Source organism: Bidens hawaiensis, unplaced genomic scaffold (assembly GCF_021521415.1).
Source record: "Bidens hawaiensis isolate Kalapana, Puna unplaced genomic scaffold, B.hawaiensis_p1.1 tig00046642_1, whole genome shotgun sequence".
Lineage (NCBI taxonomy): Eukaryota > Viridiplantae > Streptophyta > Magnoliopsida > Asterales > Asteraceae > Bidens > Bidens hawaiensis.
In genome coordinates, this window is record NW_027498311.1 from 9,182 (window position 1) to 81,270 (window position 72,089).

At 36.3% G+C, this 72,089-nt stretch overlaps 1 protein-coding gene across 3 annotated transcripts; it reads right to left on the bottom strand.

Moving 5' to 3' along the window:
- Positions 1–40,285: 40,285 nt before the first annotated feature.
- On the bottom strand, positions 40,286–44,744 carry LOC143596498 (putative WRKY transcription factor 2). Of its 3 annotated transcripts, none has more exons than XM_077075259.1 (6): positions 44,553–44,744; positions 43,780–44,235; positions 43,534–43,689; positions 41,772–42,442; positions 41,042–41,200; positions 40,286–40,914 (listed from the first exon to the last, which is right to left on the bottom strand). In XM_077075259.1, the coding sequence occupies exons 2-6, from the start codon at positions 44,170–44,172 to the stop codon at positions 40,461–40,463; spliced, it is 1,833 nt and encodes a 610-aa protein (XP_076931374.1). In that variant the 5' UTR covers positions 44,173–44,235; positions 44,553–44,744; the 3' UTR covers positions 40,286–40,460. The 3 variants fall into 3 exon arrangements, with proteins under 3 accessions (XP_076931374.1, XP_076931372.1, XP_076931373.1); XM_077075257.1 differs by having other exon boundaries at positions 40,291–40,917; XM_077075258.1 differs by having other exon boundaries at positions 40,291–40,917; positions 43,780–44,218; positions 44,553–44,710.
- Between the last annotated feature and the right edge of the window lie 27,345 nt (positions 44,745–72,089).

Sequence of the window (72,089 nt, forward strand, 5' to 3'; positions counted from 1 at the left end):
ATTAAGTGTTATACAAGAATTGGATTAGATGGGCGAACGTGAACGGCAACGAACATGCTATGCAGTTCCAGAGGGCTGTACGTGTATGTTGTGTGTTTGGGATACATAGTTGTGCTGATTGGAAGACTAGCAGGTTCGGAAAATGAAGATACAAAGAGCTCGATACGAGCGGGAGTTTGTTAATACGTCGTTTTGTGTCTCGGTCTTTATTTAACGTATTTTGTCATTAGAATAATGTATAGGGGTCTTTTGGTAATTATATTAAAGTTACATTTGCTAATGTAAAGCTCATTTGTTAGAGTAGCTAATAATGAATGAGCCCCACGTGTTTATTCGTCCTCATTCGATAGAGGATGTTAACGAATGTGGATACTGTATGTGCTCATTCATTTAGTTAACAAATGGAAGTTAACATATGATAGCAAATGACGCTCATTCATTAGGGAATTTCTAACGAATGAGCTAATCGTCTATATATACCCCTATCAGTTATTTCTAATGAGTAGTTCTCATTTATTCCGGTTACACCTTGTTACTCTATCCAAATGTACTCTCAACACACACACTTACACATAGTTAACGTAATTGGTTCAAACCTAAACGTATTCGTATCATTGACTAGATCCGTTAATGTAATGAACTCGTAATCGATCCAATGTAATGAAATCGTAATCGATCATATCACAGTTTCTCAAGATGATCCAACTAACATCACTTATTATGATCATGTTGAGATGGAATATGTAACGGACGAGGAATATCCCGATATGTATACCAGGTTCAACACTGATGAGGGGATCCATTCTTTACCACTGAATACTTTGATATGGCTGAGGAAAGAATTGTGAAGGAGAAGTTAGGGAAAGATAAAGAATCGGATGGGCCCGAGCCTAAACCAATAAGTTATTTGATTATTTTTTTAACTACCATGCGAAGAAGTTTAACAAGTTGTTGGAGCCTGTGAGACATGCTCAACAACAATACTATCTCCAATCTAAGGCCAAGCTTTCAGAAAATCAGATTAATAAGTTTATCAGTGTGAAGACTGTTAAGGGCGGCATTATTTTCTGAATATATGAAACCGAGTTGAAAGTCTGTATCATTAAGTGGGAGAATGGAGTGCAATACTTTGAAAGATTCACTGACATTCTCTCCATGCCTCGGTGGGATGTTCGTACATTGGCAAATATACCGTTTATCAACCGCGGGAATGTAGAGCTGCTAAGGTGGTTTTAAAGCCACTTACTATATGAAGTCAATCACGGGTTCAAGTTTTTCAACCCTCAAGTTCCTAAGAGACAAAAAATTGATAAGATTGATCCGAGAACTGGGTGGAGAAAACTTGTGATGAAGGTGAAGCCGCCTCGTACTTTAAACAAGATTCCTTAGATAGTTATGCCACAGAACTTTTATAAGGATTTTAACAAGTGGTGCTATGATGATAAGACGGGTGAAGCTGAGATTGTGCTTTGTATAGGAGGTAATGTGAGATTTATTTGAGTCTTTGATTCTCAGTGGCCCGTGAACCTATCTTAGGCTAATATTCACATGTTATTCAAGAATAGATCAGGTGGGCTTACAACAAAGATAATGAGCTAGCAATACAGTTTCAACGGGTTGTGAGAATATGTTTTTCCTTTGGGATTAACTGCGGAGCAGAATGGAAGACCAAATGGTTCTTAAAGTGATAAAGATAAAGCAATATACGAGGGGGAGTTTGTTGATACATGTTTTATCTTCTCGGTCTTTGTTTGGTATATTTTGGTGTTCTGGTAATAATCAAAGGCTGATTTTGAAATTATTGATAGCCCATTCGCTAAGGTTGTTTAGCGAATGGCGTTTTGTTTTTGTAACCTATACGTTAAGGATTTTTTAGTGTATAATATCTTTTTGTAGAGGCTATTTGCTAGTGATGTTAGCGAATGGCGTAGTGTATGGAGGTCCTTTCTCTAAGCATGTATACTGAATGGACCAAGAACTATAAATAGGTTGTAAATTACTTGTTAGTTAATGAATTCAGTCATTCATGGAGATATTGTGTCCAGACTCTTTCCAAATTCTCTCTAAAACACACAGTAACTATATTTGATCTAAAACGACTATAATCATAATACTAGACTCGAGATATGAATGTATGATGCTGAATCGTGCCTCCTTAGGGCTGTTATAGATGGTATTAAAGTCAGGGTCAGAACAGTTGTGTCATTTCCCCGTGAGAAAGTTGGAACCTTAAGTAGGTGAATTGTGATATCTCACATCGGTTAGGGAGGATAACCAAGCCTTCTCTGTAAGGAGGTGGATATATTTCACATCATAATGCATTTTGGCATTTAATGGTATTGGATGAGAGAAGAATTCCACAATTATGCATGCTCAATTAGAAGTAGTATCAAGATTGGTGACCTCTTTGGAAGTCTCCACCAGGGCAACCAAAAGAAAATCCGTGAGGCGCTAGTGGTATGTCCCGGCCAAAGTGGACAATATTATAGTGCGATGGTAGCAGTGCTGTTATAATATGGGAACCAAACACTCAAATACGGAATACAAGGCTTGTAGAGCGAATTTTATCGCACCCCGACCAAAGGCGGCTGAACATGTCGGGGCGTATTGTATTGATTGGACAGTAGCTCAAAAGACACTTATTAAAGCAACAAAATTAGAAGTACACAAGTTAAAAAAACAAAACATATACATTGTATTTTAATAAATATCCTAAGGTAAAACTAATATCTTCGATCTTGAATCATATCAATTACTTTGATTATAAAATTATAACTTCATCAGAAACTATCACAACATTAGGAAGATTCGTGACATTTTCATTAGATGTCGGTCCCGAATAATCACTCAATACTCATAAACAGTGTCATAACCCACACATTGAATGTGTCGACAAGAGGGTTGATGACCGATTGCTAAGTATGAAAAGATTCTTGTTGCTTAACGGTGGAATCAGAAACAAACAAGATTTGTTGCTAAGAGGTTAATTAAGGTAACAGACGCGAATAATAACTCAAAAGATTTCCATTTATATAAACCGATTCATACAAATGATAATCGATTAGGGTTTCTTGTCGGAATGTATATTCATTGATAACCTAGGACGGCCGTCACACTCAATCAGGAATATTCGTTTTTTTCTGAAAAGTGTAAAGGAAAATCCATATTCCGTCTCAGGAGGCGTGCCCTATAAAATTCTATTTATAGGCCTGCCACCTCCTGACAGCTGTCATTCCGTCTAGAAACCCTAATGATTAATACATATTCAAATTACATATTGAAAACTATACTAAGTGTAAAATCAGGTCTTCCGGGCAGACTTTGTAGCATGTGTCTTCTCCGAGTAGGCTTTGTGCTCTCTTGTCCTTAACTGAGTAGGCCTGGTAACCTTGAAGTGTGCTCGGGAACAGTTCTTCAGGTAGACTTTACTTTGAGTGAAGAAAACACTCACCAGGCACACTTCAATCTTCTTGATCATATCAAACTTTGCACGATATGATCCAACGAGCAGACTTGTTCTTCTAAGGTCCTTTCAACTTCTTGCTAGTGAATAGCTTATTAGCAAAGCAATGTGTGCTTGGTTACACTGTAGCTTGCCTGAGTTGAACCTTGCCCGATGTTTCCTTAGGATAATTCTGAACTTCCATCAAGCATGCTCGAACCACTGTTTATTAAAGAATACCTTGCTAGATCTTCCAAGTACTTGGCTTCAAAAGCTTGGTGTGACCAACGGTTTGCTAAAAAGCAAACTGTGCTCGGCCATGAAGAACAACCCTGCTTGACATAGTGAACCCTGCTCGGATATTCACTAAAGAAGATTTCTAGAAGATAACTCTTCCCGGTAGGCAAAATATCGTGCCCGGCAAAGTAACCCTGCTCGGATATCCAAGTGTGCCCGGTTTCATACTTAGCGATTTCTAAGGAGGTTGAGAAGATTCCAATCTTCCTTATACTTTGGATTGGTCAAATTCTTTGCCTCAACATTAGAAAGCATAGAATCAGTAGCAACAGGATCAGTATTAACAAGATCATGTGTTGGTTGAATCAGCGACATAATCACATCAGTATGATCCTAACCATCATCATTAAACGAAGGTGTAGCCAAAGTATCATCAACATGGTCATCAACATCAAGAATTGGATCTTCATTAAAAATTGGAAATTCTAGTGTATCTTCATGAAGAACTTCACCAGAATATTGTTAAAATAACGGTGTGGTCATTTCATCAGTGATTTCTCTTTCAGGAAATGGGAAACAACTCCACAAGCTGTCATAGTCAAACATCCATGAACCACCTTTTCTTTGAATAGGAGTAGCATACCTTTAACAGTCTACATGTTGTACTTGCACAATACGGTTAATTCTAGGTAAAAATACTCTTCTTAAAGGACTAGCATATCCCACGAAGAAACCATCCACATACTTTGCATTGCATGTTAATGAGAAGACATAAGTTTTTAGTTTATAAATATATAGATAGGTAAATCACAATTCAAATGCAAATGGTGAGCATTACAAACCTTATGAAAATGTAAACAACTAAATAGATGTGGACCCGTTTCTACTGATACAAAATAAATGTACTTGGGTAAATGTATGATCATACTAGATGAGAATAGATGAGGATGAGATACCAACCACCAAACAAACAATTAACATTTAAGCACATAGAGCATAATCATAAAGAATACAATAATCACACATAAACATATATTGAATTGTGTTTTGAAGAGATGTGGTAATAAAGCATGAGTAAAAGTGAATAAGGTATACATGCAACCCCAAAATATAAAAGATGGAAAAAAAAGGGGTATTTAAACTAACCTTTGAATGTGGAGAGTTCTCGAGTGATCAATGGTATAAATATGATATCCTAAAGAATAAAATAGAATCGGTTTAGGATCGCTTATTTATTTAGAGATGTTAGATAGTTAGGAAAGACCAAGAACTGATAGTTAGAGTTTATGATTACTTGATTCGCTACAAGTCAGATTTGGAAAGATTGCTGTGTTGATGTTTATACACTTTTTAAGGGTATAAAGCGACCTCTAAATGCTACAAAACTTTTCCATCAAGTAGTTCAATCTATCTTTTGTTTAGAAAACTTTTTCAACAGAGCTTAGGAAGTGGAAAAAAATGTGAAACAAAACACAATGTACATATGTGCGCGTCTATCTAGCAAAGGCTGTTTGGAGGTCAATCCGGATGAGTTTGAAGACATTCAGGATACCTTTAAAAAGCTAATTCGACAACTTAATCATGACATCTGATTTTGCTTAGTTTTGGTAAGTTATGAAACAATTATTGTTGTAACAAGTGACGGGATACACTATGTCCAAAACAAGGGTTGCACCTATGTGCACCTTTTGAATATGTTAAAATAAATTTTATCACGTTAAAAATATGAAGAGTCTTGGTACCTTATTATACATTATATCAAAGTCCATTTATGCAAGAAAGAGCCTTCAAAGACATCAAGCATAGTCATCGTCCATAGAAAATATCATGCGGATTCACATAATGCGATCGACTTAGCCGCCATGTGCTAACGGTATCCAGGGTTTGAGGTAGCTTGTTTTGTTAGCGTTATAGGTTGATAATGAATGTTTGTTAAGTCTGGATATTTGTAATTAAATTTATGAATAAATATTTATTGAAAAGAGAAACTAAATAGGAATGGAAAGCGGTGCTTACTTCGGTTTGCTTTTTTTTGCTCTAGCTTTTAGTGATTTCTCCTTGCTTATGGGGGCTGGATATTCATGACATTTAGAGGTTATTAGGGCTGGTTTTTTCTTGTTAAAAGTTGTAGCAAAGGGTGTTGGGAATTAAGGAACAAGAGGGTTTTATATAAAGGGACCAAGGGAGTTGTCCAAATAGGGAAACAACTTGTTGCTCAAGTTTTAGGGTTTCTTTCCCCTTCCCCACACAAATGCCGTCAACAGTAGCCCCCCCCCCCCCCCCCCTCCCACCACAATTACAAAATATTGATGGTTAGTGCATTAAGAAATGCCATATGGGTTGCTGGTGTTGCATAGTTTGATCATAGATGCATTTAACTTTTGGTTTTCTGGTAAACGATCTTTTAAACGGTCGAAGTTATATAAGGAAAATATATTTGATGAGAAATTGCTTTCTGCTTTTATGGTAAAAACCAAGGTTATCACAGTTCGATTTTATTTAATCCTCATCTCGTTCAGTCCTTTGTCGAAGCGGAACCAATACCACTGCATTGCGCTCGAACAGTTGGTGGGACTTGCTCTACTTCTCCATTTCATAACACTAGCCAGAGTTATATTATTATTATTGTTGTTGTTGTTGTTGTTGATTTAAAATTAGTATAATTCATGTTCATGATGTCGATATTGGATAATAGTCGGTGAGACGTTGCACAAAAATGTGAAAGCGTTCACTATTACTCTATGGCACATGATTCATTGTATTATTAATAAATAATTAAATAAAAGAATAAATATACTAAAAAAAACGAGATCTTATTTAATAACGAACGTTCGAATAATAAATGCGAAAAAAGAAAATTTAACTGGTCGGATTTCGGGTTTGAAAAATAACGAATATTACAATATTCACAACTTTGTTGGAAATTTCGTCCCGAAATTAAAGAAAAACCATAACATAGAGAAAGAAGTAAGAGTCAAATTATTTTCTTTATTTTTATTTATTTATTTTTGAAAAAAATAACACGGACCTTCGAATGACCCGAATAACACTACAAATGAAAAAATATGATAAGGAAACTTATATATAGGATGTACCAGCGGCATATCCACCATGCCTTTATCACATTTATATTTGTATCATTACCCAAACTCACCCTAGATTACGAGTTATGCCACACAACCGTACTCACCATCATTCCGATGTGAGGATTTCAATAATTACGCGTGCGCTCGTAGTTATTTAGATCGTCACATGATACACATGGTCCGTCCCGTTGTGTGGGTTCGAAAACAAGGTTAAAGAAAACTTTTTAAATCAATAATTAAATGGAAAATATTTGATCAAGAGTAATTAAATTAAGTAAATGCGTGAAATTTGATGATAATAAATGTCAGGTCCCCGATTTCAACTGGATCTTACTCAAATCATGTCATAACTCACAAAAATAGATGTGTCGACAAGGGAGTTAATGACGGGTTGCTATAATTAGAAAGATTACCGTTTGTTAAAGACGGAATCAATAACAAACAGGGTAGTTGCAATTAATAATCAAAGGTAACTAACACACTCAGGATTCACTCAAAAGATTTCCATTCATATAACATTCATCGTACAAAGGGTAATCGATTTAGGGTTTCTTGAGGGAAAGTTTATCCGTACTATTCTAAGACAGCCATCACACTTAGTAATATTCTCTCTGAATTAATGAGTCTGACTGCCTTAGGAGGTGTGCCCTAATTTATTCCTGTTATAGGCCTGACACCTCCTTTACAGCTGTCATTCCTTCTAGAAACCCCAAACATAAATACATATTCAAATTACATAATCAGAAATATTCTAAGTGTAAACAAGTCTTCCGGGTAGGCTTTGCAATAATATTCATTTTCTGAGTAGGCTGTGTACTCTACCATCCTTCAGGACTTGGTAACATAGAAGTGTGCTCGGAATCAGTTTCCGGGTAGACTTTACTTGAAGAGTATTTTACTAAGTAAAATACTCACCGGGTAGACTTCAATCTTCTTGACTTTGCCAGACTTTGTCTGACAAACCCTTACGAGCAACCTTGTTCTTCAATGGTCCATTTCAACTCATTGCTAGAAAATAACTTATTAGCAAAGTGTACTCGGCAGTACTGTTCCTTTCTTGAGTTGAACCTTGCCCGATATTACTTAAAGATATTCCATTAAATCATCAAGCTTGCTTGGACCACTATTATTAATGAATACCTTGCCCGGTCTTCCAATCACTTGGCTTCATGGACTTGGTTAGCCAAAAGCTTACTCGGGAGTGAACTTTACTTGGCTATGAAGAACAGACTTGCTTGATAAAGTGAACCTTGCCCGGATTTACATAAACTAGTGAACCTTGCTCGGCAATGCACTAATTTGCAAACCCTGCTCGGATATCCACTAAAGAAGACTTCTTGAAGATAACCTTGCCCGATACACAAAATATCATACCCGGCTAAGTAAAAGCTTGCTCGGAGGTCTAAGGTATGCCCGGATCCATACTTAGTGAATTTTGAGGAGGTTGAGAAGATTCCAATCTTCCATATATCTCACTTTGGTCAAATCTTTGACTCAACAATCTCCCCCTAGATTGGAACACCTCAGCTGACCCAAACATATCTATGGTTACTTACACTTAGTCAAAATACACATCAAATCAAAGTCAAATTACATATTCAACAAAACATAAACAAATTATATAATCAAAATTCTGTCCGAAGACATTACATAACAAAGCCTATTATATGAATCTTGGCCCTTCCTTGCATTGTGTACGGCTTGTCTTCTATTGATTATCACAGATGCAGCTCTTTGCCTGAAGATATCAAGAATTTGGTAATGAATGTGACTTTCTGGAATAACAAAATCCCTTATATCCATCAAATCTTCACTATGCAGGTAGGTTAAGTCTTCATCTCCCTTGATTATCCCCAGTATTTTCCATCAGAGTTTCTTAGTACATAATGACCAGCACTTTCTTTATACTCAATCTCAGCTATGATGCCATTATTTTGTACTGTGTAGTTGGGGTGAATCATTCTTCTTTCTAGGCTTATGCATGTGTTCATATTTGAAAATGGATTTCTATCTCTGACATTCATCTCATAGTCCCTTTCAGCAATGTCTATTCTTCTCAATTTTTCTCTTCTCTTTGATCTGTGGAGTTGAATCATTCTCCAACTTCTCTTTTTACTTAGGAATGTGAACCCCTTTGCAGCTTCATCTCTTAAAAATTTTGACAGATCATTCATTTGTCTTCCAGCCATTCTACTTCTGTTTCGGTAGTCATATAAATTGAGTCTGGCCATTCTTTCTAGTTGATCTTGAGTGTATTCATAAAAATCACTCCTCACAACTATGTCTCTCAGTAATCTGCTTTCCAATTACCTTCAGAGATTCAGTGACAGAATCATAGTAGAGTCCTCTTGGAAGATCCACATCAGATTGTGGTCTTATTGTTCTTTGTTGTGCAGATCTACTTGATTCACCTCTTCCACCTTATGAATGTCTTCTTGAGATTGGAGGCCTGAATGGAATGGACTTCTTTGGTTTGCTAGGCTCCAAGTTAAAGGTTTTGATGTATATTGAAGTTACCATTTCAGGTGGGAGGTTGGCCAATTCAACAACATCCTGTCCTGCTAGTTCTTTGAGAAGAATCATCATTCTTTCTAACCCAGGATTGTTTGATAATCCTGCAGGCACAAACTTTCCATCAACAAAACTTCTAGGGTTTTCACCTTCCCTTAGAGCCTTTTCCCACTCTGCCTTTTGAATATAGAATAATTCTTTCAAGTCTTCCTTTTCTAAGGCATTAAAAGAAGCTTCATCCATACCTCTTTGATTTAACATTATAACCCTCAATATATTGATCATTTATGCATTTTCCCAAGGAATTATTCGTTCATCTTCTGGTTCAGAGTTTGATTCCTCTGGGATAGGTGTTTCATCAGCATGTACTTCTTTTGATTTCTCTTTTTCAACTTGCTTCTTTTGTTTCTCCCTCAAAGATTGAATTCTTCTTTTCTTTGCATGATGTTCATCAAATGGTTCAGACTGCTTAGTTGAGGGTTCAGGTTGTGATCTTTTGAGTTTTTCTTTTCTTTTCAGTTTGTTGTATTGATCCAACACTGATTCTTTAGATAAGTTTTCAACTACTGCAGGCTTCACCCCCTTCTCTAACAGGTATCCACACATACCTCCAAACTTTTTCTTCAGTGCTTCAATTTTCTCAGCTTCTTCATTTTCCTTGACAAATTTCTCAATCACCTTTTCCTTTTCACTTTTGTAGAGATCTTGAAACTTGTCAAATGTGTAACGTGTTAGATCCTTTTCTGAGTATCCATGCTTTCTCAGATATTCTCTATACTTTTGATCATCTCTATTCTTTTGTTGCATGACTCTTTTGATCTTGTTATTTTATTCTTCAAGCCTTTTCTCCAACTCATCATCACTCAACTGTGCAATGCTTTCAAATTTCACACCAATTGCTTTCAATTTTACAATCAAAGGATTTTTTAGTTTAGCTTTAAGTAGACTCTGTTCAATAAAAGCCCTCTGTTCATCAGTCATGTCAACCTGTGGGGACTCAACATTAACAGCTTCACCTCCTTTCCCTTGATCATCATTGTTCTCATCAGAATCATCAGTTTCATCATCCTCTTCAGTTGATACATTAACTGCATCTATCTTTGGCTCATCTGAGGATGGATGTTCTGAATTTGGATTACTGGTAAAAGGAACATCAGGAACACCAGGCAGCTTTTCTCCTGGTTGCAGAGTTTGCAACGGTACCGCCCTGATAGGATTTGTATCATCATCAGGATGAGATTCAGCTTTTCTTTTCCTTACATATACCTGTTCAAATTTTTTATCTCTTTCCATCCTGATTCTGGTGATGTTTGCCATCATCTCTTCAATAGATTCACCAGATGGCCTCTCAGGTTCCCTTTCAGGTTCCTGTTGGGGCATTTGTTCAGGTTCATGAGCCTGTTTAGACTCAGATGAAGTTCCTGTATCAAATTTGCTCAATACTATGGCCAGAGAGTTGTCTGCTTCCTCAACTCTCTTTAGCTTAATCAAAGCATCAATTACTTCTTGATCAGTCACATCATCAATGATTTCTTTTGCAAATTTGGCTTGTTTTATCAAGGCTTCCTTTTCTGCCATTTCTTCAAGAGTCAAGGTTTGGGCCAGAATCTCCCTATCCCTTGTTTCTCTCAGAATATTCTGTTGTTCTCTTAAGGCAGCAGCAGCAGCAATATCATCATCTTTAAATGACACATCTTTTTCTGGATATGCCTTAATAGGCTCTTCTTCTGTAACTTTTTCTTTGCCTTTATCCATTCTTTTAGGCACTTCTTCCTCATCATCATCAGATTGTCTATAATCATCAATCTCCTTCTCAAGTGCTTCTAATTCAGGGTCATATACCCTCTTGGAGCTTTCTAGTTGTTCAGCTTGAGTGATAGGCTCCTCAGTAGCAGTACTTCTCTGAATGATTTCATCTGTTTGAGTTTCAGTCAACACATTAGTGACCATATCAGTGGTAGTCACTATCTCTTCATCATTAGTCTTTTCAATCTCATTCCCTGTCCTCTCAGCATTCTCTTCACTCCATTCAACATTCATCATTATAATCATAATCTTGCTCTCCATTATCTGATTTGTCACCTTCATACTCATCATCTTCAACTCTCCTCTCCTTACTCTCCTCCTCACCATCATCATAAGCATTCAAGATCAATTTCAAACTGTCTACATTCTCAACACCTGTTCCCATCTTAGTCTCAGCATTTACCACAGAGTCATGTGACATATTTTCATTCTCCCCCTGTTTTGGGGCAACTGAGGTCTTCTCAACCTCCTGCTCCAGGGATTTAATTCTCATTTCAGCTCTAAACAACCTTTCCAACAACATGACATTCTCCATAGTTACCTCCTCATTCCTCTTTTTCAATTCTGCATTTCCTTTCAATAAGTCCAAGTTTCATAGGAATAGGTCTGTGTCATAGTGTGAGATTGTAGGTGGTGATGTAGAAAATGTTTCATGTTCAGGTTGTTCTGGGTTTGTGACTTTAGGTTGTACAGTGGATTGTGGTGGTGATTGTGGTGTTGGGGATATATGTGTTGATGTTTCACATTGGCTCATGGTTAAGGTTTGGGGTGGGGATTGAGTGGTTTGGTGTGGTGGAGTTTGTGGTGTTGATGGTATAATGGGTTGGTCAATGGGTAATGGCGATTGTGGTGGTGTTGGAATAATGGGTTGTTCTAGTTGCTCAGGTTGCTCCCGCTGATCATATGCACCAACAATCATGGCTCCTCCAGCCCCTCTTTCATCTTCATCATCAGCTTTGTTCTCTCCATCAGAGTCATCACTATCACTTCAAGAAACATCTTCTCCTCCTTCTTCCTCTGAGCTTAACTCAGGCACTGGCATCACCTCCAAGTTATGGTCCAACAGCCATGGCAAAATTTCAAATGGAATTCATAATTGAATCTATTGGCAACACCCGGATTCTTAATTCTCTTATATGTGTCAGGATTCTGCAGTAGGTGTGTAATGTCAATAGTGGGTAGATCTTGTAATTCACTATTGAAGATTATCTGTAGGAACCTTGGGTACTGCAGAAATCTATCTACCTCAGCTTTCTTCAAATTTGATACTAATCTCTCAAAGATCATCTTTGAGAAATTAAATGGAAAGTCATATATAATCCCAACAGTGGCATTTGCTAGATCACGACTCATCAAAGTTCATGATCCTTTTCTTGGAGCAAACCCCTGTATCACAAGATGAATAAGGAATCTATACAGCATAGAGAACATCCCCTTTTGAAACTGTCCATCATGTAGGGTTCCCTGATAACCCATCGTCTCTTCAAATATTCTCATCAGATGTGTTGTATTGAAGTTTATTGGGTTATGATCATCATCATTCAACCGCAAGCATCTTCTAATCATTCTTTCAGTCACTTGAATTTCATGGCTTTCGACTGATGCTTCAATCCTTTTCCCATTAATGTCATCAATAAATCTTGCAGATCTCCAGAAATCTAGTGAATGATTTCTGTAGATTATTGGCCATTCTGTAAAAGCAAATATGACATTTGATCGAGCCATCCATGTAATCATTCTCTCCATTGGCTCGTTGTCAGGTGTGACTTGCAATAGTGCACACATATTATGCTTCTTCTCAAAGAAGTATTTGGGTTGTTCTTCTTCTTCTGTCATATCTGAACAACATAATCAAACATATTAAAAATGAAATTAGTCATAAAGTTCAGTACTTTAAGTAATTTCAAGGTATAAAAATGAAGAAGAAAGAGAGAAATATCATTAAGAACCTGTTCTTTGACAAATTTATAACCTAAACACATAAACAGAATATTAGTAATCAAATACATAATCATAGCCCATTATAGTCTAATCGTGATCGGAAAACGCATTATTATTGCTTACCGAGTCGGAATTAGAGGGCTAATTCAAGTTAGGGTTTGGATTAAAGATGAATGCGATAAGTCGGTTTAGGTTTCTTTGTGAGTAAGCAGTTGCAGTGGAAGGAGAGAGAGGGAAAAGTAATGTTGAAAAATTTTGCCTAACTCCCTCTTATATACCTTTTGAAAGTGGGTTTTAAATGCTTTTTGTCATTTAGTGAGTTATTAGCTGTCAAACAGTAACATTATCCACTTGATATATATTAAAATCATTTATAAAACATATAACTCTTTATCATTTTAGGTTTCGCAAACCTTACTCGGAAAAGTAAATCTTTGCAAAGTCTACTCGGTATACTTCCACTTACACAAAGCTTACCCGATTGAAATAAAACATCAAACCTTTCTTGATAAAATTTCATTATTTGATTTACAAAGTCTGCCCGAACCATTCTTCTCACAAACCTTGCTTGGTCAAGCTAAGTAATTTAAAGTCAAGAAACTATTGAAGAAAGCTTACCCGAAATACCAGATTTCTTAGAGATTAATCGCAAGGCAAATAATCAAGTATAAAATATCAAATAAACATCCTTACTAGGAATCAATTAAGATCCCCGTATAAATTTCTTGAATTTAAATTAAATGACTTAATCTAGCATAAACCCTATCAAAATAAGAATCATATTCAAACAAGCATACTAAGAAACGTATTCAATCAAGCATACTTGGAAGCATAGGGTGCCCGAGAAATCTTTCTAATGAATACTGTGCCCGAACAACATTCTTATGCCAAGTATACCCGAATAACCTTCCTATAGTACGAAGTGTGCCCGAAAAGGACTTCTAGCAGACAGTGTAATCGGAAAGTCAAGTTTTGAAAATCAAGTATATTAAGGGAACAAAAGTGTAACCGAAATATAAAGTGTGCCCGGAAAACAAAATTTTCTCGGAAACACTTATAATTTCAAAGAAATCATAAACACAAACAACACAGAGCATGCTAGGAATGAAATTAAAACATAAACATTTAAGTGTGCTATAGTCTAAAATTTCAAAGAACTTGCCCGAAGATCCTAAGTTAGCACTAAGCTTACTAGGATACATATATTCAATCATCAGGTATGCCTGAGAACTAAACTGAACAGATTAGTCTACTCGAGAGATTTCATCATATCAAACCATACCCGAAAATGACAAACTTAAATAATAGTATCTTAGTGTGCCTGGAAGGGTTATCAACCTTTCCTAACAACATATTCACACAAACCAGAAAGCTTACTTGGTGTACTGAACGAAGTTCACAAAGTTTGCTTGGAATAAAAATCAGCATATTAAATGCAAAGCTTGCCCGAAACAATAATTTCTTGTTAAAAGCTAGCTATAACACATATTCAACTCAAGACTTCAAGCTTGCTCGGGAAATTGGTACAACAGTGTACTCTACCCGGAAAGTGTAAACACTTCAAAGCATGCCCGAAAATCATAAACTTAGCTAAAAATGACTAAGCTTGCCCGGAAAGGTCATAAAGCATTAAACCTTACCCGAATATACATATTCAAACATATTCAACTGTTTTGTGCCCGGAAAGGTTATAAAACATCAAACCTTACCCGAACTAACATATTCAGCCTATTAAAGGCAAAATGCAACACTTTTTGACTTAAACCACTTTTCAAAATATATTTTTCATTAAAGATCATAGTTTAAGAGCAAATGGTGCATTTAGAGATCAAATTTCAGTTGTATTTCTCTTCAAAACAGTTTCTTCTATTTTCTGAAAAGATCTCAATAATGGGATCATATTGACTAAGTAGCTTTCTCAATACTTCATTCTCAGCATTATTATGACAACATAGATAGGTTAACAGCAGGTATTAACTTAGCATGAATTTCATCTCTTTGGTGATATGATTAAGGTTCAATTTAAGAGCTTAATGCATTAATGGTCAACACTGTGCTATGATGCCTCATATCTCTTCTCAAAGCTTATTTGGCTTTCCCCAGATCACCCCAATTTGACTCCAACTTCCTGTATTTGGTCAAAAATTGTTTTTGTATGACAGAACTTATTGGATCTTTTTGTATTTTTTTTTTATTTTCAAACATATATAGAGGTTAAACGTTGGACTTACAGTTTAACTAACAGGCCTTTCATTCAAGATGAGACATATTTTGTCAACATCTTTGTAGTTCTTGTTGTAACCCTCTTGTTTGATATAATATTTAAAACACTTATCAACTTTTGGTTGATTTATTCATTCTTCCCCTTGTTTTTGATATTTTCTCAAATTTTCTAACACATGTTCTTTGTCATATTTAAAGATGTTTCATTTTGGGTTGACCAAATAACAAAAGACTTGTGTATGACTGGGTAATCACTTTTCTGCCTATCATTTGGAGAGATTTATCTTGAGACATACAAAGACAACTATGTATCTCCACATAAAGATTAGCATGTTCATTATGTTTATATCACCTTAGATTTTACATCATCATGGGAAAGCAGCCATACATGTAAATGACTATACTAAGGTCTTTTTAGCCTATTAAATCCATATGATTGGCTAAGCAGTCAATGTACTATCATTTCCCAAATAAAAACAGTTTAATATTCATTCACCCCAATATCTCTTCATTGGCAGGTAAATGGCTATCCTGTTTGACTAAAAGTGGTCAACAGGACCAAACATACATGTGAATATATGTCCTTTCAAAGTCAGAGCTATTGACATAGTTTTAAGTGAAGGAACAAGAAACAAGTCATAATTGCCCCAAGTGCATTCAGTTTTTCAGGTCAATGGCTATCCTTTGAATCTGTAGAGATTTAAGGACCAAACATACACAAGTGCATGTCCTTCCAACTGAGCAAATGACTCAATTTTCAGCAAAAAGAACTACTTGAGTCTTTTCATTAAAAATCCTTCTTTTAAGCTTCATTAAAGCTTGAACTGAATAATCTTATCATATCTCTTCACCATTAATCAACTTGTTCATGTTTTGACCAAAATAAAGTCTTTATGGAAAATTCATTAGAACAAATCTTTTTATCACTTAATTTTGACAAAACACAAACAGTTGTCACATATAATCAAATCTTAATCAAACATAATTTCATCAAGATAAATAGACGGTACTAACATTCATGGTCTATTCTATCCTAATAACATCAAATGATCAGATAAAGCACATATTCAAGAAATTAAGTAGTGATGTCAGATAGGCTTACATTTTACAAGTGATTCATAAGAGTAACACTCATCCTAACATCACAAATGCATATCAACTGATAAACTTTGCACATATAATCAAGTCAATCATGTCAAACTTTCCACATATAATCAGCTAAAACACATAATAGTTAACATATCAAGCAACATAATCAGTATCATACTCAAGCATATTCACATAACATTCAGTTTATGAGACCTCTAATAAAATAATCAGTTAGCACATAGAGGTACACAACTAGGCACACATCCTTAATCAGATTTCATCAGAGTTGATCATTCTCAGGGCTTTCAGAAGAAAGTTGAACCTGGTTCTATCAAGTGGTTTTGTGAATAGGTCAGCCAAATTGTCACTTGTATCAACTCTTTGCATTTCAATTAAACCCCCTTTTTCACTGCAATCTTTGATGAAGTGATGTCTGATTTCAATGTTCTTAGTTTTAGAATGTTGAACTGGATTCTTAACAGTAAAATATGCAGCAGTATTGTCAATAAGAATAGGGGTGTTCAAAAAAATCAAACCATAGTCCAGCATCTGATTTTGAATCCATATAACTTGTGTACAGCAGGCAGATGCAGCAACATATTCAACTTCTGCAGTGGAGATTGAGACAGTAGTCTGCTTCTTGCATTGCCATGACACTAGCCTTTCAACCAAAAATTGACATCCTCCTGAGGTTGACTTTCTGCTCATGTTACAACCATCATAATCACCATCTGTGTAGGCAATCATATCAAAAGATTGGTTCTTTGGGTACCAAATTCCTAAGTCTGGTCATCCCTTCAAATATCTGAACATTTTTTAAACAGCATTCATGTGGGAGACATTTGGACTTGACTGGAATCTTGCACACACACACACAGCAAACATGATATCTGGTCTTGTTGCAGTCAGATACATCAGAGATCCAATTTTGGCTCTATATTCATGTTCATCCACAGGCTCCCCCTTTTCATCTGCAATCATCTTTTCTTTGGTGTCCATTGGAGTTGAAGAAGTTTTGTACTCATGACAGTTGAATTTGTTCAAGATGTTGTGTACATATTTTGTTTGGTGAATGAAGATCCCTTCAGCTTTCAATTGAACTTGCAATCCAAGAAAGAAGTTCATTTCTCCCATAGAGCTCATGTTGTACTTGGACTTCATTACCCCTTCAAACTCCATGCACATTTGTTCATTTGTAGATCCAAAGATGATGTCATCCACATACACTTGTAACAGAAGTAAGTCTGATCCCTTTCTTTTGTAGACGAGTGTCTTGTCAATGGCTCCTCTTTAAAACCATTTTCAAGAAGATGATTTGACAGCTCATCATACCAAGCTCTAGGAGCTTAATGCAATCCATATAGGGCTTTGTTTAACTTATACACCATGTTTGGATACAAAGGATCCTCAAAACCTGGAGGTTGAGCTATATACACTTCTTCATCAATCTTTCCATTCAGAAATGCAGACTTAACATCAAGCTGGAACACTTTAATGTTCTTTGAGGCAGCATATGCAAGAAAGATCCTGATAGCTTCAAGTCTTTCCACAGGTGCAAATACCTCCTCAAAGTCTATTCCTTCTTCTTGAAGACATCCCAGTGCCACAAGTCTAGCTTTGTTCTTAATCACCAAACCCCTCTCATCCCTTTTGTTTCTAAAAACCCATTTGGTACCTATTGCATATCTGTCTATTGGCTTATCAACAAGATCCCACACATGTAGATCTCTGAAGTGTGCCAGTTCCTCCTGCATTTCTTCCACCCAACTATTGTCCTTTAGTGCTTGAGCAATGTTCTTTGGCTCTATTTGGGATAGAAAACAGGAGTAAAGACAGATGTTTGCAATTTCAGAATGACTTCTTGTTACTCTTTCATACAAATATCCAATGATGTTTTCAGAAGGATGATTCTTTTCCACATAAGGAGTTTGTACAATCATAGCTGTAGACAGATTTGTGTCAAGATTTGTTTCATTGAGATCTGGTTCTTCAATGATCAAATCAGTTTCTGCATCATGAAATTCTGGTGCTTCATCATTATGTTGTCTTGAAGTAGATGCACCATTGTTATCTAAATTCAGTCTCTTAAATAGATCTTGAAATCTTGTAGTAGTTGCAGGTTCTCCTTCATTCAATATGTTACTTGTGTCTCACTCATTCTGAACTTGATCATTCTGTTCATCTTGATTGTCTTGATTGTTCTCAGTAAGATCATGTTCAGGATTGTGATTGTTTTCTTGATTAACTTCTTGATTTTGATCAACATTATCACTTGAGGAATTCTTTACAAAAGTATATTCTTTTTCTTTTCTAGAAACCTTCTTCCATAATTCTTCCAAGTCCAATGTTTTCTTCTTTTTCTCTTCAATTACACTGGTCTTGTAGAAAGATTCATCAAAGTCTTCAGGATAAATCTTGAAGGACCTTATTAGTTCTCATGATCAAACAGCCATGATGCACCATCAACTGTATTGAATTGATTCTCATTAAAGATGATGTCAGATGATTCTATAACACTCAAATGGTCTTTCACATATACTCTGTAAGCTTTTGAGTGTGTAGAATATCCAACAAAGAAACAATCTAGAGATTTTGTTTGAAACTTATTCAAATAATATCTAGTGTTCAGAAGAAAACATTTACATCCAAAGGGCTTGAAAAACATGATATAAGGCTTTCTGTTGTGGAATATTTCATGAGGAGTCTTGTTATGCCTTTTGTTGACAAGTACCCTGTTCTGAACATAGCAGGCTGTATTTATGGCTTCAGCCCAAAAGGTAACAGGTAAATTAGCATCTACTAACATGGTTCTTGCAGAACAATCAAAGTTCTATTCCTTCTTTCTGCAACACCATTTTGTTTAGGAGTTCTAGGAGCTGAGAATTGTTGAATGATTCCTTTTGCTATACAAAATTCTTGCATAACTCCATTCTTGAACTCAGTACCATTGTCACTTCTCATCATTTTAACCTTCTTATTCAATTTGTTCTCAATCATTGTTACACAACCCTTAATCAACTCTGCAGTCTCATCCTTGGTACTTAGGAAATAAACCCAAGTATATCTTTAATAGTCATCAATGATCACAAGAAAATATCTTTTCTTTCCTATACTTGGCACACTCATAGGACCAAAGAGATCCATGTGAAGTAATTCAAGTACTTGATCAATTGAGTTGATGAGCTTTGGCTTATGAGTAGATTTGTGTTGTTTTCCCTTTTGGCATGAACTACAATGATCTTCCAGTTTGAACTCTCCTGTTGGTAAGCCTATTACATGCTCACCTTTGACAAGTCTATTCATGTTCTTTAGGTTCACATGACAAAGTTTCTTATGCCACAATTTTGACTCATTTCCAGTGGCTTTGGACACAAAACATGCACCCCTTCTTGAAACAGCTTCTTTCATATTCAATTCATATAAGTTGACATTTCTTGGTGCCATCATCATAATCATTTCAGGAGGAATTACAAATTCAGGTTTTAGAATGAAATAGTGGGAATCATCAAAACTGACTTTGTAACCCTTATCACACATTTGTGAAATACTTAGTAGGTTATACTGAAGACCCTCAACATGAAGCACATTATCAAATGAGACTCTTCCATTTGTTAAGATTCTTTTTCCAACAATTTTTCTACCATTTTCATCACTACCAAAAGCTACAGGACCTTTAAACTTTTCTTCATAATTGACAAGAGATCTCTTGTCACAAGTCATGTGCCTATAACATCCACTATCCATATACCATATGTCATTCAGAGGAGTGGACTGTTCCTGCACAAAAGAAAGAGTTTGATTAGTTGAGTGATGAAGTGCAAGCTAGATCAACATGCAAATCATCGTATTCAGTTTCAGAGGCAGCTTGGGAAGTGAGTGTTGTTAGTTCAGGATCTTCATGAGTGACTTCTATATTGTCTGAATTGTCTGTTTCATAACCACACTCTCTTGGATTTTTAACAAATGATGTTGAGCCTAGACAGTCTTCTGATGCAGTGACACACTCCTTTACTACATAGTCTTTCTTTTCAGAGTAATCTCTCACATCAGGAACTGTCTCAACCTTAGTTTCAGCCTTAGGTTTCCAAAGAAATCCTTCAGGTTCAAATCCATGTTTCATCATAAACTTTTCATCACCAGTAAGTTCTGTTGGTTTCTTCCTAGAAAATGAATCTCTTCTTCTTGTCTTCTCACTGCTTGATGATCCTAGAGAACTATCAGATTTGACAGATTGAGTATCCTTTTTAGGGATTATTCTCAAGGGTTGAGAGTTCTGTTTAACCTTTCTCTCATACTTTACAGGAGATTTACTCCTTTGAGCAACAAGTTTCTTTGCTTTCATTGGAGGCTTTTGGGTTTCTTTCTTCAGAACTTCCTTTTCACAAACTTTTTCCTTTCCCAGGTATTCATCATATTTTTTCTTGTACACAACAAAGTCTTGTCCATACTTTGTTTCATCTGGGACATGAAAAGGCTTAAATTTGAATCTTTCATTACAGGAGTCTGTATGATGACCATACTCATCACACTTTTTGCACCAAACCTTTCCTTTGTATTTTTCATGTTCCTTTTCCTTCTTGAATCTTCACTTGGTCTGGGTTCTTTGACTCCAATGGTCTTCTGATTCTTTAGACTATCAAAGTTGATTGAGAAAGGGACAAACTCCTCAATCTTGATGTCTTGTCTTTCAGTTTTGCTCTTCACAAACACAATTTTTTGCATATTCAGTGGTTCTTCATCTTGATTCTCTCTATGTCTTGATTGTCTCTTCTCATATTCTTCCATTGTTTCCACTTCTCCAATATCAAGGACTTCATGATTAGTGAAAATAGGATAAATAGGGATAAAGTTTCCAACATCCACAATTTCTTTTGCTCTTTTCTTGTTGTTCTGCTCTATCCTTTCCAATACTGCTTGGCTTGGAGGCCTCACAACATTGTAATTTACCTTCTTCTTTTCACATATATCAAAGGATACATGTTCTCTCTTTGTTCTTTCATTCTGTTTCTTCATTCTTGATGTGACAGGTGGATACATTGGAAGTTTGTCAATAAATTCTGGTTTCATGAATTTTCTTCCTCTATCAGCAGCTTTGATTTCCTCATCAGTGATTTGATCACTCAAATCACTCAAGTCATCTTGGTTCAAATCATCAGAGCCAAAGTCATCTTCAGAGACTTGAACTCCAATTGACTTTTCTTCTTTCAAATCTTTCTTCACAACAAACTCTCCTTCTTCACTCACCTCAACATTCTTATACAAATCCACAAGTTCTTCTTTGTCTTGAAAAACATCTTTGAATTGTTGTAGATAAGCATTTCTTTTCTCTTTATCAACTTTTGGCATAAAGTTGTTGTTGAAGGGTGGTGGTACTGCTTTGTACTTATCAGCTTGCAGTTTTGTGTTCTGCACCTTCTCTTCTATAATCATTTTCTTCAACCCATCTATTTCAGTTGTAAATCTTTTCTGAGCTCTATAACTGTTTACACAGTCTTCTTCCAAACTTTTCATTCTTTCTTCACTCACTAGTTCACTTGCCTCATATGTATTAATAATACTTTGTTTCTTAAAACCCTCACTTTCCGGCTTGCCTACTTTCATTTTCAAATCATTGATAACTTCATTTAAATCAATAGTAGGAGCAGAGTGTACCTGAGATGATGATCCAGCTTCTTTCTCAATTATGGCCATGAATGCCACATTAGCTTTCTTGATATCATCTGCAATGTCTTCTTCATGATTGCTCCAATCAAAGTTACCTTCATGCTGTGTTGTTACAGCAACATTTCCTTGATTTCTTATCTGGTTTTGGTTGAGTGGAACAGTGTTGTTTGGAACATTTTAAAGGTTTTGGTTTTTGTTTCTCTGAAAACCTTGATTCTGAGGCACTCCGTGATCATGATTGTTCATTTGAGGTTGGAAGTTGTTGAAGTTGGGATTATAGTTGTTGTTGGGATTGTTGTTAAAGTTGTTGTTGAAGTTGTTGGTGTTGGGTCTCTGCTGGTATTGAGGCTGCTGTTGATATTGAGGTTGCTGATTTCTTGGTGAAGTTTCTTGGCATGTTACATTCTCTTGCAAAATGACCAGACTGTTGACAATTATAGCAAATGGCTTTTGACTTATCAAAACCAATTCTTTCATTAGGCCCTGATAGGAGTGACCTACCAGTCATGTTGTAAAGCCTCTTGCTTCTAAGAGCCAACATGGCTGCCTGCCACTTCAAATTCATGTCCTCCAAGTCATCAGCATCTATCTGTTCAAGATCATCTTGCACTACACTAGTGTGAATTAAGTTCTTTGCAACAAATGCATTATATGACTCTGTAAACATTGAAAGCAAGGCCTGTGTATCACTGCCTTGACCATTTCCACCACTAGTATGAGGTACATTCCCATTTGCCATTGAGGCAGAAATAGTGTCATCAATCAGTTGCACATTGAAACTTTGTTGGTTACCAAGATTACTTGTGCTACCACCAACAAAAGATTTTGGAGTGTCAGTGCTATGCTCAACTGGTTCTTCAATAATAGGAATTTGCTGTTGATTCATGGTGATCAAATTACCCATAGGTGGTATCAATGCATTTGAAACATTGAAGCAGGGTCTTTCCTCCTTGATCATCTCATTCTCTATCATCTCTATCTCTGCTGCTTGAAGTAAGCACACTACATCATCCAATTTCAAATCTTTGTAGTTGTGTTCTGTAAGGATGAACTTGCAAGCAGTGTACCATTCCTTTGGCATTGAGTTAAGCAACTTTGTATTCAAGTCAAGGTCAGTCATGACATAGTCAGTGGTTCTGAGATCATTCACTATTCCTAAAAACCTTTCAAGGATAGACTTCAACCTTTCTCCATCTTTATACTTAAATCTTTCTAGCTGCTGCTTCAGTCTCTACTTCTTGATGTTTTTGAGCTCAACATTTCCCTCAAACATTTCAAGTATTGCATCATACATTGACTTTGCAGTGGGATGATATGCAACCTTGGTAAGTATCTCCCAAGACAGACCTAATTTCAACATTGCTAAAGCTTTTTCATCTATCTTTCTCATTCTTTCTCTAACAGCCGCAGTTGCAGCTGGATTTGCACCTTCCTCAACAGTGCCTTGTGGACCATTCTTGATAGAGTTCCACATATCAACATCATTATAGCAAACGGCTGCTTCAAACAAGACTTTCCATTTAGTGAAATTTTCCTGTCCATACAATCTTGGAATCTTGTTAGTAGACACTTCTTGTTCTTCATAACCAGACATTTTGAGAAATCAAAAACAGTTTCTTTGTAAAAACATATTTCAAAAATATTTAGATCTGAAAACCGATTGTTCAGATCTGAGGTGTCTGATGCGATTAGAACAAGATTTATATATAAAAATTAAAACTTTAATCAAAATAAGGAAGAGAAAACACCAAATGATTGTAGATCTGGAAGAAAAATGAAGAACAGAGCTTCTGACGTCACTTTTCAATGGAACAGTGGTCTGCTTACGTCATCTTTCTTCAAATCCTCAATCAGCAACAATCTTTCCAAAATAGCAGCATCAAGCTCTGATACCACTTGTCAGGTCCCCGATTTCAGCTGGATCTTACTCAAATCATGTCATAACTCACACAAATAGATGTGTCGACAAGGGAGTTAATGACGGGTTGCTATAACTAGAAAGATTACCGTTTGTTAAAGCCGGAATCAATAACAAACAGGGTAGTTGCAATTAATAATCAAAGGTAACTAACACACTCAGGATTCACTCAAAAGATTTCCATTTATATAACATTCATCATACAAAGGGTAATCGATTTAGGGTTTCTTGAGGGAAAGTTTATCCGTACTATTCTAAGACAGCCGACACACTCAATAAATACATATTCAAATTATTCCTAATTTATTCCTTTTATAGGCCTGACACCTCCTTTACAGCTGTCATTCATTCTAGAAACCCCAAACGTAAATAAATATTCAAATTACATAATCAGAAATATTCTAAGTGTAAAACAAGTCTTCCGGGTAGGCTTTGTAACAATATTCATTTTCCGAGTTGGCTGTGTACTCTGCCATCCTTCAGGACTCGGTAACATAGAAGTGTACTCGGAATCAGTTTCCGGGTAGACTTTACTTGAAGAGTATTTTACCAAGTAAAATACTCACCGGGTAGACTTCAATCTTCTTGACTTTGCCAGACTTTGCCCGACAAACCCTTACGAGCAACCTTGTTCTTCAATGGTCCATTTCAACTCCTTGCTAGAAAATAACTTATTAGCAAAGTGTACTCGGCAGTACTGTTCCTTGCTAGAGTTGAACCTTGCCCGATATTACTTAAAGATATTCCATTAAATCATCAAGCTTGCTTGGACCACTATTATTAATGAATACCTTGCAGGGTCTTTTAATCACTTGACTTCATAGACTTGGTTAGCCAAAAGCTTACTCGGGAGTGAACTTTACTTGGCTATGAAGAACATACTTGCTTGATAAAGTGAACCTTGCCCGTATTTACATAAACTAGTGAACCTTGCCTGGCAATGCACTAATTTGCAAACCCTGCTCGGATATCCACTAAAGAAGACTTCTTGAAGATAACCTTGCCCGATAGAAAAAATATCGTACCCGGCTAAGTAAAAGCTTGCTCGGAGGTCTAAGGTGTGCCCGGATCCATACTTAGCGAATTCTGAGGAGGTTGAGAAGATTCCAATCTTCCATATATCTCACTTTGGTCAAATCTTTGACTCAACAATAAATAACTAATTAATGAACTTGGAAAAAAAATATAACGAAGTTGCTGAAGTTAACCATTGAAAGTAATAACAATTAAACGAAATAATAGATAGAGGAAATTTTGAAATTAAATAAGTAACTTACACATTTGATGTATAGAAATACTTGAGATGATGACAAAATTCATGAAAAAATAATTAGGTTCACCCAACAAACAAATCACATGACTAAAAATATAATTGTAGGTGAGACTTGAAATCAAGATTGTAAATCGGATAAGATGAGAAAGTGAGTTTTGGAAAATTTGGGTAGCCATGTATTAAAATATCGAAATAAAATTTACACATATGACTCCTATTACATAACTATGTACAACACATGTTCATAGTCCCAATTTCTAAAAACAAAATGTTTAAGTAGTTCATTTTACAAATATGGTAACATGCACCTCACCATGCATAGTCCGGTAAATAACCTATTATAGGTCACTTGAATTGCGATAATAAATTGCGTAATAATAAATAATGCAATCAAAGAAATAGTTGAGAAATTGAATTCAATTATAACAAACCATGTTTCTCATTCATAGCGAAACTTGAATATAAATTAAGTCATTACATTAAATTTAAATGAAAAAAACTAGATAAAATAAACGTCTATTGCGTAGCATGTCCTTGACGGGTGAAGCTTAAACTTGGGAACCGCTGATGTAACAAGCATGTCCTTGAGTAACTTGAGTAGCTTGGTTAGGTTGAGTTTGGTTAATTGGGTTTTGGTTGGTTTGGATAGTTTGTATAGGTGGGGCTTGAATTGCTTGAATGGGTTGTGCATGGATTGGCTGAAGTTGATTCACTTGGGCTTGGTTGAATTGCGATTGGGTGACATGGGTTGGATAGACTTGGGCTTGGTAAGCTTGATATTGAGTGGCTTGGGTTGGGTAGGATTGAATTTGGTTCATGTGTGAGAGTCTTGGGCTTGATTTGTGATAATGGCGGGTCTCCACAATTGTAACAAGCACTAATAGTTGAGGGGTGCTTGAGGAAACAATTGAGCATAAGGTAAAGTTTGGGGTTGGGTAAGAGGTGTGCTAAATGGTTTAATCATGGGTTGGTTGAGTTCACGGCATGTGGTAAAGAGGTGACCAAAACGACCGCAATGGGTGCATTGACGACACTTGAGGTTAGGCGAATGGTGGAATTTACATGTTTCACATAAAGGGTGGGGTCATGTGTAGGGCTTCTTGGTAGGTTGGGCTTGTGAATGGGCCAAGACATAGTTTTGGGAATTGGACTTTCTTTTGTTGTTGCGGTAATGTGATGAGTTGTTGTTGTTGTGCTTGGAGGCTTCGGGCTTGGAGGATTCGGTCTTGGATTCTTTAGTGGGCTTAGGTGAAGGTTTATCATTGTTATTCTTGGAACTTTTCTATGTCAAGCTACCGGCCTTAACGTGGTTCTTGGTGAGGGTACCGGCTAAAGTGATGGCATCATGAAGGATTTTCGGGTCACGGCTCAGGACAAAATCTTGGATTTGCATAGGCAAACTCGAGATGTATTTATCAATGGCCCGCTCCAAAGGAGTAACCATATGCGGGATGAGAAGACTTAATTCATGGAACGGATCATTGTAAGTGGTATTATCACCACCTTCTTGCTTCAAGTTCCAAAACTCATCTTACAACTCTTGGAGTTCATATTTTGGGCAGAACCTTTCTAGAATGAGCTTCTTGAGATCGTCCCAGGGCAAAGCCAAGGGAACCTCAGCCCTAAGAGAGTACTTTTTACCATTCCACAAAGTGAGGGAACTCAATTTGAAGACGCTTCAGGCGTAGGTGGTCTTTTTATCTTCCGGACACGCACAATGGAGAAACACACTTTCCATATGTTCGAACCATTGAAGGAGGGTGGTAGCACCCTCAGTTCTAACGTAATCGGTTGGGTTAGCATTTGTGAATTGCTTGAAGGAGCAAGCAGTTGGGTTTGGATTTACGGGTGTGGCAGCAGCGTTCATGGTTTGGAGTTGAGAGATGATTGTTGGGAGGGCTTCCACGATTCCCTTAGCAATGCGGGATGAAATGCTATGGCCAGAGTTGCCGGTGCGACTATTATAGGATGAAGCGGAAAGAAGACATACAAGGACGAAATGTGAAAATTTATTAAGTTTTGGGATAAATTGTATAACTATGTGAAATTTCGAGTTTTGTGAAAATTAATGAGGGTACAAAATGAAAATTTTATCAAGCTTAACTTGGAGTATGAAAATAATTAAATAAAGTAATAAAACTTAAGTCGAGATGAGGGCGTTGAGGTGAATGACTGGGGTATCCATGTATCACCATGGCTTTTCCCACCAATTCTTTCAACTAAAACATCATAAGGAAGAACCGATTTTAGTCACGTATAACCGTTAATTCGGTTATGATTTAAGGGTGTCGCCGTCACATGACCAAGTTTGATACAATGATATTAGTAGATTCGTGGACGTTTGGTGTGATATGTTTTGGCTTAATAAGTTTCATACCCTCGCCGAACCCTCTAGGAAAGCAACTGGGTCTCACGATTGATTGAGATTTATGCCCATTGGTTTTCCTTAGGCTCGCAGGCCTTAGTGGCAAGGGTTCGGAGAACAAGTGCATCCCCCTTACAATTACTACATATCTGTCACACGAATCATCCTCAAGGAGAGGAGAGTAAAATGGTGGGAATTCTTAAGGAATTTCCCAATTTAAAATCACATCTAGGGTTTTGAAAATGATATTAAGAGTGAGGCATAGCCTCAGAGTTGTGTGTGCTTTTGTGTACAAGAATAATATCAAATCATTAAATAATATTTAAGCTACTTCAATCAATAATATAATTCAGGGTGCGGACACGTAAAGACATATCACATATAGGGACCCTAAGCATGCTACTAGGTCAGTAAATCTAACCACATATCTTATAGACTTCGGCTCTGATACCAATTTGTCACAACCCGACCAAAGGCGGCGGGACATGCCGGGGCGTAACATATTGATTGAACAGTAGCTCAAAAGACACTAATTAAATCGATAATAATTATTAAACTCATTGATATTAACATGTACACAAATTAAATAAACAAAACAAATACATTGTATTTTAATAAATATCCTATGGTAAAACTAATATCTATGATCTTGAACAATATCAATTACTTGTACATATAGCATGTATAAAAATAGAGTTTGTCAATACGAATGTTGGTGAGAATACATAAGTTTTAGTTATATATATATATATATAGGTAAATCACAATTCATATGCAAATGGTGAGCATTACAAATCTTATGAAAATGTAAACAACTAAATAGATATGGACCCGTTCTATTGATACAAATCAATATACTTGGGTAAATTTATGATCATACTAGATGAGAATAGATGAGGATAAGATACCAACCACCAAACATAAAATTAACATTTAAGCACATAGGGCATAATCATAAAGCATACAATAATCACACATAAACATATATTGAATTATGTTTTGAATAAACGTGGTAATAAAGCATGAGTAAAGGTGAATAAGGTATACATGCTACCCCAAAATATAAAAGATAGGAAAAAAAGGGGTATATAACCTAACCTTTAAAGGTGGAGAGTTCTCGAGTGATCAATGGTATAAATATGATACACTAAAGAATCAAATAGAGTCGTTTTAGGATCACTTATTTTTTTAGAGATGTTAGATAGTTAGAAAAGACCAAGAACTGAAAGTTAGAGTTTATGATTACTTGATTCGCAACAAGTCAGATTTGGAAAGATTGCTGTGTTGATGTTTATACACTTTTTAAGGGTATAAAGCGACCTCTAAATGCTACAAAACTTTTCCATCAAGTAGTTCAATCTATCCTTTATAACTTTTGTTTAGAAAACTTTTTCAACAGAGCTTGAGGTAGCTTGTTTTGTTAGCATTATAGGTTAGTAATTAAAGTTATGAAAAAATATTTATTGAAAAGAGAGAAAATAAATAGGAATGGAAAACGGTGCTACTTCGGTTTGCTTTTTCTTGCTCTAGCTTTTAGTGATTTATCCTTGCTTATGGGGGCTGGACATTCATGACATTTAGAGGTTATTAGGGCTGGGTTTTTCTTGTTAAAAGCTTTAGCTAAAGGTGTTGGGAATGAGGGGAACAAGAGGGTTGTATTTAAAGTGACCAATGGAGGTGTCCAAGTAGGGAAACAAAAGTTTTAAGGTTTCTTTCCCCTTCCCCACACAAATGCCATCAACAGTTGCCTCCCCCCCACCCCCACCCACCCCCTCGCCAATCACAATTATGAAATTTTGATGGGTAGTGTTTAAGAAATGCCATATGGGTCCCTAGTGTTGAATAGTTTGATCGTAGATGCATTAGACGTTTGGTTTTCTGGTAAACGATCTTTTAAAATGGTCATAGTTATTTAAGGAAAATATATTTGATGAGAAATTGAGTTATATTATTATTATTGATTTAAAAAATTAGTATAATTCATGTTCATGATGTCGATATTGGAAGGTAGTCGGTGAGACGTTGCACAAAAATGTGAAAGCACTCACTATTACTCTATGGCACATGATTCATAATATTATTAATAAATAATTAAATAAAAGAAATAAATAAATTAAAACGAAAGCGAGATCATATTTAACAACAAACGTTCGAATAATAAAAGAGACAAAAGACAAATAATGAGTCAGGTTATAGGTTTGAAAAATAACGAATATTACAAATTCTATGATTATGGTTTAAAATTCACCATATAAGTAGGGGCCTCTTTTCTCCTTGATTTTCTTGGGACTTGTTGCACAGACATTCAATCGATGATCAATTGCTATTGTGTCTGTAACTCCCTAACAATTTGCATAAATAACACAGCGTAAACTTGGCCCCAAATTACAAGTTAAACAAGTTTAACCCAAGAACGTACCAATAATTTTCCAAAAGTTATTTAAACCAAAAGTTTAACATGGATAAACATACAACAAAATTATTTTCTTAGATATCCAGTTATAATCAAGTACATTGTAATACCCTAAAATAGGTTAACATAAAAAGTTTATAAAACATGTTTAGTTAACAAAATACTTTTTTAACCAAAAACACTATTCAAGTTTTCCGAGACCTTGACGTAGAGCCACTTCACTGTTGAACTTTACCTAGTGCCAAAACACGTTAAATTTGTTAGTGCGTTAATGCAATATAGTGAGTACAAAGCTAAATAAGAAATTGTAAAAATTAATCAAATTTTGATCTTCGGCGTAAGCTACGCCAGGTAGAGCGTAGCGTTACGCCGCCCTTTTATTCATATCCATGTCCATTTCCAACAAATGTACTAAAAGCTCATTATTTTTTCCTTTAACCGATCGACAAGAATGAGATCAACTACTTGCATTAAATTTTTGAATACTTTCTCGCTTTATAGTGTTCAACATTTCTATGCTCAAAACTTTAGAGCTTGCTAATTCAGCTACATTATCTTTGAAATAGAATAAACTCTATTTACAACCTGCATTTTACATGAAAATCATACCAAAATCCTCATGTTATAGTTAGACTATTAAAAGTGCGTACCTTTTGAAGAAGACTCCGAACCCTATAAAAATTCAAAAGTTTGTGTTAAGAATATGAAAAAGTGGGTTCGCCCCACATTGAAGAAATAGATAAATGACTTGTCCCACATTGCTAGAAAGATAAACTTGTGAACTTCTTATAAGGAGGAGAGCGCACAAGATTATATTTGCGCATGACAAGACATACTTCGCACCCGATGGGCTTGGGCGTAATGTGGCGCACTTCACACATTTGCATCACCGCGAGCCGCCTTAATATTTTTGTGGAAAATAATTTTTTTTATTCAAATCGCGCTACACGACGGATGGTTAAAAGCCTCATCGTGACACATTGGTGGCCATTGTGTTACGCAACATGTACTCAGTTGACCCAATGTGATATGCGACCAGCTGACTACACAGTTGTGACACGTTGCATGCTACGTGTAGGCTACGTGGCATAGCTGGGGCTAACTCGACAAGGCTATAAAGCCATCACGCTACTCAATGACCTTTCTTTGAGGTCGTCGCGATACGCGACTGACTTAATAGTCAGCTATAAAAGGTGATGATCAAGGCCTGCATTCTTCGCTCATTCACTCGAAATCTCTTTAATTTTCTTATGTATTAAAGTGTTGGCATAATACCACGAGTAGCCGAGACGATACCATGTCCGATCGATCGAGAATGTAGTACTCGAATTCAAATCTCTACCTGAATAAGGTGAGACTTTTTGTCATCGTGTAATGTTTTCAATATCGTGATTGTCGTTAAATCTTTTCGGTATATACTAATGCATAGTACATTGTATTAAGTTGGGTGCTTAATTGAAGTCATAAATTGTAAACCTGCAAGATAAGACGTTCGAGTTTTTGTACAACTCACATTTGTGTGAGATTACAGTTTTCCAAACCTGTCATTGAGATTTTTAAACTTGTATAACTCATGACTGTATAACAATCCAATGTTTTTAAATAATTTTTAATACATTACAGTGATTAAGTCTTTATAGACTTATGTGATGGCTATTACTGGTATTGTGCGGTTTTCTATACAATTTTTACTTATATCGTTACGTATTGGACAAAGAGGTAGCCAATAAGTAATGTAACCACAATCACAGATTCGATCGAGTGACAAGTACCTTTCGGTAATTTGTAAGCAAGAAAATGTGAAAACATCTTTGTATTGTAATTGTAAAATGTGTCATTTACAAATGAATGTACTCAACAGTATTTCCCACTGATCAAATATTTTTAAACATGTTTTAGGTGACTCGTTGAGCAAGGAATAGAAACAATGTTACAGGGCACTTCAGCTTAAATAAGTGGCTTGTAACTAGAATAATGAAATATGATCTTTTTTGTAAATTAGGGTTTATTCATATAAAACTTATGTTTTTATAAAAATTTGGGTTTATCCCCTATTTGTGAAATAAAAATCTCGGTGTTTTTACACTCTCGTAATTTTTCCTTGCTACAGTCCTGATAAATATTTTGGCTGCCAAATATTTTAATAAACGCTGGTACCATTACTCGGATTTGCGGCTCCTGCCTGGGGTATAGAGTAGGGGGCTGGGACAAATAGGGTCGTCCAAAACGCTCGTCGCGCGAACTCGCTTGCCGCTCGCTCAAAAATTGCTTGCTCGTTTTTCGCTCGATTGTAAAAGAGCAGCTCGGCTCGGTTTGGTTTGCAAACGAGCCAAGCAACGAGCAAAGGTCCGCTCAATTCAGTTCGGCTCAAAGGTCCGCTTGGCTCGGTTTGATTTTATATGTAATTAACTAATTATATATAGGTATTGAATTATTTTGTTTAAATATATTATATATCATATATATACATATAATTATTCAAATGTGAAATGAAGATGACCCCTATTAAAATAATCCACTCCAATAGTCCAATACAATAGCCCATATAACTTCAAAAAAAACAACTAAAAGTAAACCCTAATTGTCAAATGCATCAATCGTTGTTCTGCTATCTCCCTCTTCCATCTTCCTCCTCCTCTACAACTCCCTAAAACAACTCTACTAATCATCATCTTTGTCCTCAACTACACCGTCCACTATTAACCCCACAACTACGATTTCTTATTTTTGTCTCCTTATTACTTTTCCTGTCTTCTCAACCCTAATACAAAGTTGTCTGTCATCTGCTCACTTGTCGTTTCATCCGCTCGTTCGATAACCTAATCAAATCGAAGCTGCTAACACACAACAGTAATCGAAGTTGTTATTTGTTCAGATTTACTCGAATGTTGGATACTTTAATTATTATTATTATTATTATTATTATTATTATTATTATTATTATTATTAATTCGAGCCAAATCGAGCAGAACCGATCCGCTCGGTTGTAAACCAAGCGAGTTCAAGCAAGGCTTTTCTGCTTGTTTATATAAATTCGAACCGAACCGAGCTGCTCGGTTTCAATTCGAGCCGAGTTCGAGCAGAGGCTTGCTCGGTTCGGCTCAGTTCGTGAACAGCCCTAATGACAAACCCGCTTGACAATCTTCGTCTTTGATGGCCCATTCACCAAAACGTTTACCCTTTAGATTGTAAATCCTCAAATTCACAAGTCTTATATACATTAAAAACCGCCACATAATCAAAGCACCAAACAATCACTTTATATAACCATGGACTATCAACAACACATAAAGACTTGTTTATGACTAATCTTCATATCAAAATTTAACTAAGTGACAATGATTTATGGCATCTTCATGATTTAACATTTATCATTAAAGTGCCTATTTTACTTCTACCTTTTATTTTAACATAAAAATTTAATCTTTCAAAAACCCTTAATTGTTCTTATACGAACCTAATTTCTACTCGTTTAGGAGATCCATATGATAAAACACCAAAATATGGAAATCCTCAGTTTTTTCACCAACCCAATTTATCTTTATATAATTTATGAGAACTTGAAGTTGTAACAATTCGGATTTTTCAAATTAATATTTTATATCCGTTACCCGATCCGTTTTTATGTTCGGGAAATTTTCCCGATAAAATATCGCGTTTATCGAGTCATTATTATTATTTTAATATTATTTTTAAATATATATTTAATTATTAAAACTACTTTTATTTATATACAATTTTAATCCTAAAGTTTAGTTTAACCAGGTTATGTATCCATCCTTATAGTTAAAGACCAATTTGTAAATTCTGCCAAAGTTTTATATCAAACCCATTTACCCAAAACTCGTATCCATGTTTAACCAGTATACCCAAACCCGTTTAAGTTGCTTGTAGCATAATATTCGTCCAAATTAAGGAATTGATTAGTGCTTATGATTCTTCATACTATAATCGGCCTACCGACACTCGGAATTAGGAAACGAGATCAATTTATGATACGTATCGGTCATATATTCATGCCGACATAATTCGTTTATCAAAATACATCATAACGATCATTATAATCTAATTAATCTTGGCTGCACCATCGATATACCATCGTCTAATAAACCCCCTTATCTAATTATATTCTCTTAGTTGTTTCTTAGTGTTCTGGATCACTTCTCTGTCGTTCGTAAAACCAAAAATTAAACCATCATCGGATCGTCATTAAAGGTAATTAATTACACAGTTTTGTTCGCCGTCCATCATACTACGTTAACCCTAAGGTTAATTACAAGAAAAAATAACAAATTGAACAATTGATGATCTAGGGTTCATAAGTTAGCACTGGTCTTGCGTCTGTGCTTAGTATTATCTGTCTGCAAAAGTGTATCGTCTAACACCCTAGCCTAGATGGCCTAGGTGAGGGTCTTAAAGGTTGTTGGTGCTAGAGGGTGTAGGTTCGAGCCCATCCAGGTCTGATTTTTTTGTTGTTTTTGTAATAAGCCTTTAAAGTAATTATATAAACTATATTACAAATATTATAAATACAATAACTAATCAATATTTTTACAAAATCGACACATTAACTATTGTTTTCTGAATCATGGTTAAAACCATGTGTGTGTGTAATAGACATTTGAAATTTATAAATGCTAAAGGTTTAAAAAGGTTTTGTTTATTTAAAATGCGTAATTAAAACATATATTATACCTTATTATTATACATATTATTTGGCTAACTATTTTATAAAAGAATTTATTTTATATAAATTATTTATCATCAATTAATTATTAATTACAATACTAATTTAAAAGAAATATTTATAAATAATAAAAATGTATATAATACATTAAACGTATTTTTAACAAATCTCTTTATATAAACTATAAAGTTTTTATTAATATTTATATAAGTATTTTTATGTATTTTATATAATTAAATCATATTATTTATGGTAGAACTTGATAAATAAAGGTAATTGTACAAAATAATAAAGTAATATTTAATTTTTGCAAGAACACACTCGATCATCAAAGTCCTGAACATCTAGTTTTAGATTCGTTATTCAATTCATATTTATTTTCCGCAATTATTGTAATTAGGATTTCTCGTCGGTAACTCCCGAAGAGTGTGATTTATTGCTTTCTTATCGAATCATTCTCGCTTTGCTTAAATTGTTAAGGTGAGTATTTCACTCCCATGTTTACTTATTTTCATCCTTTGGGGGGACATATGTGTAACTTAAATATTTACCTATTATATAGTATTCAATTGCAACTGTTTAATCCTTGTGTGTATATCAGTTTGATGCCTAACTTGCTATATGTTTACGTGCTTTATTTTACCGCATTCGGAAAGGTCCGTCATAATAGTATGATCATACGACCGTCGTAGTGGCCGGCGTCCAATCGCATGACAATGGTTTCACCGAAGACTCATTTTTGGTAACCAATGCCCGATTCGCATGGCAACGGTTTAGCTCATTCTTTATTATTTGTTGAATTGTGTACATGCTATGGCTTAATTGTTATCTCACATGAACAATTTGTGTTTTCTCTTATGTATTATATTGTATTCAAATTAACTGGTGTTTTATTCACTCAACCATGTGTTGACAAAATTATTTCTATTTTATACAATATGCAGGTTATCGTTTGAACCAGTTGCAAGATTTGGTGAGGAATTTAGGATTGCTTACGTTAGAAGAATAAATCAAGACTTATGTATTTGTTGTTTTGTTTAATGAGTTGTATTTGTTTTTTGAATTTATTTGAATATTTAATTAAATTAAATAAATATTGTCACATTTAATTATTGCATGATAGTACCTTGAGAGCTGTGAGCAATCAGCTCATGCCCCAGCATTTCCGCTTTAGATTTGGGTGTGACATAAATAACATCAAATTAGCAACCTACAATCTCAAGCAAGCATAATTCATATAGTTTCTAAGCTCACAAACATTATAATTTAGTTAATCTTGAGCTACCACATCAAAACCCATTTAAGAGCCTGAACCTTCATCAAAAGCACACAAGTTAGAGTCTTAGATATAGTAATATTTACAAGGAGGTGATCTTTCTGTAAGGAATCTTGTTATTTTGCTAGAATAGAATGGAATTTGGATGGAATTGGAATTGATTCCCATTTCTTAGGATGTTCGTTTCGTTAGAATTGGAATCTTAATTCTGTTTTGGCTTGTCCGGTTGTCAAAGAATTGGAATTGGAATTCAATTCCTTCAAATTCCTAGGAATACCAAATCCTTTCAAACTGTACAGGAATTCAATTAAATTCACTGGAATCTTCGATCAATCGACAAACATGGTCACGTTCAGATGTGTTCGCATTCGGTTCATATCGCTTTCAGGTATGCACTCGGGGTGGGTTCTCGTTCGTTTCAAAGCCCCGGATTCGTTCGAGTTCGGTTCGACTTCTCGGCTCAGTTCGCATTCGGTTCGACGCTAAGTGTCAATTCGTGGTTGGTACGATGCCCCGGGTCAATTTGTTTTTGGTTCAACACTTTATCCTTTTTCACTTTGGGTCATATCGCATTCGGTACAACGCTCTAGTTATGTTTAATAGTGTTTATCTTGACATTCCGGGTCAGTTCAACGCTCTTGGTCAATCACTTTGGTTCCAATCTGTGGGTCAGTTCACTTTGATTCAACACTCCGAGTTAGTCCACTTTGATTCAACGTTCTGGGTCAGTTCACTACGGCTTGACACTCTGTGTCAGTCGCGTTAGATTCTACGCTCTGCGTCAAAGAGTTTTCGATTCGATGCTCTTAATCGGTTCGCATTCGTTTAAATTGTCGACCAGAATTCTACCCGTACCTTCGATGCAAACACGACTAGAACGGGTTACCGAATATCAACTGGAACGCAATCTAAATCACCAACCCAAATGCGACCCGGAATGCCAACCTGAATGTGACCAGATTCATCGTCCCGAAAGCGTTCCACAGCGTTACTCGAACTCATCCGGACCGTCGGCCTCGCCTTGGACGCGACACAAAATGTAGACACAGACTGTAGATTCGGTCGGTCGACTTGAACGCAACTGAAATGTTAACCCGAGTGCGACCCGGGTTCATGACCTGAACGTGGTGACGTTAGCTGGAGATGCAGTAGCATTTGTGGTGATAGATTTCAATTCATTATCAAACAAACCCATCAAAAATGGAATTGGATTCCAAATCCTTTAGGAGTGTTTAGATTATGAATCCAATTCTTTCCAATTATAAATTCTTGATAGGGTTAGAAACTTGAAGAAGAAGAATGCTAAGATTTAGGAGAAGAATTAACTCAAAAACAATCTGCTCTCTTTTATTCATGATACGATAATTATTATATAATCAAACAAAATACTAAACACCCCCTTCTACTAACCATAAAAGACCTAACACGTACCCAAACTTAAAAATAATAACCAAACATATATAAAATAAATAATATCGTATCAATACTCCCCCCTTAATCATCTTTTTGCCCTCAAAAAGCGATTTTAAGTAACATTGTCTTCATCCTCTTCTGTTGCTTGTTTTTCGCCCTCCACCTCGAGTATGTAAAGCTGTTTTTTCTTACACTTGTGCCCCGGAAAAAACTTTTCAGTACACCAGAAACATTCCCCTTTTGCCCTTTTTAACTCGAGTTCATCACCCGTCAAACGCCTAGAGCTAAGAATTCCCGGTTTAGAAGTCGGCGGCTCGATGGCTCCAGTCGTTGGAGTTGGCAGCAATGGAAGTTTTAAAGCGTTAATTGGAGGAGTAATTTTTTCTTGAGAGTCACCAGTGGGGATTATTGCACCCCTTAAATTGTTGTTGTTTTGTATCCGTGCGAACCCATATGCCTCGTGTAGGGTACGGGGCTTAAACATTTTGACTGGTCCATTGACCTTCTTTTTAAGGCCCTTAAGGTATAAAGTGACAGCTTGCGTTTCACTAATGCTTACCTTGTTCAGCAGGGCATCGAATGAATGGTTGTAGTCGAGTAGAGAATCAGCATGGGTTAAGGACGCGATTTCTTCCAACGGGTCTTCAAACATGCTATTAGAAAACCGACTTGAGATAGCCCTAACATACTCTTCCCATGGGAGTTCGGCTATAGTAGCGTTCCGGGTCTTCATGTAAGAACGGTGCCACTGAATAGCATCGCCTTCAAGGTGGATGACAGCATGTCGGAGTTTTAGGTTATCTGGTGTCTCATCGATTGCAAAAAAATGCTCACAACGATACAACCACCCTTGTACGTCTTCCCCATTGAACTTGGGAAAGTCGACCTTCCCGATCCTCATTTGTTTGCTACTAGAACCATCAATGGCCCTACCATAACCGAACATGTTGGATCTGTTCTCAGCCGCCATCTTCAAGATTTGCTCTTGTTGCTTCATCAACTGTTCTTGTTGCTTCATCATGGCTGCTAAGGTTTCCTGGATATCGGTGATGGCTTTGTCATGGTCCTTGATCGCCTTGTCAACCTCTTGATTGCGTGTGTTTGTCATGGTGGCTAGGGATCGACTGGTTGTTTTGATACCTTTGATAGGGTTAGAAACTTGAAGAAGAAGAATACTAAGATTTAGGAGAAGAATTAACTCAAAAACAATCTGCTATCTTTTATTCATGATACGATAATTATTATATAATCAAACAAAATACTAAACAACCCCTTCTACTAACCATAAAAGACCTAACACGTACCCAAACTTAAAAATAATAACCAAACATATATAAAATAAATAATATCGTATCAATTCTATATGCAAATTATAATTCCATTCCAATATGTGAAAAAAAAACGATTACCAAGGATCTCTTTTCGCGCACACACGCTTTCATAAAATAGATTCTGGAAAGTGCTCATATAGTTGACTAAAATAGTCAACTTTAGCTTATTTCTCTATTAACCTTGAAGCCATTACTAGGGCTGCTAGTTTATGACACGAACCTAATAACACGTCACGACACGACACGACACTACGCGGGTTTTAAAAGGTTTGGGTTTGAGCTTCACAGGTGTCGTATCATAAACATGTCGACCTATTTAAGACATGCTAAAATTCGTGTCCTAACAGGTTAAAGACCTGTTAACCTGTTAGTAACCTGTGTAGATTTTTAATTTTAAAAAATAAATAAATATACGCTCCTAAAGTCCTAAACCTAAATAAAAATATATATATACCATATTTCACTCATGTCCGTAAGAACCTGCTATTATATTTTTAATGGATGCTATGTTTTGCTTTTATGTTTTTTGTTTCAAATATGTTTATGAATTTGTGATTTTATATATCATATATGTTAAGGATTGTTGTTTTTTGATTCAAATATGTTATGGATTATGTATTAATACTTTTATGCTTGCTTTGAAAATTTTTGTTTCATTATATGTATTATTCATTGTATGATTAAACAGGTCCCTTAACAGATCTTAACAAATTAACCTGTTACTAAACAGGTTCGTGTTCGTGTATGGTTAAAATGACACGATTAGTTATCGTGTCGTGTTCGTGTTTAGTACAACAGATCATCGTGTCTTATCGCTTCGTGTCCGACATGTTATGACAGCCCTAGCCATTACGTTTCTGAAAAGAGTTCAGCGGGTCGTACACAGTAACTTATCGAAGCCAAAGAACAATAACTTTGTTTTCAGTATGATAGGGTTTACCATTAGAAAATGAGTGACGACACAACTTGTTACCCGCTTATATGCCGATTCTTTTGTTCAACATAAATTTCACATGGTTTAGGGTAAGAAAAAACTCTTTTCTATGCTAATTTTTCATTTAAACCTTCCAACCTGATCTCCTTTTATATTACATACAAGAGAGAGTATAATATTTTCTTGAACTTAGCACTCATTTATTGAGAATACAAATATTTTAATAACTTTTTTTAATTTCATAGAAGTTGAATGTTAGTGTCAAAATTATTTGTTCACCAAACAAGTTCATCGATGCTTCTGATTAGATTTGTGAGGCTCTCTTTCAGGTTCGATTCAAAGGCGTGGTGGCCTGCTCATGTTTGATTTTGAAGACTCGCCTCAGGTTAGATTCAAAAGTGTGGTGTTCGCTCCAACACGTGTGTTGGTGTGTAACGCACACGAGACAAAGGTGAGTCATGGAAGAACATAAATTTGAAGGAGAAAATAGATATTAAGGACAGATTTAATCCTTACTTGTTTTATACTTTTATGTTGTTTACACATCTAACAACTACATACAAAAACACTGTATTTCCATGTACTTAAAAAAGATTCCAAAAGTCAAAGGATTAATGGATTGCCTAAATCAAACAAACACTCGTGCTAAAACTGACATATAACATTTAAAAAATATATTAAATTGTTGTATAAATGATAATAACCTTCTCCCAATGTAGCTTCAGATCTTTGAAACAAATACTTAAAATCAAGAAAACCCTAAAAGTTGCAACAAAAAAAAAGGACAATGTTATATCAGGTTTACATATTTCTACCCTTTCCCAAAAAAAAATGCATACTTTGATCAAACTTTATATCTGATGCCCGAGCGGTAACTGGTTCATCATCTGATGGTAAACCCCTGCACCACCAGCTACATTCAAACCAGGATCAGCAACGGGCTCCACCTTTGGCTCACCTTTTGGCATCATCACATTCATTTGTCGCGGTTGATTCAAATACTGGGCTAGCCCTTGGTTAGTCATAGCCATATGGGCTAGCCCTCCCGGTCGTTGTTGGCTCATTGGGTAACCATAACCATACGGAGGCCTTTCGAACTGAGGCATGGTGGTTTGATCACGAGTTAGCCTGGGGATTTGAACTTGAGCCTGAACTGTGTTGTTATTATTATGGCTGCTGTTACGGGCAGTCGGGACATCATGGTTGTGTTTTCCTTCATATGTTGTTATAACTGATCTTAAATCATGTGACGCCCGTTCAACATGTTTTCTCACCGAGCAACCTGTGCTTGTACACTTGTAGTAACTCCTGTGTCATAATAGTTGATCTTTGTTTAAAATACAGCATGTGTTGAAAATTACTTGTTTCGATTATATAAATATATAACAAATAACATTATTAAAATAAAATAAAATTATGCACTTATAATAACCTTGGATTTGGGTTTCCTTTGACGACCTTCTGACCATACTTGCGCCAACGATAACCATCATCCAAAATGTCCACGTCACTGGTTGTTTGGACAACAACTCTAGGTTCCCTGATGGCTCTGGTGGCCCCACTTACATCTGCTGCATATGCTTCAACTTTTCTAAAATTTCAAACCATTAAGAATTAGGGAGTGTTTGGATACGCATCTTAAAACTGATTTATATAAACTAGAATAAGCAACTAAAGCATAAGTTGTAACAGAACCATGATGCAAGAAATAGTGTTTGGATGCATGCCTTAAATTTGAAATCAATAATAATGAAAACCAATATCAGATAAAATAAGAGTATCCAAAATAAGAGTGCATTAAAAGATCAATTTTAGAGGTAGCAATTTCAGTTCGGTTGTTTTTTTTTTCTCCTTAACTTGTCAAATAGATAAAATAGAAAAAAATTGAAAAAGAAATGTGTCAAAAATTGCCAAAAACTGTACTTTTTTAATGCATAAACCTCCTCATATAATATGATATTGAAAAGTAAATCAGTATTAAATAGTATAATTTTTTTAATAATACATTTGATACACTAAATATCTATTCAAAAAATTAGACATTTTGAACCAAAACTGTACCTAGTCTAATAGATTTTGTTGCAGCTCAAATCAATCTAATTATTCAAACACCAGAAATCGATGACGGTTATAATAAACGAAACATAGAAGAAAAATCAAACCTTCTTTTTGACTCAGATTCATTGCCTTCACCGTCATAACCAACCGACACGCTGCCATGTGTCACACGATCATCTTCTTCATCATTTGAAAACGTCAACGACCCATCAACAGCATCACCAGCTTCAAATTTACCATTCTGCCCCTGCACAACCACTGCCGATGATGTCACCTCCAAATTACTTTCTTGCCCCAAATTACCACTTGCATCACTCAACACACTTGATGACCCGATTCCCGATCTACGGTTGGAAACAACTTTCACGTGATTGTGGGCCCCTTTGTAAATAATCTCAGTAATATGACCCTCGAAAGACCGTTCGACTTTCTTCTTCACAGGGCAATTTGGGTGAGTGCATTTATAATAGCTTCGAGGATATTCACTTCCTTTGACTTGTTTTTGACCATATTTTCTCCAATTATATCCATCATCAGATGATCCACTGCTTATTTTTTGATCTGCATCATTATCATCATGATGTTCTTCATGAGTTTGATCTGAATTGCCATTAAGAGCTTCAAATGGCGCCATTTGTAACGGAAAGTTCTTGTTTTCAGTGAAGTTTGAGTATTTTTGGTCCGGTTCAATCTTCTGAGGCAGAAATTGTTTCTCAGGCTGGAGTAAAGCTTCATTGGTTTGAAAAGATGGTGCAGACATAAAAGGTGGATTGACCTAAATGATCAATATGAACAATAGCATCAAAAGTTGACTTTAAAGTGGATAAGCATCTAAGAGACTTGAAACACAAAATTAATTAACGAGTCAAACGAGTTCGGGTTAAAATGGGCCAGGTTGACCCATTTTCCAGTCAATTAACAAACACTTTTTACTCCATTTTTCATGAAAAAATAGTGTTACTTATGACTGGTAAAACATAATAATGTACCTAAGAAACTTAATACATCAAATTACTTAACGACTCAAACGGATTCGTGCTGAAACGGGTCAAAACGGGCCGGGTTGACCCACATACACTTTTTTGTCTTTTTTATGAAATAATAGTGTGTAAATTAGGACTGGAAATCGACATAATAATGTATCTAAGAAACTTAATACATAAAATTAGTTAATGATTCAAGCGAGCTTGATCGAACAGCTCATCTTTATTACGGGTCAAAACGGGCTGGGTCGACCCACAAAACATTTTTTGTCCATTTTAATGAAAACATATTTTGTTAACGGATCAAAAGAGTTCGGGTCGAAACGGGCAGGGTTGACCCAAACTGTTTGTCCGATTTTCATGAAATAATAGTTGTGTTAATTATGACTGGAAACAACATAATAACATATCTAAGAAACTTAATCATAAAATTAGTTTACAGGTCAAACGAGCTTGGGTGGAAACAAGTCATCTTTAATGCAGTTCAAAACAAGGGTTGACCCAGAAACACCCAATTTTTTTGTTTTTCATGAAAACATAGTATGTTAATTGACTGGAAAACAACATAATAATGTATCTAAGAAACCTAATACTTAAAAATATTTAATGAGTTTAGGTTGAAACGGGTCATCTTTATTATGAGTCAAAATGAGCCAGGTTGACCCACAAATCACTTTTTTTTTTGTTTTTCCATTTTTCATGAAAAAATAGCGGTAAGAAACATTGTTAATATAATAAAAATCTTAAGAGTAAAACAATGTAGGGTGACTTTCAACCCAATTCACCCTTTATTTGACCCATTTAAGATAAAACACACCCCAAATTGACTCAATCACAACTATAAAATAAAAATAAAATTTGTAATGTATGTTACTTTGCTTACATTGTCACTGGGTATCGGAGCCGAATCTAGGAAAGGTTTAAAGGCAAACGACATGTTATTAGAATCCTCAAAAGCGTTATCTTTACTCAAATTATTATCATTACTGTTGCCATTTAGAGCAAATTGAAATTTCCCGGTTGTCGGAGATGGTTGAACCTACAAACCAACCAAATAAATCATTCATTACCATTAAATATTCATTTTCAAACATTTCAAAATATACATAACAACGGTGAGTGAGTTTACCAGTGAGTTTGACAGAAAAACAGGTGACTCAAGAAACGCACTCGGGCTGAATCCAGGTGACACTGTCAAGTATGGTGACTGAGTTTGCTGGTTTTGTGAACCATAAACCGGCTTAATAATATCCGTATTCAACCGAGGTGCAATATGACCCGTTCTAGCTGCCAGCCGTTCAACAAGACCAGCTCGTGGGCCCGCTTGTCCTCTTTGATTAGCATCACCTCGTTCCGGGCCAGGAAAGGTGAACCCACTGTTATCATTTTCTGCAGACTCGAGTCCAGACCGTGAGCCCGTCTCACCACCCAACATAGCTGTGAATAAAGACCGTGGGCTAGGGCTCGGGCTAGGCGGCATCCAGTCTCCAATTATCCCACCATGATCACCAAAAGCACCCATCAAAATCCAATCTTGATTCTAGAATATCAACTAATAATTACTTTAACTGCAAATGTACCACCTCTGACATGACATCATCAGTTTTTGGTCATTTAGGGTAAATAACAAAAATCTGTTTTTTTTCAGAATAACAACAAATAAACCAAAATTTTCCAATTTGGGTTACTATCTAACCACAACTTATTGAATCAAACACCCAAATGAACAACCACATAAATTTAAAAAATAAAAAAAGGCAAAATTTGCAACCGATGATTAAAAATCATAATCTGTAATCAAAGATCTGTGCTGAAAATGGAAATGAAACCTTTTTTTATCATACAAACGAAGAACACGAAACCCTAATTTGAAAACTGATTTAAGAAATTGGGATTACGAACCTGATAACAACTGACGAACAGTCGATTGTAAGCTGATAACAATTAGACTCTTGTGCGTTGGATGATCAGTTGTGATCAATTCGATTAAACAAGTGATAAACAATAATAATACTAATAATAATATTTTGTAACTTTTTTCCCACCTTTGAAGACAAATTTAATTGCAGGAATAAATCATGATTTATAAATGTATGGTTTGTTGCGGAAGGGCCGAAATGATTGGGATTTTTAAGGGTCTAACAGAGGGTGATTTTTTGTTTATTTTCCTTTTTTTTTGTTTTTATATTTATCGAAATAAAGGGTAAAGTTAAAATACAAAAGATAACAAAAATTAGAAAGGTGAAAAATAATCCAGTTTATTGATTTTAAATTTGAATAACTGAGATTAATTTAATAAATAAAAATTGATGAAAATGGCGTGAAGGTAATAACTCACTTTTGTTGACTTTCTCTCCACATGCAATGCACATGACAATTCTCCATTCATTTTAAAATGTCCATAACTTTTTCATACGACATTATTTAAAAAAAAAATCACCATAATAATAAGCGTTTATTTATCTTTAATATGGGTATCATATTATCAATTCAGCAGCTTCATATTTGGAACTTAGGAAATAAACCCATGTGTATCTTGAGAAAATATCAATAATCACTAAACAATATCTCTTTTTTCCAATGCTTGGAACACTCATAGGACCAAAGAGATCTATATGAAGCATTTCAAGAAATTGATCAATTGAGTTTATAAGCTATGTTTTGTGTGATGATTTATGTTGCTTACCCTTTTTACATGAAATGCATTTGTCATCAAGTTTGAACTCCCTTGTGGGTAAACCAATTACACGCTGTAACATCCCACTTTTGATTATAATAATAAATTAAATGTCGTTTATTTTTTATTGTGTCGTTTATCGGTTTAGATAATACACTGTACACAGTTGGGCTTGGACTTTGGAAGATAGAATAAAAGATGGAATGGGCCTTAGGTTCATGGGCTTAAGGGAGTATATATACTCCTTAAACCCTAATCCTTTCCATTTATCCATCTCTACACCATAGCCTACACCTTGAAACACACATAAAAACACTATCGTTTAACCCGAACCAAGATCCAAAGGCGAAAACCCGAGCTTGTTGGTGCTAGATCGTTGTGAAGAACCAAAACAACATCAAAGACCAACTCGTGTTCGTAGTTCTAAGGTACGTTTATAACTAGAAATCATTCATTTAGGCCTGGATTCATTTAGATAATCACAGATCTGTTGTAGTTTGTTGAAAATGAATCTAACCAAACAAATATTACTTAAATAGATTAGCATTTGATATGTTAATTGATAACCTAAAAGAACATGTAACCTATATGCCTAAATCACACCCCTTAAACATTGATGTTTGACCGATTTGATGGTTAGGGTTTGCGGGCGATATAATTCCGAATCCATTGATACCTAAATCGTGATATTTGGTTAAGAAACGAGGGTTTAATTTCTGATCTGATGAAGGTTGACTATTTTGTGTTCTTGGCAATTTTGACTTTGACCCTAAGTCAAAGTCTGGATAAGAACAAGGATGATTCGTTAAGAATGGTGCTATTCGTTATGTCCAGGTAGCGAATCAGCTCACCCAGTTCGTTACATCAGAATTAGGCTAACGAACTAGGATAGCGAACCAGGTAACGAATCTGGTGATTCATTACTCACCAATTCGCTAAGTTCCAATAACGAATTAGACCACAAATCAAGTAATGTTCAGATGATGAATCAGAGGATAAGAGGACGAATAAGGATAACGGATTAAGGAAAAAAAACATAACGAATCTGAGGCAAACTGCTATGACAAATGAGGTAGCGAACTAGAAAATAATTTAAAAATCCTAGTGGAAAATGTGTTAAGACAACCAATGAAAATAAGACAACCAACAGCTTAACCCCAGCCAGGGACTCTGCCCCTTGGACCCCGCTAGACCCCGCCGCCCCCGGACCCCCGTTCGTTGTGGGCAATAATTAAACTAGAAAGATGATATGGATAGTGATAGTTAATTGATACGTGTAATTGTTATACAGTTAGTCATGCACAGCTCAAGAAGGGAATAACGATAAATGGTGAACGTAACTTAATTCAGGTGAGTTTCTAGCCCCACTCCCTTGTTATGTTTTCGGGGCTGTGTGCATACTCGATGTGATTATTTAATACACTTACCTTAAATTGTAAGTGTATGTCTTATGTGAATTATGTATGAATGAATGCTTGATGATGCATGAACGATCTTCGGATATTGCATGTACCGTCAACGGATAGTTTAAAGATATGATTGATATATATATATATATATATATATATATGATATACAAATGATGTATGTGCTTTGGAAGTTATAACTAAGAATGTATAGAAAGTATGGAAGGTATGGTTAGAAAGGGAACAGACCCTAATAATATCCGCGAATGAAGGAAACGGACCCTAATAATATCCGCGAATGTAGGAAACGGACCCTAATAATATCCGCGAATGTAGGGAATGGACCCTAATAGTATCCGCGAATGTAGGGTACGGACCCTAATAAAATCTTTGAATGCAGGGAACAGACCCTAATAATATCTGCGAATGTCTTAGGATGAGGTATATGTGTATGTGTATGTATGAAAGGAAATAAGGAAGGTATGATAGTATGAACGTACGAAGGAAGGTAAGGAACTCTATATGTATGTGTACCTTCGGGTGCGTATATATGAATGTGTATGGACGTATTGTATGTTAGGTGATTAACTAGAACTCACTCAGCGTAGCTGACTTTTAGTATGCACGCAGGTGAGTAGAATGAGGCAGTTGGCTTGAGCGGGCACATGGAAGAAGAATAAGAGTCTGGCATCTGAAGACTTGTTATGTCATGTTTTGATTTTGAAAGACTAGATGAATGTTTTAAGACATTTATGACTTATTATTGTAATGTTATAAAAGTTTTAATATTCCGCGAATGTATTAATTAACTCTGATGTTTAGAACTATGTTAATGAGTAAATCCAACGTCCAAATGTAGGGCACCGGTAACGGGGCCTTACACATGCTCACCCTTAACAAGTTTGTTTATGTTCTTTAAGTTAACGTGACAAAGCTTGTTGTGCCACAATTTGGTTTTATTTTCAGTGTCCTTTGAGACAAAACAAGCACCACCCCTTGAAATGGCATCTTTCATATTCAATTCATATAAGTTCCCATTTCTTGGAGACATCATCATTATCATGTCTGGTGCAATCACAAAGTGAATAAAGCAATGAGAATCATCAAACCCAACCTTAAAACCTTTATCACACATCTGGGATATGATCAATAGGTTATATTGTAAACCTTCCACATAGAACACATTATCAAAAGTAACTTTGCCATTTGTGAGTATTCCTTTCCCTACAATTTTCCTTCCATTCTCATCACTCCCAAATGCAACAGGTCCTTCAAACTTCTCTTCATAATTCACTTGTGACCTCTTGTCACATATCATATGCTTGGAACATCCACTGTCCATATACAATACTTCATTTATTGTTGTGGTCAGTTCCTGCAAAAATCAAAGAAACATGATCAGTTAAGTAATGAAGTGCAAGCTTGATCAACTTGCAAATCATCAGTGACATTAACAAGTGTTTCATTAGGATTGGGAATAGGTTTAGGTTCCTCATAAACAACTTCACAAGAGTAAAAATTATATGATTCATGTCCTTGATCATTTTTGCTTACCACATAAGGAATGATACTCTTGCATTCCTCAATCACATAACTTCTCTTCACACTAGTTACAACAATATCACTTGACTTCTTTGGTTCTCTTTCCACTTGAGTTTCATTTCTAGGTTTCCAAAGGAAACCTTGTGGATCAAACCTATGTTTCAATAAGAATTTCTCATCACCATTAGCTCTTTTGGCTTCTTCTTTATGAACACATCTCTCTTCACCTTCTTTTCACCTCTTGGTGACCTATCATTCTCATTAGACTTTACTGATTTTGAATCTTTCTGAGGAATGTTTCTGATAGGTTGAGTGTTCTTTGGGATCTTCTTTGTCTCTTGTTGAACCACACTCTTCTTTTATTTCTTATCAACAGTCTCATTCTTCTTCTCATTCTTGACTTTGATACTGCTTTCAACATCAACATTTAGTTTCTTGCCTTTTCCCAAGTATTCATCATACTCCATTTTGTAGAAACCAAAGTCTTGTCCAAACTTTGTTTCATTTGGGACATGAATTGGTTTGAATGTAAACCTTTTATGGCAAGAATCAGTGTGATGACCATACTCATTTAAATGTTTGCACTAAACTTTGCCCTTGAAGTTCTCACTTGACTTTCTCTTCTTGAATCTTTCACTTGGTATTGGGGGGATCAATACCAATTGTTTTCTGAGTTTTGAGACCATTAAAGTCAATTGAGAATGGTACAAATTCTTCAATCTTGATTTCTTGCCTTTCAACAGTGCTCCTCAAAGAAGTTATTCTTTCCAAATTGATTGGCTCATCATCAATATTTTCTCTGAATCTTGCTTTCCTTTTCTTATACTCTTCCATTGTGCTCTTCACAATTCTTGGCTTGAAAACAAAGGGTAAACTGGAATAAAATGTTCACTTGTAACAATTTCTTCAGTCTTCTTCTTGTCTTTATCCTTTTTCTTCTTTAGAACTTCTTTACTTGGTGGCTTCACAACATTGTAGTTAACCTTTGATCCACCACATATGGAAAATGACACATGTTCCCTTCCAATCTGTTCATGATGTTTTCTCATCTTGGGTGTGATTTTTGGTAGAGTAGGGATCTTGCTTGGTTGACTTGAATTGCTCTTTCTATCTTCATTGGAACCATCATCAATTGAACATTTATCTCTTGAGTCACTCAAGTCATCCACATTTAAACATTCTTCATCAAAATCACATTCAGAAACTTGAATACATATAGACTTTTCTTTTTTCACATCTTCCTTAACCACAAATTCCCCATTTTCATCAACTTCCACCAACTTATAATTTTCAAGGAATTCTTCCTTATCTTTGAACACATCGCTGAATTGATTATGGTATGCCTCTCTTTTCTCCTTATCAACTTTCAATGAGTAATTGTCATTGAAAGGTGGAGGAACTACCTTGTTCAGAATCCCACATATATTTCCTGTTGAGAATAGATTTTTCAGGAAGTCATTCTCAACCTGAAGTGTGGTATTCTTCACTTTCTCATCAATAACCATTTTCTTCAACCCATCAATCTCAGTCACATACCTATATTGTTTTATATAATTGTCCATGCAGTCTTGTTCAAGACTTTTGAACCTCTCCTCATAGGTTAAATCACTTGATTCATACACATTAATCATACTCTACTTCTTAAAACATTCACTTTGAAGCTTCCCTACTGTCATTTTCAGTGATTCAATCATTTCAAGTAATTCAAGTTTTGAGTCTGAATGTACCTGAGATGTTGAGGATTCAGCTTCATTCTCAATTTTGGCCATGAATGCCACGTTTTCTTTTTCAATATCATTGGCATGATCATTCCAATCAAAGTTTCCTTCTTGTTGTTGAGCAGTTACTGCCACATTGCCTTGATTCCTTGGTTGGTTGTTGGCATTATTTATGTTGTTGTTTGTAGGAGCTTGTGGAGGGTTCTGATTGGTGTTTCTTTGATAATTCTGGTTTTGGGGAACAACTTGCTGGTGATTTTGTGGTAATTGTTGTTTAAGTTGTTGTTGAAGTTTCTTTGCTAGCCTTGCTAATATTGATACTGGTTTCTTGGCTGGTTGTTTTGAAATTGCCTAGGTTGACTGCATTCCTTAGGAAAGTGACAAGGTAAATGACAGTTGTAGCAGATAGCCTTGGATTTATCAAATCCAATTCTATCATTGGGTCCTGACACCAATGATCTCCCAGCTCTGTTGTTGAGTCTTTTTCTTCTTAAAGCTAGCATAGCAGCTTGCCACTTTAGATCCATATCTTCTAGGTCATCTGCATCAATTTGCTCAAGATCCTCTTGAACAAAACTTGTATGGATCAATTTCATAGCAAAAAAATCATTGTAAGATTCAGTAAACATAGAGAACAATGCCTAATATTCACTTCCTTGGTTGGCATTTCCACCACCATATGGAGTATATCCACTGGCCATTGACGATATCATCAATCAATTGGACATTGAATATGGATTGTCCAACTTGATTGTTCATATTTCCAGCAACAAAACCCCTTGGTGTGTCACCACCATGTTCACTAAGTTCTTCAATAATAGGAATATGTTGTTAATTCTTTGTGGACAAGTTTCCCATGTGTGCAATGAGTGCATTTGTCACTTGAAAACATGTTTGTCTTTCTTGATCATTTCATTGTCAATCATTTCAATCGCTGCTGCTTGCAAAAATCATATCAGGTTATCAAGTTTAAGTTCTGAAAAGTTTGGTTTCTGCCTAATGAATTTGCTGGCAGTATACCATTATTTTGATAAAGATGAAAGCAATTTTGTATCAAGATCCAAATCTATGACTGCATAATCGGTTGTTCTGATCTCATTGACAATAGTCAAGAACCTTTCCAATACAGACTTCAGTCTTTCACCATCATTACTTGAATTGGTAAAGTTGTTGCTTCAGCCTTTCTTTCTTGATAATTTTCAGTTCTATATTTCTTTCAAAAATCACCAACAAAACATCATACATGGCATTAGCTGTTGTATGGTGAGAAAATTTTTCAGAATTTCTCAAGATAAACCCATCTTTAGCATGGCTAATGCTATGTCATCAACCTTTCAAATTCTAGCTTCAACAACCTGATTGTTATTTGTTCCATCTGGCATATAGGGTCCAATCTTGATAGAATTCCACATCTCCACATCGTTGTAACAAACGGTTGCTTCGAATAGCACCTTCCATTTGATATAGTTTTCATGTCCGTACAATCTGGGAATTTTGTTTGTAGACACCTCTTGTTCATCATATCCAGACATCTTTTTGGTATTTATTAAAATATTTAAAATAAAAGATAAAATTTGAAAAACTTGAACAAACTTAAGCACTCTTTTGAAAAATAATCAGATTTGTGGATGAAATCCTCAGATCTGATATATATGGTCAGATAAGAGCAAGATCTATGATAAAAATCAAAACTTTAATGTTAATAAGAGAATGAAGACACCAAAATATTGCAGATCTAGCATAATGAAGAACATGACAGCTGACGTCACAAACCAACGGACTAGTTGTCAACTGACGTCATTCTTTGTTTTCAAAATAGCAAAAGTTCTTCACCCAAATATCAGGAACAAAGATCTGATACCACTTGTCGGTCCCGTTTATATCGCTCAATCACTCAATATCTCGCTGTCGTAACCCACACATAAGTGTTGACAAGAAAGTTAACGCGCTGCTATTTTAGGAAAGAACAATAGAGTATTAATGGCGGAAACACTAACACACTAAATGTTGCTCACTAGACACAAAGATAACAAGCACACACTATAACTCAAAAGATTTCCATTATTATTTTGTCGGAAACAATCGGAAATCAATTAGGGTTTCAGAATGGAATGTTTGGATTTTAGGCAGACTTCTGTACAGGAATATGTCAGCCGTCAAAATCACGATCAGGTGTATGATCTAGGTGTCATCATAGGAGTGCCCTAAAATATCATTTCATAGGCCTGCGTTGACACCTGACATTCTTTCTAGAAACCCTAATGATAATAACATTACATATTCAAACAAAATACAAAAGATTCTAAGTGAAAACATGTCTTCGAGCAAGCTTTGTAGATTTTGTCTTCATCGAGCAGACATGGTAACCATAAACTGTGCTAGGGAACTGTTCTCCGAGCATACTTTACTTAGGATATTTTTATTAGAAAATATCAATCCAGCAGACTTCAATCTTCTTGACTATAACAAACTTTGCTCGATATAGTCCAACGGGCAAACCTGTTCTTCAGAGATCCCTTCAACTCTGTGTTATCTTTAACTTATTGAGCAACCCAAGTGTGCTAGTGACTCTGTAGCTTGTGCTGGTAACACTGTAGCTTGCTCGTAGTTGAACCTTGCTCGGCAGAACTACTTAGATAAATTCTTGACCAACTTCCTTCAAGCTTGCTGGGACCACTGTTTATTAAGATTAAACCTTGCTAGATCTACCAAAATACTTGGTATCAGCTTGGTTTAGCCAAGGGTTTGCTTGGAAACAAACCTTGCTTGAGTAGAAGAACAACCTTGCTAGACAAAGTGAAGTATGATAGAACTTACACTTTAGAAGACCTCAAGAAGATAAACTTGCCCGAAAGGCAAAATACCTTGTTAGATTAAGTAAAAACTTGTTGGGAGGCCTAATTGAGCTCAGTATTCATACTTAGCCATTTTCAGAGAGGCTGAGAAGATTCCAATCTTCTTTATGTCATTTCTTCGACCAAACAAACACATGTACGAACTGATTGTCACACTCCTAGGCCCTAAGTCGGGATGTGACAGGTAAGAACCATTGCACACCAATAAAAATATGTAAAGAGAAAATGATATTTTAGAAAAGAACAATAATGTATTTTTCTCAACCTTGCATAAACTTTTCCATCGTTCAGGAGGAACTTGATCGGGCGGAAATTTCCGTGTAATCTCAAAATTCTCTTCATCATCTTCAATATGGTGTCCTATCTCCCTGGCTTTCGTTTTCAATTCTACTCTAAAACCCTTCATAATATCTCTAAAACGATCTTTGAGGATGCTAATAAATCCTTCATAAATGCATTGGTCATCTTGTGGATCCCATTTCCACTAAGACTGTAAAAATAAAGATAAGCACACAAATTAAAGGGGTGTGCAAAAAAACCAAAAAAATAGTAAACACGTTTATTTATTGAACTAATTACTAAGCAAACAATAGCAATATACACACATATATATACACACATATTGAAGTAATTTGAAGCAAAAGTAGTTTCATGTGTTTCAAATTAATACATCTGTAGGGTTTTTTTTTTTTTTTTATCTAAATATGCAGCTGTCTAGAACAAACATGTGCTTATAACAAATAATTATATAATTAAATTAGGTTAAAAAAATTCGAATAGACAATTTTGAACTTCGTTTACTTCGGATTACAATTAACATTAAAAGAATGAAATCCTAATTAACCCATCCAAACCGATTTAAATCCTTAAAAAGAAATAATCATATGATGTACAAATAATTAACTGATATATTACCCTAAATGCTCTTTGTATTAACCATGTTGGGTTATGAAGGCCTTTGGGCCGGTTTTGGTTCCTAATTGTGTTTAACTCTAATCTTATGTATTATATATACCCATCATGTAATTGTAAGCTTTATTCTGAGCTAATAAGAAAAATGTAGTTGCAGCCCGTGGATGTAGGCCCCCTCACGGGGACTGAACCACGTTAAAATTCTTTTGTCATATATATTTTTGTTTATGCGTGTTATATCGTTTGTGCTTGTTTATGTGTGTTGATTCTTCCGCGTGCCGCTCTGTTCCTAACAAGTCGCATCAGAGATTAGGCTCATTGAACAAACGGTTGGTTTGCATGGAAGATTAACAGAAGGTTTACCTATTGGATATCAGTTTGCGGTTCAGGGTTTGGGTGTTGCAGGCTACGATAGCCGACTGAATCACCGAGAAACTTTTAGAAATATATGGATCTTGTTTTCAAAATCGTATGTCGGTTAGGTTTGGGTTTTTAGGCAGTAGCTTTATTGAAAAGAAGGACCCTTGAAGCCGAGATATCTTGATGTGTTCTTTTGTTTGATCGTGGGATTGAGTTCAGTTCGAGGTCGATTGGTCAGCGAAGTAGGTAGCCAGAGAAGTCTGCGCGTTCCAGGAATTTTATGGGGTGGCCTATTTTGCTAGCTGGAAATGTGTTGGCCGGAATTTAACGGAAAGATGAGAAAGATGGTATATAAATTTTCTTCTATGTTTTCTTGTTCACGTGAAGGAGATAATTCTCCTTGGGAGTTGTGGTGCTAGTTACTTTCTAGATGAGTCTTGGACAATAGTGTTACTAAAGTTTTTTCTGGTTTAAATCAAGATTTGATCATTTTTGGTTCTTTAATTCTTTAACTGTTGAGCAGCAATTTTTATTATTTGGAAGCAAGTTGCGATTATGGTGTTTTTGGTAAAAATTTTTAATTCACTGAACCTTGTGGAAAGAGTTAGGATTTTGTGTTTCGAGTTTGGGTTTGACTATTTACTATCAACCGTAAATTGAAGAAACGGGTTTTGTGAAGATCAATTGTGTTCGGGTTTGGTTCAGATTTGTTTGCAAGAGATAGTTTGAGGTAATTGTTTACGGTTTTTTTCAGTTACTTGATTTATCGGTTGTTGCAGGAGAAAATCCGTTTATATGACAGTGTTTAGTAGAACAACCGTCAAGTTCAGGCCCATGCCATTGCTGTGTTTGTTCATTGTTTTTGGTTTTGTTCTTGTTTATTATTGTTTTAACTGAAGATGAGACGGTTATGATTGGAATGTTCAACGGTCAAATATTTGGTTTGGTTTGTCAAAGTGAACTTCGATGTGGTACTGATATGTGATAAACCTGGAGAAAATGGAACCAGCGGGTGTGCTGCTAATTACATAAGTGAAAAAAAAAGAAGTCAATGGTATGTTGTGTGTACTATTGCTCGTTTGGATGATCTTTCGGTTAGGGTTTGTGTTAACTGATCGTGTTTACGGTCATAGAACCCTTGGTATCGCTTGCTTTCCATGATAGTTCTATTGTTGTTATAAATGTATGCTTGTTAGCTGGTTTGGAACTGTGATTATACTTCTTGTTCGTTTGGAGTTCTGAAGTTATATCATGTTTGGTGGTGATCAGTGGTACACCATTTGAGAGTATCGTGTTGGGTAAAGTTATTTATCAGGAAAGTACGAGTGGAGTTCATCTTATGGAGTGTTGGTGTGGCATGGGTTGGGATAATAGAGACAGTGGAAGCTGAGCATAGTCGACTTGGTAGGCTGCATGGAGGTGGGACATTTGAAGAGTCGTTGTCGAAAGGTTTGGAATTTTGCTTCTGAGTATATATCTGGGTTTGATGCATTGGGACTCAATGAAGGCAGTGAAGACTCTTTGGTTCAAGATTCTGGTATGCTTTATTTCTTGTTACCCACTTTAATGAAGCATGTTAAATCTATTAGCTAAAGATGTTGGAAGATACGGTCTCTGCATCATCGGAAGAAATAAATAAACTTTCGAGTTATAAGGTCTTGGCTCACTGAATCGTGTAGAGCAAAGGGGGTTTAGTTTGCAGACATGAAGCCTAGAGCCACGGGATGTCAGCTTGAGCATATTTAGAGGTCTTAACATGATCGGGGTTTTGGTAACAGTGGGAGCACGCCATGTGTTCTAGGTTCATTTCCAAAGGGAAGTAGGATTTGGAAGATGGGGACAACCAAATGTTAAAATCTCTCCTAGTATAGTCTGCTGATTTGGAGAGTGTATATCCATGGAAGTCATTGGAGCCGCTGGTGTGAGTAAGTGAGGGCCGGTTAAGATTTAGGATGAGTCATTGGCGGGTTTTGTCATGGCTGGGTCTATGAGGACGGGATTAGAGCTCCCGGGAGCTTCAATAGATCTTTCCGGTAACATATGAGAAGGGCAGCGGTAGCTAGTGTGGATTGGTGGAAATCTTTGCTTGTTCCTAGGGAACTAGAGGCTTGAAGAATTTTTTTTGTCGAAGTTTAAGCTTGTTCTTGGAACTGGAGGCTTAGTATATTCCTGTTACCGAAGATTACTGAAGTTTATAGATGACTGGGTTATTGTTATTTGCTTGAATGGCAGGCTAAATTTTATCGCAAGGCATTCAGGTGGGAGATTGTTGGGTTAGGACGGCCTTTGGGCCGATTTTATTAGGGCCCGATTTTGGTTCCTAATTGTGTTTAACCCTAATCTTATGTATTATATATACCCATCATATAATTGTAATCTTTGTTCGAAGCTAATAAGATAAACCTAGTTGCAGCCCGTAGATGTAGGCCCCCTCGCGGGGACCGAACCACGTTAAAATTCTTGTGTCATTTATATTTTCGTTTCGGCGTGTTATATCGATTGTGTGTGTTGTTTCGCTTCCGTGTGCCACTTTGTTCCTAACAAACCGGGCCCTCTCTATACATATCGTAAGCTACATAGAAATGTTATTCTAATATCGAAATTGCACTCCTATGAATACGTTGACATGCCAACCTATGTAATTTAAAAAAACCATAAAAGTATATTTATAACATGAGAAACAACATACGTTAAATTAGAACATACTTTTTTCCAATGCGCTTAACAAAGTTCGTCTCATATGTGTTATTAAACACCTCATCATGATACACACCGTCAAGATCATCACCATGATCCTCACTATCGGGACCATCATTCTCACCACCAAAATTATCACCAACGTCCTCATGAGCAATACCATTAAAAAGCATCCTCACTAGAATCATATTCATCATCGGGGATATCCTGTAACATCGTAATGTTACGTAATCCCTAGCAACATAAGCAAACGCGACTATGAATTCCAGCAGTTCCCCCAATTTTACCACCATGCGTTACAACGTATCTCCCACAATAATATTTCTTTCCTTCAACAGGTTTCTTACTTTTAATTTCAGAATCGGACGACTTGGATCTACGTATCCTTAACGTAGCCCTGGAATCCTCATTATAAAGAAATTTTCGTCTCCGTTAGATGGGAGTCTGACCAACAATATCAGCACAACTACGATAATGGGCTCCTCAATACGAATAATGTCACTTCTCCGTGAGCTAGGAGTCTGTCTAACAACATCAGCATCACTGCGACCCAACTCCTCCCCACCACTACCATAGCGTCCCCTTGCAGGTGCCTTACCTCCAAGAGTACCGACACGATCACCACCACCATGATTACCTTGACCACCATCCATAATGTACACCCAAAATTTAATAAAGAAAAAGGACTAAAATTGTTATATAAGATTCACAACCCTATGATAGGAAATAATTTAAAGTGTACATATCATATGATACTATTCAAACACGACTTACTTATACATATACACCATATACATATGCGCTATATACATACACGGCTTACATATACATATAAGGCTCGCATACCTATGCGCTGCATACACATATGCGTTATGCATACTTATACGGTGTAAACTTATACACTTTAACGTTTGGTTCAGCTTTCTATTCGTGTTTTAAAGGTTTTTCTTCGATTCCGGCGCCGTTAGCCTCCGTTAACCACCATGGTTGGCCGGGGTTTTTTTGTTTATGACCCAGGTAGCTTCGGGGTGTCTAAATATGAGCTAAGGTGGCCCTTAAGATCGTTTTTGGTTGATTAAACACCCGAATAAAGCTAGATCTAGATTCAAACGGCTCATTCGGCATCCCGGGGCTGCGGTGTCGGGTTCTAATATGTTAGGTCAGCTGAGATAAATGATTTCTTGCCTTCGATTGGTCTCAGATCATTGAATGGAATAGAATAGAGAGTGTTTGGCTTAAGTGTGTGTTTTTTATGATGTAGGCTATGGTGTAAAATGGATGAAGATGGAAAGGATTAGGCTTTAAGGGTTATTTATACTCCCTAAGTGTTTGTCCCGAATAGCTCACTCAATAGATCACCCACTCACTACCGTAACCAACACATAAGTGTTGACAAGAAGGTTAGCGATTTACTATTTTGGGTAAAGAACAATAGAATATTAAAGGCGAAATCAATAATACTCTAAATTTTGCTTTACATACAGAAATGTAACAAACAAACAAAGTAACACAAAAGATTTCCATATATATTACGAAAGATACAATGAAAATCAATTAGGATTTCTAGGTGGAATGTTAGGATTTATGGCACCTTCCGTACAGGATTGAGGCAGCCGTCAAATCACAAGATTCTAGTAGTCACGTCCTTGTCAGGCGTGCCCTAGATTATTCCTTTTATAGGCCCTTGTCACACCCCAACCTACGGTGGAAATGTCGGGGCGCGAATTGATTGTCACAGCTCTCAAAGTTACTATCATGAACAATATAAGTTTCAATATCTATTTAATAATTTCAAATAATCATTCACATCAAATTAACCAAAGTACATAAATAAAAATTAAATCAAACAAAAGTTTAATATTCTAATTCTTGCGTCTTCTTCTTTAGCATGCAACCTAAGTTTCCTTCAAATACAAGCTTGATAATCACGTCACACGATAACCTGCATATGTGTTGAAAATAGAATAGTTCTGTCAACACAAGGTTGAGTGAGCAACACACCAGTTTAAATATACATATAGTATATATCGAAAATATGTAGTTGCAACAAGTCATATGAGCATAAAAAAATTACCAAATGAGCAAGTATAACTGAGGTGTCGAGAAGCACAAAGGCTAACGACTAGCGTATGATTATATTAGACTGAGATTATGTTGGACCTCTCCGAATGCCGAAGCATACAAAGCAAATAAGAACATAAACAAGTAAGGTATAAGTTGTTAACACATAAGACAAAAGTTGCAGTTTTGAGTATAAGTATATATAATGTCAGGTCCCCGATTTCAGCTGGATCTTACTCAAATCATGTCATAACTCACACAAATTAATGTGCCGACAAGAGAGTTAATGACGGGTTGTTATATTTAGAAAGATCACCATTTGTTAAAGGCGAAATCAATAAAAAACATATGGTTGCTTAATCAATATTCAAAGGTAACCAACACGAACAAGATTCACTCAAAAGATTTCCATTTATATAATATTACTCATACAAATGATAATCTATGTAGGGTTTCTTGAAGGAAGGTTTATCCGTACGAATCCTAGAACAGCCGTCACCCTCAATAAATATTCTTTCTTATCCAAAAGGTGTAAAGGCCGGGATTCGCTTTTCCATGGGCGGCGTGCCCTAAAACATTCTATTTATAGGCCTGCTACCCTAATACAGTTGTCATTCCTTCTAGAAACCCAAACACTAATACATATTCAAATTACATAATCACAAAATATTCTAAGTGTAAAAAAAGTCTTCCGGGTATGCTTTGTTAGCAATATTCATTTCCCGAGTACGCTGTTTACTATGTCATCCTTCAAGACTTGGTAACATAAAAGTGTGCTTGGATCAGTTTTCGGGTAGACTTTACTAGAAGAGTATTTTACCAAGTAACACCGGGTAGACTTCAATCTTCTTGACTTTGCCAGACAAACCCTTACGAGCAACTTTGTTCTTCAATGGTCCATTCAACTACTTTGCTACAAAATAAATTATTAGCAGAGTGTGCTCGGTAGCACTGTTCCTTGCTTGAGTTGAACTGTGCCCGATGATACTAAAGATATATCAATATTCATCAAGCTTGCCTGGACCAATCATTATTATCAATACCTTGCCCGGTCTTCCAATCACTTGGTTTCTTGAGCTTGGTTAGCCAAAAGGTTACTCGGAGATAAACCTTACTCGGCTATGAAGAACTAACTTTCTAGACAAATTGATCCTTACCCGGGAATATACTAACTAGCAGACCTTACTCGGTAATACACTAATTAGTGAACCCTGCTCGTATAATCACATAAGAAGAATTCTAAAAGATAACCTTGCCCGATAGGCAAACTATCGTACCCAGCTAAGTAAAAGCTTGCTCGAATGTCTAAGATGTGCCCGATTCCATACTTAGCGAATTCTGAGGAGGTTGAGAAGATTCCAATCTTCCAAATATCTTCCCTAGGTCAATTCTTGATTCAACAATCTTCCCCTAGATTAGAACACCTCAGCTATCCCAAAACACCTCTAAGCTTACATACACTTAGTCAAAATACAAATCAAATCATAATCAAAGTACGTATTTATAACATAAACAAGTTACATATTCAAAATTCTGTCCGAAGACATACATAGCAAAGCCTATTCTATGAATCTTGTCACTTCCTTGCATTGTGGGCGGCTTGTCTTCGGTTGACTATTTCTGATGCAGCTTTCATTTTAAAGATATCAAGGATTCGGTAGTGTGTATGACTTTCTAGTATGACCAAATCCTTAATATCCATCAGATCCTCATCATGCAAGTAAGTCAAGTCTTCATATTTCTCGATGATCCCCAGTACTTTTCCATCAGAGTTTCTCAGCAAGTAATGGTCATCATTTTCTTTGTATTCCACTTCAGTTATGATGCCATTTCTTTGTATTGTGTAGTTGGGGCGTGCCATTATTCTTTCTAGGCTTATGTATGTGTTCATATTTGACAATGGATTCTTGTCTCTGGCATTCATCTTATAGTCTCTTTCAGCAATGTCCATTCTTCTCAATTTTTCTGTCCTTTTTGTCCTGTGAAGTTGAATCATTCTCCAACTTCTCTTTTCTTTTAAGAACTTGAATCCTTTGTCAGCTCATCTTTCAAAAACTTTGACAGATCATTCATCTGCCTTCATGCCATCCTGTTTCTATTTTTGTAATCATAAAAATTAAGAGTGGCCATTCTTTCCAGTTGCTCTTCAGTGTATTCACGAAAGTCACTTCTGACAACAATGTCTCTCAGTTTCCTAGTTTCCATAATCACCTTCAGGGACTCAGTTACAGAATCAAAATTGATTTCTCTTTGAAGATCCACATCAGATTGTGGTCTTATTGTTCTTTATTGTGCAGGTCTACTTGATTCACCTCTTCTACCTTGTGGATGTCCTCTTGAGATTGGAGGCCTGAATGGAATGGACTTCTTTGGTTTGATAGACACCAAATTAAAGGTTTTGATGTATATTGAAGTTACAATTTCAGGTGGGAGGTTGGCCAGTTCAACAACATCCTATCCTGCTTGTTCTTTGAGAGCTAGCAACATCTTAGCTATCCCAGGACCATTTGAAAGTCCTGCAGGAACAAATCTTCCTTCAACAAAGCTTCTAGGGTTATCACCCTCCCTCAAAGCTTTCTCCCAATCAGCCTTTTGTATATAGAAAAGATTTTTCAAGTCTTGCTTCTCTAGGGAATTGAATGAGGCTTCATCCATCCCTCTTTGATTAATCATTATACCCCTCAGAATGTTTATCATCTCTTCATTTTCCCAAGGGACAATGGGTTCATCTTCTGGTTCAGGTTTGGCTTCTTGTGGGGTTGGGATTTCATATGATCTGACCTGTTCTTTCATTTTCTCCCTCAAACTCTGAATTCTTCTTTTCTTAGCCTGAGGTTCATCAGATGGTTCAGATTGTTTGGTAGCCTTCTCAGTTTGTGCCCTTTTCAGTTTTTCTTTTCTTTTTAACCTGTTGTATTGATCCTGCACAGATTCTCTTGACAGGCTTTCTACAACAACAGGCTTCAACCCTCTTTCCAGTAGGTAACCACACATACCTCCATACTTCTTCTTCAAGGCTTCAATCTTTTCAATCTCATCATTTTCTTTGACATATTTTTCTTTTACTTTCTCTCTTTGGCTGTTGTAGAGTTCTTGAAGCTGGTCAAAGTTGAAGTGTGTCAAGTCCTTCTCTAAATAGTTATGTTTTCTTATATACTCTCTGTATTTCTGACTATCTCTGTTCTTCTCTTCCATCTTTTTCTTGAAACCATCCCTCTCCTTGTCCAATTTCTTTTGCAACTAATCATCATCAAGATCAGCTAAAGTTTCAAAACTTATGCCATACCTTCTCAACTTTACAACCAATGGATGATTTCTTTTGGCTTCTCTCATACTTAACTCAATATTTGCTCTCTGCTCATCAGTCATTACAACTTGTGGCGACTCAACATTAACAGCCTTGGCACTCTTTCCTTGATCACCATCAAGATTATCATCATCATCCGAATCTTCAGACTCATCCTCCTTTTTAGTTAAATCATTTACAACATCAATCTTAGGTTCATCAGAGGGTGGATGCTCTGGTTCACTTCTGATAGGCACATCAGGAACACCTGGAATCTGTTGACCTGGTTGCAGTGTTTTAGTGGAATTCCCGTGATTGGGCTTGCATCGTTATTATCATTAGGAGTCTCTATATAGCATTTATTCTTTTCATCCCATCTCCCTCTCTTTGTTTTCTGATCATCTCTCAATCCCTGATCAGTAGCTTTTCTCTTTCTAGATTATGTCTTTTCAAATCTGCTTACATTTTCATGTATTCTTGATGCTTTAGCCAACTTTTTCTCAATAGATTCTTCATTTTCTTTTTCCGTATTCTTTTCAGGTTCCTTTTCAGGTTGGCTCTATGGTTGAAACATACTAACCACCATAGCCAAAGAGTTGGTCTGCTTCCTCAACTCTTCTCAACTTAATCAACTCCTCAATTACATCTTAATCAGCCACTTCATCATTTATTACTTTGGCAAACTTGGCTTGATTGATCAAGGCTTCCTGCTCTGCCAATTCTTCTGGAGTCAAGGTTTGGGCCAGTATCTCCCTCTCCCTTGTTTCTCTCAAAATACTCTCTTGTTCTCTTAATGCAGCAGCAGCAGCAACAATAGCATCATCTTTAAACGAAACATCTTTCTCTGGATATGCCTTAACAGGCTCTTCTTCATAAACTTTTGTTTTTCCCTTACTCAATCTTCTCTGAAACTCTTCTTCAGTTTCAGGCTCAACTTCATCAATATCTCTATCCAGTCTTTCCATTTCTTCATCATACTCTAAAGTCTTGGAGGTTTCTGCTTGTTTAGTTTCTGGTTCAGTGAGTATTAACTCCTCAGTAGCAGTATCTCCTTCATTCATTACTTCAGTCTCTACTCCAGTCTGAATGTCAGTTAAGACATCAGTTGCTATATCAGTCAAGACATCAGTAGATATATCAGTGGTCGCTACATTCTCTTCAACATTTGTCTTTTCAAGTTCATTCTCATTTCTCACTTCATTGTTCACATTTTCTGATTCATTTTCAATCTCCTTTTCATTCCTTGTCTCAATATCCTCATCACTCCATACTACTCTCACAGTCTCATCATTCACATCATAATCCTGTTCTGCACCATCAGACCATCAGCTTCATAATCTATCTCATCAATTCTCCTTTCCTCACTATCCTCATCCTCACTATCATAAACATTCAAAATCAATTTCAAAGCATCCACAGTTTCAACACTTTTATCCATCTTCTTTTTAGTTTCAACATTTTCAATATGGCCAGATGGCATCTTCTTATTTTCCCCCAGTTTTGAGGCAGCTAAGGTCTTCTCAACCTCCTGCTCCAGGGCTTGAATTTTTAATTTTGCTTGAACCAACTGTTCTAGCAACATTACATTTTCATTGGTCACCTCCTCATTCTTTCTCTTCAATTCAGCATTTTCTAACATTTAATTCAGATTTGGTGGTGATGTAGAGAATGGTTCATGTTCAGGTTGTTCCCGGTCTGTGGTGTGAGTTTGGAATATGGATAGTGGTGGTGATTGTGTGTGATGTGGGCTTGGAATGAAAGGATCTGAGTGAATTGGGCTAGATTTTAGTGGTGTTTGTGGTGTTGGGGATACATGAGATGATATTTCAGGTTGGGATTGGCTAAGGGTGTGAGGTGGGGATTGAGTGGTTTGATGTGGTGGAGATTATGGTGGTGATGGTATAATGGGTTGGTCAATGAGTGGTGGTGATTGTGGTGGTGTTGGATTGTGTTGTTCTGGTTGCTTAGGTTGCTTCCCCTGATCATATGCAACAACAATCATGGCTCCTCCAGCCCCTCCTTCATCTCCATCATTAGCATTATTCTCTCCATCAGAGTCATCATTATCACTTCGAGACACATCTTCCCCTCCTTCCTCCTCTGAGCTTAACTCAGGCACTGGCATCACATTCAAGTCATGGTCCAACAACCATGGCAAGATCTCAAATGGGACGTTTGAGTCATATCTATTTGCAACACCCGGATTTCTGATCCTTCTCTATGTGTTAGGATTCTGCAGTAGGTGTGTAATGCCAACAGTGGGTAGATCTTGTAACTCACTGTTGAAGATTATCTGTAGGAATCTTAGGTATTGCAAGAATCTATCCTTTTTAGCCTTCTTCAAATTTGCTTCCAATCCTTCAAATATCATCTTTGAAAAGTTGAAGGGTAGATCATACATAATTCCAACATTGGCATTTGCCAAATCATGACTCATCAAAGTCCATGATCCTTTCCTTGGGGCGAATCCATATATCACATGATGAATAAGAAACCTATACAGCATAGGGAACATCCCCTTTTGAAACTTTCCATCATGTATAGTTCCTTGATAACCCATCGTCTGCTCAAATATCCTCATCAAGTGAGCTGTACTGAAGTTTATTGAGTTATGATCATCATTATTCAATCGCAAGCATCTTCTTATCATCCTTTCAGTTATGTGTATTTCTTTATGTGTATTTCTTGTCTTGCAACAGTTGCTTCGATTCTCTTTCCATTGATGTCTTCAATAAGTTCTGCAGATCTCCAGAAATCTAGTAAAAGATTTCTGTAGATGACAGGACATTCGGTAAACGCAAAGCTGACGTTTGATCGAGCCATCCATGTAATCATCCTTGCCACCGGCTCGTTGTCAGGTGTGACTTGTAACAGTGCACACATGTTGTGTTTTGGTTTGAAGGCATATTTGGGTTGAGTTACTTCTGCTGCCAAATATATGAACAACACAATTAAACATATTCAAAGTGAAATTAGTCATAAAGTTCACAACATTAAGTAATTTCAAGTTATAAAAATGAAGAAGAAAGAGAGTAAAATCATCAAGAACCTATTCTTCGACAAGTTTATAACCTAAACACAAAAACATAGTATTAGTAATCAGATACATAATCAAAGCCCATTATAGTCTAATCGTGATCGGAAAACACATTATTATTGCTTAACGAGTCGAAATTAGAGGGCTGATTCAAATTAGGGTTTGGATTAATAATGAATGCGATAAGTTGGTTTAGGTTTCTTTGTGAGTAAGCAGTTGCAGTGGAAGGAGAGAGAGGGAAAAGTAATATTGAAAAATTATGCCTAACTCCCTCTTATATACCTTTTGAAAGTGGGTTTCAAATGCTTTTTGTCATTTTGTGAATTATTAGCTGTCAAACAGTAACATTATCCACTTGATATATTAAAAACATTTATTATCATTTAAGTTAATAATACCTTACTCTGAAAGTTTAATCTATCCAAAGTCTACTCGGTATACTTCCACTTACACAAAGCTTACTCGATAAAATATCAACATCAAACCTTGCTTGGTAAAATTTTCATGATTATATTTACAAATTTGCCCGATCCTTTCCTTTCCCAGACCATTCTTGGTCAAGCTAAGTAATTTAAATTCAAGACACTATTAAAGAAAGCTTACCCGAAGTACCAGATTTCTTGAGAAATTAATCACAAGGCAAATAATCAAGTATAAAATATCAAATAATCATTCTAACTAGGAATCAATTAAGATCCCCATATAAATTTATTGAATTCAAATTAACTGACTTAATCTAGCATAAACCCTATTAGAATAAGAATCATAATCAACCAATCATACTAGAAACATATATAATCAAGCATACTTGGTTGCACAGTATGCCCGAATAACCTTCTTATGCAAAGTATACCCGAATAACCTCCCTAGAGTACAAAGTGTAACACCCCGTAACCGCAGCGGAAACGTACACGGGATGCAACAGACACATCTGATATCAACAGCATTGCTTATAAAGAAAATACCACTACATTAATTTATATCATATTACATTGTTGCGAGTTTCATTACTATCTAGGTGTTACACACATGTTTTTACCGATAAGACATTAATATATTCATTACAAAATATAGATCAGCAAGCTTCCAACAAGTAGCACAGATCATTAAGCACATAACAATCATTCCAACTTGGGCATACCTAGAAAACATGTAAAGAAAACGGGTCAACTACGAATAGTTGGTGAGTTTCACTAATTTAAATAAACACTGATAGATCGTTTTAATAATCATTTATTAGCAATGTAAATATGCTGGGAACTATGTTTCCCCAGAACATTTTCATTAATCTTCTGGGAACTATGTTACCCCAGAACAATAATAACCTCTGGGAACTATGTTACCCCAGAACAATAATAACCTCCGGGAACTATGTTACCCCAGAATAATAATAACCTCTGGGAACTAGGTTACCCCAGAACAATTCCACACGATAAACAATTTATATATTCTGTGCATCAAACCATATATATATAAATATACAAGTGTTTCCATACGATCGGTATGTACTTAAATACTTTAATAAAGACATGCTTTCCGCCCCGGGAAAATATTTAAAACAGTTCATAAAAAGGGGCTCGTGAAAACTCACCTTTCTATGAGTCGGGACGTGATATAATGAACTGCTATAAGCCTGGATCTGTAATATAATATCTAGTCGTTACTATATAATTCCCATAAATTAAATACGTGTCAATCGGTACATCTGGGGACATTGTTAACCCAGTACTGTACTCGATCCGGGGACAATGTTAACCCCGTGACACTTCTAAGGACCCAGAGTGTGACATTACTTAGAGTCTGACGGTCAAAATTATCATTTTTATGTTTTCCTTGATTTGCGTGCCTAGCACCGTTATCCGTTTTTAGTTTCAAAAATGAGTTTGTTCACACCGACCCAAAAATGGTGTTTGACTGTTATTTTAGTTAAAGTGATGAAATTAGAGCTCGGTTTGGACACCCCGTTTGGCCGCGGGGCCCGTTTCCGTCATTTAGGTGCCGGAAACAGTAAAATCGGGTAAAATTACCCAAATCATCCGAATTATTTTCGGATGATTTACTTTTATTTAATTTACTTAGTATTATGAAAATGGTCCATTTTTAAGTTTTTATATACCAGTCAGCTCGCTTATGCGAGTTTTGCCGGTTTACACGTTTTAAGCTTTAAAAATTTGTTTTTATGTTCTTTTTAGCACAAATAATTACCCGTTTAGTCTCGGGTCTTGAAATTTTGCACAAAACTTATTTTGACAGTAAGAAATTTTATAAAAATTTTCCAGATTTATTTTTTTTATATTTACATTTATTTATCTATTTTTAAACATTATTAAAACACTAAATATGTCAAAAATACCAAAAGACTTTAGAAAAATCCCAAATTTTTCCGTGATGATCCCTGCCATCCTCATAACTCCCTGGAATTTTTCCATAACCCAAAACTCATTTTTCAAGCCATTTTCACAAAAACCGAGCTAGAAAGCCCTAGAACTCGTTTTACCGAAAAGCCCCCTTAGACTTCTCCAACTGAGCTCAAATTTTGTGTGTGACTTTTATATGTTATAAAAAGCTTATCCTAAATTTTCCAGAATTTTTCATCAAGTTTAGCTATTTTTCACCATTTTTGGCCAAAACCGAGCATTAAATTCACCAAATATTCATCCTTTATCCAAAAATTACCAAATATTCACAGATCTCATATTTTCATGTGTAGATCATCTCTGTGAAATTTCGTGACCTAACTCTAAGTGTACTACAATCTGTCCGAAATACATAAACCACGCGAAAACCGAACTATCTTGTGTTTTCTAGCGTTAGATCGCAAAGATCTTGGTTTCTAGCCTTTGCTAGCCACTAGATACAACACTTACAAGCACAATAACACTATACCAAGCAAGTTACACCAACAATCAAACCATTTCTTTCATAGTGTCGGTTTTGATATAAAAACAAAGGTTTTTAACCGTAAAAATCCGTTCTCGACTCTTTTTACTCATTTCTTGGACCAAGATCCCTTGTATAACTTGTATACATCTCTTGATCATGCAAGAGTCGGTTTCATCTCGGGTTTTCACCCGTCTTTCACTTGGAAATTCATTTTTAAAGATTTTAACCGTAAAAAATTCGTTATTGACACTTTTAACTCGTTTCTTGGACCAAGATCCCGTGTATAACTTGTATACATCACTTGATCAAGCAATGATCGGTTCCATCTCGGGTTTTCACCCATATTTCACTTGGAACCTCTTGTTCTTGCAAAACAACTCAAAATTAAGAAATCAACACCAAAGATTATGCATTATAACATGCTTATACATTGTGTTCTTGGTTAAAAGTGATGAATTTGGATGAACACTTGAATTGTATGAAGAGATTTGAGAGAGTTTGATATTGAAAAAAAGAAAATGAATTGATATTATGAAAGGGGTGGGCCGATCGGTCCACCATATGGGGTGGGATGGGACCCACAAGTCCATTCTAAGCCACATATTCGGATTTCCGTAATCCGGATAATGTTTTGGATAATCTGGCTCAGTTCGTTTCTCGTTTAAACTCGTAATTCGGCTTAAAACGAGCCTAAAATGGTCGTTTTTCGGTTTAAAATAAAATTTACATAAAACCGACTTAAAAACTTTAAAAACTTAAACCATGACATTTATTGACTTAAAACATCATATTGTCGGTCATTGTGCATCTTTTTCGGTTTGATCGATCGTCACTTGCTTGGTTTGATGTTAAAGGTCTCGTTTAACGTACTGACGTACCATTAAACTTACCATTCTTTTTCTGTGCTATAATTCACTTATCCCGAAGCTTTAATACTTCGTAAACATCACTAAACATTATATATTTTGTCTATAATGTAATTCCCGATTCGTTCGGGTTTCAATAACCGTTCATTGTTTAATCGTAATTCCGATACGACTAGTTGTTCATTCGAGTATAATTCGTACTGTGAATCTTATATACTCGTATAAACACATTATAATTCATATATTCAGTATTGAATAACACGTAAATAGTATATTCCGGCTAGGGTATACCTGAATTTGCCGGAATCGTTACATCCTCCCCCCGTTATAAAAATTTCGTCCTTGAAATTTTACGCGTCAACTACTTCCTTTTGAGGAAATAGGTGGGGGTATTTCTTCCGAAATTCGTCCTTTCGTTCCCATGTATATTCTGGGCCTCGTTGCGAGTTCCATCTAACTTTGACCAACGAGATCTTATTGTGTCTAAGTTGCTTGATTTTCCCGTCTACTATTTCTATGGGCTCCTCTACAATGTTGAGCTTATCATTTATTTGAACACCCTCTAAGGGTAACACCGATGTCTCATCCGACAGACACCGTTTCAGGTTCGACACGTGAAACACGTTGTGAACTGCACTCAGTTCATCAGGCAGTTCTAATCGGTATGCTACAGGACCGATTTTCGCAGTAATATCGAATGGTCCAATATATCTAGGGGCTAACTTCCCCGCCTTGCCAAATCTAACCACACCCTTCCACGGTGATACTTTCAAATACACTTTATCACCTTTCTCGAATGATAACGGTTTTCTACGGTTATCTGCATAACTCTTCTGCCGATCCCGTGCGGCCTTCAGATTGTTTTTAATTTCAAGAATTTTGCTGGTCGTTTCCTGGACCAGATCTGATCTAATAACCTGCGTGTCGCCCACTTCTGTCCAGCAGAGTGGCGATCGGCATTTCCGTCCATACAATGCTTCGTAAGGCGCTGCCTTTATACTGCTATGGTAACTATTATTATAGGAAAATTCAACGAGTGGGAGATGTTGATCCCAATTTCCCTTAAAATCCAGTACGCATGCACGAAGCAAATCCTCCAGGGTTTGAATGGTCCTCTCAGACTGACCGTCGGTCTGAGGGTGGTATGCTGTGCTTAAATTAATACGCGTTCCCAGCGCTTCTTGCACAGCTTGCCAAAGCTTGGAGGTGAAATGGCTATCCCGATCAGAGATGATTGAGATGGGTATCCCATGACGAGACACAATTTCATTTATATAAATCTGCGCAAGTCTCTCAGTGTTATAATTATTTCTAATCGGGATAAAATGTGCTGATTTGGTTAATCGATCCACGACTAACCAAATTGCATCATGTCCTCGGGACGTCTTGGGGAGATGTGTCACAAAGTCCATCGTGATCTGCTCCCACTTCCATTCGGGAATTTCCGGTTGTTGTAACATTCCCGAAGGTTTCTGGTGCTCCGCCTTAACCCTCGCACACGTCGTACACTTGCCGACGTATGTGGCTATTTCCTTTTTCATACCCGGCCACCAGTAGAACTCCTTCACATCCTGGTACATCATATCCGATCCCGGATGTATGGAATATTTCGATTTATGCGCTTCGTCCATGATTAATTCACGAAGGTCATGGAGGGTCGGGATCCAAATCCGATTTTTGAAATAGAGAATTTCGTCCACGCGCTGTTCGAAATTCTTCTCGTTACCGTAAAGTCCCTCTTTTTCCAATTGTTCCTCTTTCAACGCCTCACGTTGAGCGACTCGAATCAAATCCGAAAGGTTCGACTGGACTATCATCCCCAGCGCTCGCACTCGCAATGGCTTAACCCGATCCTTCCTACTCAAGGTATCGGCTACGACGTTAGCCTTGCCGGGGTGATAACGGATGTCACAGTCATAGTCGCTTAATAATTCGACCCATCTTCGTTGTCTCATATTCAGTTCTTTCTGATCGAATATGTGTTGCAAACTTTTATGATCGGTGAAGATGGTGCACTTTGTACCGTAGAGATAATGTCTCCAGATTTTAAGTGCGAAGATAACTGCTCCCAGTTCTAAGTCATGAGTAGTGTAATTTTTCTCGTGTATTTTTAACTGTCGAGAAGCATAGGCTATGACCTTATTATTTTGCATCAACACGCATCCTAACCCTCTTCGGGATGCGTCACAATACACGACAAAACCATCGTCTCCGTCGGGGAGACTTAAGATCGGCGCTTGGCACAATCTTTGTTTTAGCGTTTGAAACGCCGTTTCCTGCTCTTCACCCCATTCATACTTTCGATCTTTTTGGGTCAGAAGGGTTAAAGGTTGGGCAATGCTGGAAAAGTTCTCTATAAATCGACTATAATATCCAGCTAAGCCTAAGAATTGGCGGATTTCCTTTGGCGATTTAGGCGCTTGCCAACTCTTAACTGCTTCAACCTTGCTTGGATCAACGTGTATTCCTTGATGGTTTATAACGTGTCCAAGGAATTGCACTTCTTGTAACCAGAAGTTACACTTGGAGAATTTTGCAAACAACTTTTCCTGATTTAGAAGCTCTAAAATTAATCTCAAGTGTTGCTCGTGCTCTTCTTTACTCTTTGAGTAAATCAAAATATCGTCAATAAACACGATGACGAATTTATCGAGGTAGGGTTTACAGACTCGATTCATGAGATCCATGAACACCGCTGGCGCATTTGTTAACCCAAAAGGCATAACTAAGAACTCGTAATGGCCATAACGAGTCCGGAATGCGGTTTTTGGGATATCCTCCTCCTGGATTCTAACCTGATGGTATCCCGATCTAAGATCTATTTTTGAGAAGTAGCTCGCACCTTGTAGTTGGTCGAACAGATCATCGATTCGGGGAAGAGGATACCTATTTTTGATTGTCAACTTGTTCAACTCCCTGTAATCAATGCACATTCTAAGGCTCCCGTCCTTCTTTTTCACGAATAGTACCGGTGCACCCCACGGGGAATAACTAGGACGAATAAATCCTTTATCCAACAATTCTTGCAACTGGTTGGATAATTCTTGCATCTCAGATGGTGCAAGTCGGTAAGGTGCCTTAGCAACAGGGCCAGCTTGAGGTAATAGATCAATTCTGAATTCGACCTGTCGGGTTGGCG

Coding starts and splice junctions, on each gene's coding strand:
- LOC143596498 (XM_077075257.1), bottom strand. CDS start 44,172: ATGGGTGCTTTTGGTGATCATGGTGGGATAATTGGAGACTGGATGCCG. Junction 43,690..43,779: donor TTTTTCTGTCAAACTCACTG/GTAAACTCACTC, acceptor GTTGGTTTGTAG/GTTCAACCATCTCCGACAAC. Junction 40,918..41,041: donor AAAGGAAACCCAAATCCAAG/GTTATTATAAGT, acceptor ATTATGACACAG/GAGTTACTACAAGTGTACAA.